Source organism: Gossypium hirsutum, chromosome A10, assembly GCF_007990345.1.
Source record: "Gossypium hirsutum isolate 1008001.06 chromosome A10, Gossypium_hirsutum_v2.1, whole genome shotgun sequence".
NCBI lineage: Eukaryota > Viridiplantae > Streptophyta > Magnoliopsida > Malvales > Malvaceae > Gossypium > Gossypium hirsutum.
Window position 1 is genome coordinate 108,898,240 of NC_053433.1, and position 70,877 is coordinate 108,969,116.

A 70,877-nucleotide genomic window follows, 5' to 3' on the forward strand; every position below is an offset into this window, starting at 1 on the left:
GAGTTTTATATTATGTGATATTCTAATTTTTGTAAGATAGTGTCAGAATGAATTTGAGATCCCCTGTTCTGACTTGGAAAAATTGTTAAAAATTTTAGAAAAATAATTATGGGTTATATTCATATTCCTAGAATATTTTATAATTCTACTTTTAATAGAAACAAACGGTAACATTATCTGAGTCTCGTACTATGAGATAAATAAATTTTAGTGAATAAAGGTCGAAGCTGTCAAATAGCGAAATAGGGGAGACTTTTAATAATAAACTGTACTTATTGACTGGACCAAAAATTCTGAAAATTTTATGGTGGAAATATATATGAGTATATTTTCTGGGAAAATTTACTAATCTTAATTTGGAGTTCCGTAACTCCAGATATAAATGATTTAGTGACTCAAGAAAGCAACTTAACCAGAACATGTGTAAATGTACAATTGGGTTAGTTTTACTATGGAAAGCATGTTAGTAAATTGCTTATTATTATTTCATGCGAGCTTGCTAAGCGTAAAGCTTACCCCCTCCTTTCCATTTCTTTTAGTGTTGTCAGGTTAGCTTAGGGTTGGAGATCGTCAGAGGCAGCATCACACTATCAAGCCAACACCTTGACAGTATAAACACATATGCTAGAATTATCAAGTGAGTGGCATGTATAGGGACCTAGTTTTATAACATGTGTTATTATAATTTGGCCAAATATATTGGTCTTTAGTGAGCTAATGATTCTGACTTATAAATCTAGCTATTTATTTATGTTTGATATTGGTGATGTGCATATGCTTATTTGCCATACATGGTTGGTAATATGTTATGTGTTGTTGTGAATGTTTAAGTCCGTTAACGCCTCGAGCCCTGTCTCGGTGAGGGTGTTACATCGCCTCTTGCTTAGGAGATCCAGTGTCAACATGGTCAATAGGATCTTACACCATGACATCACCCACTATTCAATTGGAACCTTGTCCTCAAGGTTCGAATAGACTTCTTGATGACCATCATGGTCGAGTAGAAAGGGTAACGGTGTAACCTGCTGCATTGGTTGGCCCCGGTAAGGTTTAAGTTGTGAAATGTGAAGACAGGATGGAGTCGAGCGGATTCTGAAAGTTTCAATTTATACGTTACTGCTCCCACCTTTTTTTCTACTTGATATGGTCCAAAAAAACGTGGACTAAGTTTTTGTTGCCTTCTCAACCGAAGAGATAATTGCCGATATGGTTGAAGTTTTACAAAAGCCCAACTTCCCACTTCCAACTCCAATTCCCTTCGTTGTTGATCTGTCTGATTCTTCATTCTGATCTGAGCTTGCATCAGATTTTTCTTTAACACTCGAAGTATCCCATCTCGCTCCTGAAGATGGTTAACCAGTTCATTTCTTAAAGCACCTTCTAAAAAATCTATAATAAGGGGTGGGTCTCGGCCATACAAAGCTTTAAACGGCGTCATGCCTGCTGAGCTTTGATATGTTGTGTTAAAATAGTATTCTGCCCAAGGCAGGTATTGTTCACATTTACTTGGATCTTCATCTACCATACATCTTAAGTACATCTCCAAGCATCTATTTAAGGCTTCAGTTTGTCCATCAGTTTGGGGGTGGTATGCAGAATTCATGCATAGCTCTGTACCTTGAAGTCTCGCCATTTCAGTCCAAATATCACTAGTGTACACTCTGTCCTAATCACTAACCAAGGATTTAGGGATTCCATGTAGCTTTTCCACTCATTGGACCAATATCCTCGCTACTCTTTTGCTATCAAACTTCTTCGGTAGTGAAAAAAAATAAGCATATTTGGAAAGGTAATCTACGACCACTAAAATGGCTTCTTTCCCATTAGATTTAGGTAACCCAACAATGAAATCTAATGATAAATCCTCAAAGACTTGTTCTGGTATAGGCAGTGGTTGTAAAAGCCCAGCAGATATCAAACTCTCGCTCTTCATACGTTGACAAGTCTAGCAATTCTTCACAAAATTTCTCACATCATGCTTCAAATTTTACCAGAAGAAATTAGCTGCAATTCTCTGATACGTATGGTTTATTCCTACATGTCCTCCAGTTTTGGAATCATGAAACTCTCTCATCAACAAAGTCCTGAGTGCAATTTCATTTGGAACTACAATGCGCCCTTTGAACACTATTAGCCCTTCTTGCTCTTTGTAGTCTCAATGATCTTGTTGATTTTCCTTAAGTGAATATCTCAATTGGCGTAATTCTGGATCCAAAAAACTGGCCGCTCATATATCTTCGAGTACACAAAACACATGTCGGGATAAAACCATGCAGCTCCTTTTCATTTTCCTAAACAAAGCATCAGCCACCTCATTCATTTTTCCTGGCCTATATCTAAAATTCAAAATCATACCCGATCAACTTTGATAACTATTTCTGTTGTTCATGAGTCTGAATTGTCTGTTGATTTAACTCTCTCAATGAGCTTTGGTCGGTGATGATCACAAATTTCCTGCCGAGCAAATATTGTCTCCATTTCCCCACTCTGTGTAATTGCAAACATTTCACGGTGGTATGTAAAAGTGGCCTGCATTCTAGGGCTCAATTTTTTACTATAAAAAGCTAAAGGCTTCCCACCTTGATGTAAAATGGCTCTGATCCCCACTCCAGATGCATCAGTTTCCAATACGAGGCTTTTGGTAAAATCCGACAGTCCCAGAACAGGTGAGATGCATAGACATTGCTTGAGCTTCTCAAATGCTTCCTGCGTTGTATCAGTCCATGTGAAAGAAGCTTCTTTGTGCAACAAGTCAGACAAGGGAGTAGCAATTGAGGCAAAGCCCTTGTTGAATTTGCGATAATATCCTGCAATTCCTAGGAAGCTTCTCACCCATTTTACCCTAGTAAGCTGTGGCCACACTTTAATTGCCTCAAATTTCTGAGGGTCAACTGCTAAGCCTTCTCGAGTTACCAAATGCCCCAAATACTCTACTCTTTCTTGTCCAAACCCACATTTGGATGCCTTAGCCACCACCTCACACTCTTTTAGCCTAGTCAAAACTAGCTTAACATGGTTTAAATGCTCTTGCCAAGACCCACTGCAGATCAGAATATCATCCAGAAAGACTAAAATAAATTTAAGCGAGAATAACTTGAATACCTCGTTCATTATAGCTTGAAAGGTGGAAGGCGTGTTGGTTAGGCCGAATGGCATTACGAGAAATTTGTAATGGCCTTGGTGTGTCCTGAATGCCATCTTTGGTACATCTGAAGCTCGCACTCGTATCTGATGGTAACCTGATAGTAGATCTAATTTTGAAAAAAACTGTGCACCTCCTAACTCATCGAACAATTCCTCAGCAGTGGGAATGGGGATTTTATCCTTAATTGTGATTGCATTTAAAGCCTTGTAGTCGATGCGAACCTCCACTTCCCATCTTTTTTTTAACCAGTAACACAGGAGATGAAAATGGGCTCTGGCTCCTTCTGATGAACTTTTATTCCAGCAACTGTTTGACCTGATGTTCCACCTCTGCTTTCTGGAAGTAAGGTTAACGGTAGGGTTTCACGCTCACTGGCTTGCTCGACGGTTCTAAATGAATTGCATGATTAAATACTCTCTCGGATGGAAATTCTTCGGGAGCTTAGAATATGTCTTAGAACTCTTCGATCAACTAGCGCATCTCTTTCTACTCAATTGCTATGGTGGGGTGCTCGGCGCCCAACACTTGCAAGTTGTAACACTCAGCTACCCCATTGGTTTCAGTTATACGTCTCAAGGATTGAAAATGAACGGGTTACGATTCCGCTTTCGTCTCCCCTTGCCATACGTGTTCCCTGTTTCCTTGATCAAACTTAAATTGTAGCTTCGAAAAATCCATGGTGATTGGTCCCAATGTGGCCATCCAAGCCACCCCCAACACCATTTCAGTACCCTCTAGTGGTAGCACATAAAAATTCGTGGTTATCTCTGTTCCTTGAATCCCCACTTTCAAATTCTTCACACACCCTTCATTCTGTAATGTCGCCCCATTGCCTACTAGAACTTTGAAATTAGAAGCGGTGGTGATAGGTAAACCTAAATATTTAGCTGTACGCGTCTGGACAAAATTGTGGGTACTTCCCCCGTCGAGTAAAATGCGCACTTCTCGGCCCTTGACCATGCCCTTGACTGGATCGTATTTAGGGTCATATAGCTTACCAAAGCATTAAACAACACAAGCAGTATGTGTCGTCCGCATTATCATGTCCATCAGATTTTGTCCCTCGCAGGTCCCTATCTTCTCGATTTTCCTCTAGGGTTTCCTCGTCTACGAGGAAAAACTGTAGGTCCTTGCATTGATGACTCTTGAGGTACTTATCGTCGCAATAATAGCACAACCCTTTCTCATTGCGTGCCTGTGCCTTTACCGCAGTTAATCGACGCGGTTGATTATAGTTTATTCTTGGAAGAGGAAACTCTAATGGTGGAGGTCGCCCTGGTAAGGATTTGGGTCCCAAAGTGAACTAAAAGGAAGTGGTCAAAACAGAAGGTAACTTGGGCCCAATACCTTTCGGCACTAGTTTCTTTAGTTCTCCCGATTTCACCTCATAGAAGCAGGCCAAGGCTAACACCTCGATCATTGATTTGAGCCTCTAACCCAGTACTTCATGTTTAATATCAGATTGCAACCCAGAGATGAAACACTGAGTTAAAAATTCCTTCGACAACGATGCCGTCGTTCACATGGCCATTTCTTTGAACTGAGTATGGTATTCTTCCACCGTGGCTGACTGTGTAAGTTTCGTCAGTTGTCCTTCTGGTGACTCAATTTCTGTGATAAAAAATCGGCGGCGAATGGCTTCTACAAGATGATTCCACCTCGATAACTAACGTTGCCGTTGCATCCAGCGATACCAGCGTTTCGCTATTCCTTCCATCCGAAACGATGCCATGGTGACGCGGTGGTGGTCTTCAGTATGGTAGAACTCAAAAAATCCTAAATGGAAGCCAGCCACTCCTCAGGATCCACTCCTGTGAAGATTGGAAGTTCGACCTGTGCGGGTCGAGGAGCAAAAGGGAAGGCATCTTCTAAATCTGATCGCATCTTTGCTTTTCCACGACAGACGTTGGCATCCCCCTTTTGTGACAATGAAAGTGAACTCTACAATGACGCCGCAATACCTGCTAAACTGTTTGGCCATGTCCTGTAAAGTTTTCTCAGTGATCTCATTTCATCGACTTTGGTTTTCAGCATGCTTCTATAGGGACGCAGTTGATTCTTGCAAAGTTCTGATTGCTTCTGTGTTATTAACCATGGTAACCTCTTAATGAAAGCACCAAAATGTTAAGAACTCAGTAGCACAAACAATGAAAAATAGAGAAGATAATAGATTCAGGGATAATATCAGTTTTGATTTTTTGATAGCCTTTTTTATTACAAACGAAATATTAAATAGTAATCCTCATTACCGATTCAATAGCAAACAAAATCCATTAAATTTGTTGGCACCCTCCTTTCCTTCACTCCCCTGCGTCGGTGCGTATGTGCATTAGCTGGACATTCTCATGCTGCCTCGCCTCTTGCTTAGGAGATCCAGTGTCAACATGGTCAATAGGATCTTGCACCATGACACACTTCCCCTAAAAAAAGAAAAGTGTATGCACAAATGAAGGCTCTCTTTCTTTTTAAGTAATTTAATTTAAATAATTCGCGCAGATCGTTCTCTCATTTGTAAGGTGGTTGAAACCCACAAGAGCTGATCCTACTGCTTTAATTACGAATTTAAATTTTATGAAGTGAGATTCATCCTACTAATGAGAATTTAAATTCTGTGAAGTGGATTGATCCTACTTCTCTAACTACGAATTTGGTGAATTTTGACACTCATCAATGAGATGAGATAAATGATAAATCTAAAACTTAAAGACATTCATTTTGATCCAAGGCTGCAAGTATTTCGTTTTCCAATATTCTCATTGCAAAAATTCTCAGCCAATATACAGATGGAAATATCTAAAAAGAATAAGTAAATAACACGTAGCAAAACGACAGTTTGTAGTAAATTAAAGACATAGATTCGTTCTGTATAAAGTATACAACATGATGGAACATAATTTAATAGCAAAAAAGGTGGAAGAAAATGGCCAAAGCGCCATGCAAAGACATGGCTGTTCTTGGCAAAGAACAATAGGTAACTTCTTACTATACAAACCTCAGTTCCCTCAAAAACTTGAAAGGTGAAAATAAAAAAGGAACAAGAACTAGTGCAATTGCCTGTACTAAAATTTTAATGCTTCTCTAAACTTGATGCTAAAACTATTTTGCAGGCCTTTCTTACCAGCACCGGCAACATTTCCACCCTGCATCATCGCCACAAACTCATTGTAATCGATGCGTCCGTCCTGCATATGATCGGTAGAATATAAGATCAGTGCATAAATTATATGCAGGCAACAAAGTGCTGGTAATAATTTAGCACAACATTGACATATTTTATGGTCTTGGTTGAAATGAAGGATTGATTATTGCAAATGGATGCATTGAAGGTTTTATTATGAGAATTGGATACCTTTACATGATCCAACGGCTGACCATTTACGGATCTTGAATGTGGAAGTTAAGGAAAGGACTACCAACTCATTTTCAGGGCAAGCTTTCTTAATTTTGGTCAACTATATAATGTATAATGATCTAATTAAATAAAAAATAAAAAAATAAAACAGACTGCTTACATTATCCTGATCAACTTCTCGGATCATTTCTTCAAGGCGAACATCTTCTATGCCAAACTCCTCGCAAGCTTTTTGGAGCTCATCTGGAGTAATATAACCACTACCATCCTTATCAAAGTAGGAGAAGGCAGCAAATAGATGATCTTCTTTCTCGATTTTGTTTAGGTGCAGCGTAGCAGCTACAAACTCCCCGTAGTCAATTGTGCCACTATTATCAACATCAGCCTGTAGTTTAACAAATTTGCATTAGAGACAACTTGTCACTGCTTTTTCCCAATTCGCCTTGTATTAGGTATAGAACAAAGAAGACAAAAGGTAAAAACCAAGAAAAACTACTAGATCATCATTAGATGTCAGTTTTGTGAAACTAAAGTCATGTCTGCCACTGTCAACTTTGGACAAAGACATGGTACTGGGTACACATTCAATTATGCTCATACAAATTGAGGCATGGAGCGGATGCAATTGTAATTGCCTAAGACCGTTGAAGAATCCATATGATTCCATGGTTGAAGACACTCCATACCATTTGGTATATCTTCCTTCTTCCGGTATATCTATATTTATTGCATTTAAACACTGAAAATCCTAAATTGAGTAAATGAAGCCTAGAGATCTCAACAAATTCACAAACCATAGCTACCCTTTGGAAGTGCATAAGCAGACATGAACTGCCTTAAATGTCTCTTTCGAAAAGAAAGAAAAATTCTTGAAGCAACCACCCCTACACTTATTCCTCGGATGTAGATAAGGAAGATATTCTAGAAATTTCATTGAACAAGCCGAGAGGTTTAAGTTGCCACCGCTGTTACTAGATTTATGTAAAAAAGGTCAAGAAATGGGTTTCCTCTGGTCTAGGAAAGATAGTTGAGGAAGAGAAGGGTTAACTAATTATCCCCTAAGAGAATCATCCCAAATCCACATAACATTAGTCCTAGCTGACTAGCAGTCGGTATACTTACTGCTTGCATAAGATCATAAATTTCAGACTCCTTAAGATTAGCTCCAACTCTTTTCAGTCCCGCTTTAAGTTCTTCGAATGTGATCTGACCACTGTTGTCAGCATCTATCATCTTGAACATTTCTTTCAGGCCAGCTATTTCTTCTTCAGATAGGCTCTCTGCAATTACCTGAATGGAAAAAGAAAATAAATTTTCAGTTCAACATAACTGGAAAATCTAAAAAAGGTTTTAAATGTAAAAATAGGTTTTCATAGTTTGAGTATCCACTCAAGTCTTCATCCATCAATCCCTCCATCCCCATCTCACAACTTTTCCCATATATCATGCCTAGCATGTCAAGAGACTTACTCTAAGAGCCATTTTCTTGAGCTTATTCATTGCAGAAAATTGCTTCATACGACTTAAAACAGCAGAATCAAGAGGCTTGTCAGGAGCAACACCATCAATCTGTATCCAAGGGTGGCCTGCACAGATTTTTTATCAATATTAGCAACGGAAATAATGCCCTCCTGGAACCTAGTGTTACACATTTTATCATATAAGTAGGAGCCATCTGCATTGCCAATAACATGGCAGACTGGAATCTTTCTACATAATAATAACAAAAGGAGCTCAGTTCTAATACAATTCTACAAAAAATGCAACAAAATGCACCATTTGATGGTTATTGCTGACTTTTGGCTATTTTCTTTTTGAATAACTGCTACAAAGCAAAAGAAAAAAGTAAAATACAATATCATAATTGATTAAAAAATGAACAAATAATTAAAATGTAAAGCCAATTATAACATTACTTGTCTACACAAAATTGAAAATTATGCACTTTGTCATCTAAAACAATTACATGTTTTGTATATAACCGTTTAAAAGTTTTATTTGCTTTTGTATCCAAATGTAGTTTTTGCCTTTTTGCTTCCAGAAGCAAAGAGAAAAAAGTAAAACTGCTGACAAAATGGAGGCTTAATAAATCCTAAAAGTTCTTTGATAACAAAAAAGCTGGACCGGAATAAAAGAATGTGGCTTACACAAAACTTCATGTGCAGTTAACCGTTTCCTAGGGTCTCGGATGAGCATTTTCCTCACCAAATCTTTAGCACTTTCAGAGATGCTAGGCCAAGGATCAGAATCAAAATCAAGGTCACCATGCAATACCTCTTCAAATATGCCTTGCTCGTTTTCTACATCATGGCAGTGAAAATCAAAACATAATCATGATGATGTAAACAAAGGGGCAGCTAAAATAATTGCACTTGGCTAAATTAAGGTTGTATTAGGAAGTGACTAGTCAAAACGGAGAAAATCTTACACATCAGAAAATTTCTTACCAGCCCAAAAGGGAGGAACTCCACTTAAGAGAATGTAAAGAATTACTCCTGCACTCCAGACATCTGCTTCTGGACCATAATGCTTTCGTAAGACTTCAGGGGCAACATAGTATGGGCTCCCAACCACATCAGTGAATCTTTCACCTGCATGGCAAAGAATTACAGTTAAAAAGTAAGTAAATCTTCTCTTAATTCCTCTACTGATGTTGGTAATCACAAATGGGATCAATTTTCTATGTTATATTGACAATGCAAACCAAGGAAGATCACAAATCAATGCATGAATAAAAGCTCTATAATAATTCTTTACAAATAAACAAATGGAAAGCCTAATAAATTTCATGCTAATGCAAACCAAAAGAAATCTTTGTCTTTCTTAAATAGTGATTATTTTAAGAAACAAATGGCCCACTTTAAGATTGGGGCTCAAAGTAAAATTTACTTTTGAAACTCTAAACTATAGATAATGCAAGCGAATTTTGTTCAAACAAGAAAACCAAGGGAAAGGAACCTTGTGTGTCACAATCATTAAAGAATCAAACACAACTGACATGCCTAAACCAATGATGAAACATAGGACGTAGATGTGCAAGTGATACCATATTATCATTGCCTAATGGCTGGCTGGCTGGTAGCAGAATATAACCATAGGGCTAACAGCATATAATGACTCCCAGTGTCACAAACCATTTGAAATGTAATGTATAAGACCGATATGAATATAATTCCAATGTAATATCAAATTTCTGACAGGAATTGGTAGCATGAATAAGCTCTCTGTAGCAAAGAATTTCTTAATTTTTGCTTATTCAATAATTTAATAGGAATTCATTTACTAGATTTGGACCTACAAATAACTCATTTAAGCCAAGAAATCCATGCCGTTTCAACAATAAAGTGAAGATCAAATTGAAAAGGCTTAGCTAGCCTAAATACTACCTGGCTTAAAGAATATTGATAATCCAAAATCAATAGCCTTGAGAAGTGCATCCTCCTGCTGATTCACAAAAAGAAAATTCTCAGGTTTGAGATCTCTATGCATAACCCCCAAAGAATGGCAAGCTTCCACAACCCCGACTATAATCCTCGTAAGTGCAGCTGCCTTTCTTTCTGTATAATGTCCACGCTGAATGATTCTATCAAAAAGTTCTCCACCAGCACATAATTCCATAACAACATGAACTGCCACTGCATCCTCATAAGCTCCTTTTATAGATATAACATTCGGATGCCCGGCCAAGTGGTGCATTATCTGAATTTCTCTTCTGACATCCTCTACATCTTCATCAGTTAACAACTTCCTCTTTGCGATTGATTTGCAAGCATACTCTCTCCTAGTTGACTTCTCCAGACAAAGGAAAGTCGTCCCGAATTGCCCTTGTCCTAGTTTTCTCCCTAGGCTAAAATATTCTTTGAAATTACCAGTCCTTGTTTGTAACACAGACTCAGTCCTAAGCCCTGCACTGGACACCCTTTTCATATGAGGGAACTTGGGTTTGGCCGGTTTTTCGGGTTCAGTTTCCGGTTTGGTCTCTGGTTTGGCCTCCTCTTTGGCCTCTTGTTTGGTCTCTGGTTTAGGAATTGTCACTTGCTCTGGAGGTTTGTTTAGGACTGGCAATGGTGATTCAGGTTCTCTAGCTGCTACCTCACTCCCAATTCCCCCATTAGAACTCGAAACCGAGTCATCAGGCATTCGGGACCGCCACATTGCGGCGGAAACCGATTGGAAAAACCCATTCTTGGAAATGCTTGGTCCTACACAAGTATTCCCCATCTACTCTCACACTTAAATTTCTTCTTCAAAATACAATCAAAAGTTTTGAACATTAATATCTAAAACCAATAGATGGGCCAATCTGATACCAAAAGATCTGATCTTCCTAATAAGAATCAAGCTCCCTATATTCTCCTCTAGAAGGGAAAATCTTTATATCAAAAACCAAACTAGAACTAACTACTTACCTACAAACTTCAAAATCTATCCATAAAAAAATGAAAGTAATGACTACAACAACTACGGGAGATGATTGTAGAAGCAAGTTTAAGAACCTGAGAAAAAAGTCAACACAATCATCAATCACCAATTAATAAATAAATTAACTATGCAAGAAAAAGAAAAACACATACAACTCCTTGGATCTCAAATTCAGTAATTGGAAAAATCAAACTTGAAATGCTCAAAAGGAAAAACACCCCAAAAGTCCAAAAGGAAAAAAACAGAAACCCAAATGAGTAAAGTTGAAGGATGAGAAAGTTAAAAGAAGATCATTGGAAAAATAAGTTTATATTAAAAGGAAAAAAGTATGGTTTACCAAGTCTTGGCCTACTCGTTGAAAAAGGAAGAAGTCTGTTTTCCAAGTTTTACAACTACAAGAGAGTGGAAGTGGGGAGTCCTTGAAACTTGGTTTATATCTAAATCTCAACATTATTTAATGTTTTTTTTATCGCATTAAAATAACAAGAAAAGAACAAACATATGGAAAGAGGCATAAACGTGTGTTTGGACATAATTTGCAGGGTTTACGCGCTTGGCCGGATCTAGGGTTTTTATCAATTCCGGGCTTATCGGTTAATGGTACCATTAATTGAAAGCTTTCCTGACTTTGTATTGGGTCCGGTCCCATTTTCTTTTATATATGTTCCATTTCAATACGCAATACAATAAATTATCCAACTAAAGTGCACCAAATGCCCATATTTACAGTCCACCGTTCAATTAAATCGAGTAACACATTTTTAAATTAATTAAGGTAACGAGTTTTATTTTATCATTTGAATCATTAATTAATTTATTTAGATTTTATAATTTTTTTAAATTAAATTTTTTATATATTTTTTAAAAAATTAATTATATATTTTTTAAAATATATAAATTTTTAAATTTATTTTGATTTTTTTATATTTTTTTGTTGAGAAAGACTAATTTGCTCATTTTTAAAATTGACGGGGACCAAGGTTGTATTTACAACAACTTGTTATTTGAATTATTCAAATTGTAAAATTCAACCCATACTCGAAACTCAAATTACTTATTCTAGTTGACTCGAATAACTCAAATAATTTGAATCAATTAACTCGAAATTTGAATTTTTTTTATTTTTTCGAATCGGATCAAGTTTTGCTCACTTCTAGGTATATTTAGGTAATTGAATTTGTGTGTAATTATTTGTAATTAAATAAGGATAGCATGTTTGAGTAACTATTATAATTGGTAGGTCTGATCGAATTGAGTATAATTGGAGTACCCCTAATTACACTTTTCAATTCTTAGTGAGAAGAGTGAGAGTTAGAATAATTATATAGGTAATTACACCCAAATTTAATTTTAAAAATTTATTTTTATTCAAATTATAAAATTATATTATAAGCATGATACATACAAGTGTTTCGGATTATTATATAATAAAAATAATTTGTGTATTTTATAAAATTATAAAAAAAATTATATTATTTAAATGCTAAAAAATTTCTAAAGTTATAGCCAAATAGTTTGTTATAAAAAAATAATTTACATGTTATAAAAAATTTTATAATATATTTATTTATAAAAATTTATAATCAAGTATGGATATAATTTATTTACGTGCCAATGCTATATATATATTATAAAATAATCTATTTATTCATAAAAAATGTTATAATTTTTTTATAATAACTTATTTATAAAAATATGACAAAAATTATATTATTTATATGGAGTGTTGTGAAAGTTTCGAACAATTTATAAAACCTTTTTTTATAAAGGATAAATATTATATTATTTTGACTTAATTTACATATTATAAAAATGGATATAACCTAGCCTAAGTCTTTCTCCAGATTAAGTCTATATAAGTTTTTATAATTAAAGTTACAAATTATTTGAACTGCGAACATAAATATTATAAGGTCAATGGTAATTATCATATAAAAAAGATTTTCTTACACTATATCGTGTGGTATGATATCATTTGAGATAATAGAGTCAAACACAAGCACTATAGACAACTCATGAACTCTTTAATTTGACACATTCAATAATTTGAAATGTGGTTAACTAAACATTTGTTGTTCTAAAAAAATATTTCTCATATTAACCACATCACCTTTGTATAGCATAAAAAAAGTTGAATAGTACTAGCATGTTGCATATTTTATAACTTCAATCATAGATCGAATTGAGATGATCCATATACTTCAAAGAGTATATAAAAGAATGAGATCTTAATAATTAGATAAAATTGCATATGATGTTTAATTTTCTTGTTATTTTTACTAGTAATTGTATTATCATCTCCTTTTTAGACTAACATTATGCATATGACGATTTGATTTTAATTTTTATTACTTGTTTAGAAATTATTTTTATCATACTAATATTTTTATAATAATTTATATTTTTAAAAATATAAATTATGTAACGATGTAATTACAATTTGTACTACCAAACATGTTATAGGGAATTACAATGTAATTATACTCTATCAGCCAAACACGTCTAGGGAATTACAATTCTTTGTAATTACAAGAGAGTGTAATTACTACCCTAGTAATTACAGTTCCATTCAGTTACTTTGTGATGTCTAAACAAACTCTTAATATTTTGGCCTTTATAATTATTTCAATACACAAACAATAAATTAACTCGTAAGACCAATTTAATTAAAAAGTTTGTAAGTAGTATAAATTTAGATGTTTTATTTCTATTGAGGGTTAAATGTGGATGGTGGCTTGATATGATGGTTCGTTCACTCGGAAGGCATGTGAAGAGTTGTTGAGATGTATCAATAAACTCGAAATTAAGAATAATTGGAGAACTAAATTGAAAAAGACCACAAATTAATTGCTTCTATTGGAAGAAACGGGGAAGCTAGAAACTGAATTGGATAAAGTTGAGAATCAAACCTGGTTCGGTTAGAATGGAACCAGTCGATTCCTCAATGGAAGACATAACGATTGAGAATACAAGGTTCTTATAAGGTTAGAAGTAGCACGGGAAGGGTTATAAATAGTTGGGAGATGGTTTCCAAGGATAATATTTATTCCCGACCTTGTCCCAATTTCTCTTGTTCTTTATTTTTTTCGGTAGCTCGAAGAAAGAGTAGTCATGGAAGGTTCCGCATTGGGTAGACTTCGTGAGAATGGAGCTAAAAAAGTAGGGAAACCAACAAGCGGGTAAGGTTATTAACCCTTCTGTGTATATAGTATTTAGTTATGGACATCATAACTATTTTAAGGGTTCTGCATGCTTATGGAAGCTTAAGCTTTTAAGATGTAGCGTAAGTTTAACTAGTGGATTTTCGGTTGTAAGCTACTGCCCGGAGAATGGAAGCTCTGGTGTTTAAGATAAGGAATAAGCTATGGAAACGATAAGGATTCAGGTGAATTTCAAACTCCAACCCTATTAGTGTGTTCTATGCTGTTAAGCATGTTGTGTTTGCATAAGCATAAAATATGATTATATGTGCATGCATTGCATGATTGTGGATAAACCCTAAAAGAATAAATGAAGTTAGGATGGGAATGGGGAGAGAACCCATTAGTTATCGCCTTAGGTGAAGCTCCGAGCCTTGCAGAGGGAACACTACGGTGTTCAAGCATCAAGGTTAGGTGGTGTAAAGAAAGTAATGGGAAGACGATTCGGGAAATAAAATTTTGGAATGATATTTACCGCGACGGCGGTATTGACTAATCCTTTAGTACAATACCGTGACGACGGTATATGACGTAAGACCATAAATGAAAGATGCTATGGCAATCTGGTATGTGGTACATAGTGTAAGACCATGAATAAAAGATGTCATGGTAGCATGGTACATAGTAAAGGTATATGGCGTAAGACATGGATGAAAAATGCCATGACAACAAGATATAAGGTATACAGTGTAAGACCATAAATGAAAGACGCTATAACAGCCAGATATGATGAATAAACCATAGATGAAAGACACTATGGCATCAACAGAGTAAGTCTGTCGGGATAGTAAACACAGAAAAAAGTAAGTCCGTCGGGACAGTAAACACGAAACAGAGATGAAATCCGCGTGGATAGTAAAGACAAGGTAAGTTGAATGGGACGTAAAAAATGAGGAAAAAGGCTATTAGACCATAACTCGGCTACGACAACCCTAGAGTCTGCCATGAAACAGATGCGGAAGGTATGCCAAGACCTCAAGTGAGGAGTAGGAGCCTGTGCGCCAAGTATGAGAAACCATGTAAGTGGAGGAAGGGGCAAAAAAAGCATAAGTATGGCGAGTGGACATTGAGGAATCTGCCAAAAGTGATGGAAGGCAATAAGGTATGGGTAAAGACCCAACAGAATTAAAAGAAGATAGAACAAGCGAGAGCTAACCTGTTCATGGAAATGAATAGAGGAAGTATCTAAGGATCGCAAGCAAGGATTTGAAATGAAGAGCCACTAAAGGAAGCTCAATGTAGTTTTACCCAAGAAGTAAATATCGTGAAAAGGATAAGGATATTATCCAAGGGACAGTGTGTCTATCAAGATTGTTCCTCTTTGAAAAAAGTCTAATGCAGCTATACCGTAGAAAGGATAACTCTGTAAGAAGGAAACGAGTAAGTAATATGGCAGAACTCGCATAGTTGCCAGAACGATAAACTATGGGTTTACCAAAAGGGCGAAATCTATTGTAAGTCAACACAACATGGAATGTCAATGAGTCCATCGGGACTAAGTTATGGTTAGAAAGGGTCTGCCAAGGATTGGTACGAATAAGTCTGCGAAGAAAGGTATCTCCTAAGAATTCTTGGATGGATAGTTGAAAAGGATACCAAAAGGGTTCATAATGGGAAGCCGAAAAATAACCATGTCAATTTAAAGTCGACAAACACCCCATGTAAGAGGGAAAAAGTAAGGAAAGAAATATGAAAAGTAAGGAATGAATTCGTCGATATAGCAAAGCGTCTGGGATAGTCGAGTGAAGAGTTTGACCAAAGAAATGTTTCATGGCGAGCCAGTACACAAGGAAACCCAACATTGATTATGAAGAGACACCAGTGGCAGATGTAATAACGTTTAGATATCTGATTAGTCTGATAGTGTGTGAAAAACTTAATATCTATTTAACAGATGTCATTACAATCTATTTGTATGGCTCATTATATAGTGAAATTTATATAAAATTCCCTAAAAGATTTTAAATCCCAGAAAGATATAAAAATTATTGAGAAAATTGCTCAATCAAATTAAAGAAGTCCTTATATTGATTAAAACAACCTAAATGTATATGGTACAATCGTTATAATGAATATCGATTTCATGTTTTTTAATGCATAACAATATATTTAATTATTTCATTTTTGTGAGTTGTTTGAATTTTAAATTGAATTTTCTCTTAGCAATTGCTATTTATGAATAGAAGTCCTCAAAAAATATATGCAGATTTGAATTTGTGATAATTGTTTATGTTGATGATTTAAAAATTATTTGAAATCTTATAGAGCTTCAAAATACAATATATTATTAAAAAAAAGAATTTGAGATGAAAGATTTTAAGAAAACAAAGTTCTATGACGTCCTATAGATCGAACATTTAAAGGATGGAATTCATGTCCATCAGTTACCTTTTACAAAAAAGATTTTAAAGAAATTTTACATGGATAAAACATATTTATTGAGTACCCCGATAGTTGTAAAATCACTAGATATGGATAAAGACTCATTTTTTCCTTATGAGAATGATGAAAAGCTTTTAAATCATGAAGTATCATATCTAAGTCCTTTAGGGACATTAATATATCTTGCAATCAACATATGACCTGATATAACATCGTTACAAGTTTGTTAGTAAAATTTAATTCTTCTCCAACACATAGATATTAGAATGAAATTAAGCATGTATTTAGATTTCTTAGAGGAACCATTGGAATGAAGTTATTTTATTCAACTTATTCAAAATTTCTATTAGTTTGACTATGTTGATGTTGAATCTTTGTCGAATCCATATAAAAGTTGATCTTAAACAGGATATTTATTTACTTGTAAGGGTACACTCATGTCATGGCATTCAATAAACAAACATTAATTGTCGTTTCAAATCATGCAAAAGTAGTTGCAATGTATGAGGCAAGCCTAAAGTGTGTTTGGCTAAGGTCGTTGACCCAACATATTTAGAAGCTATGTGGTTTACCTCTACGGGAAAAGATGCCAACTCTTTTATACAAAGATAAGGCAACATGTATAACTCAATTGAAGGATGGTTATGTTAAAAGATTAGTACACAATATGGAATGCATCAACTCAAAAATGTAATGTGATGTTGACATTAGGAAAAATCTAAAACATTGTTGTACTATTTTCCTTTAATTAATGTTTTCTTTTAAGAGAGGGTGGTTACATTGAAAGATTAGTATACAACATTGTATACTCTCTTTTTTTCATTAAGTCTTATCCCATAATTATTCTTAATAAAATTATAACAAGAGACATTTTTGTAGAGGGTATTATAAATATTTCACAAATAAATCTCTTTTCAACTCTCATAGCCCAACAATTATATAGATGACATCTCAACTCTAATAGAATTTATGAGGTGTTTCAATTTTCATATTTATAGGTTAAAAATTTATAGAGGGCATGTTAAAAGAAAAAATTATCATCCCTTGTGTCTTATTACTCTCTCACATTTATTATTACAACATCCTATTTAGTTCTATAACAACTATTATAATTTAATTGATTCTTTTAATAGTTTAAATCAGAGGTCAAAGTCATTTAAAATTCTGGCCTAACTAACAACCAAAAACAGGGAACTAGTGGGCAGAACGTGGTTTCCAATTTGAGGTTGCTATATCTGATTAGGGATGTCACATGCAAACCCATTTTAGTTCATTGTCTCGTTTCTCAAGCTATAAAGTGAGGGTAAACACAGATCTCTGCCTCAATTATTCTAGTTAATCTCTAAATTTTAATAAAAATATTATTTTATTTATAAATTATTATTTTAATAAATAAATTTCATATTAGAAAAAAAAATTGTTTACTTATAAAATCTTATGAATTTTTATCAAAAAAATAAAGTTTTAAATATATATTTTTTTAATTTTTAACTTTTAAAATCAATACTAAATTAAAAACATTCATAAATTTATTATCGTACCAATAAAAATAAAAATCCTTCATTAGCGACTTAACAGGGATAAATGACTAAATTATTCAATTTCAACAACGCTAGTGATTAAAATAGATTTTTAAATCCAAATGACCGAAATAGAAACGCGTTGGGTGAATTTACTCTAAATTTTAATTGTTATGGAGCATGGGCCTCAATGAAATATAAAATCACAACAATTTAATCTCCCTCAGATAAAAAATAAATACCCGATGCGGATACAACAATGGAGACTTCTCTATGATGCCATTGCGGATACATCCTTGGCAATCCAAGTTCGATAACCCTAACCTTTTACTTCTCAATCACGCAATGCAAACTCCCTTCTCCACTTTGCAAACTCTATTAGTTCTCAATCAGACATATAAAATGTTAATAAGCAAAACACGACCCATGAATATTTCTTATGTCAACCAACATACCCCCTAGTACACCTAAACCCATTGTAAGGTGGTTCCATCATATCCATAATACAGTGTGATAGTGGCAACCAAAGATACCCTTCATCAAATGGATGCAATAATTGAGCCAATTCAATTGAAGTACCCATTGAAGCTAATTCTGCACAATATGTTTAAAAGGGCAGGCCTCATTCACCTTGATTTATATTGCATGCAGTAACACATTGTAGCAGTCCAACCATCTAACTACGGAGAGATGCTCGAGGAACAGTAGGCAAACCATGTTCATCCTCACCCTGCTCAGCATCAAAGTTACATTAACTACAGATAAAAAAGATAAATGCAAAATTGAATCTCAAGTTCCTGATACCAGCGGCTCTAAAAACAAATTATAACTACCAATAAATTATAAGATCATGAGAAGCCAGCTATAAACAAAGTTCAGTAAAAAGATGGTCATAGGTGGAAATGCAGAAAACACGGGGACTGACAACAGAGATCATGAGCTCAGACGCACAGCAAATCTTAATATCGTTTGAAAACAAACTTTTTATCATATTGTTAAACGGCAGCTAAATTGAACCCTAAAGTGGGAAAAGTAACGACAGGTTTGAACAAAATATATGTATATGTATAACATAGAGAGTGAAGAAAAATGGGACAACAGCACAAATATCCCAATTTATAAGCACACTGCAAACCTATACTAAAACTGCAGGGTAACAGGTTTACCTGGGCTGTTGTATTTCCTGTGGGTGCTGCAGGCAAATTGAACTCAGTGTCCAAATCCGGTTCCTCCTTATCAGGTTGAAGATAAGAGGGGATGCCATCAGCTTCACTTCCCATGTCTGCTTCCAGAGCATCAAGTTCTGCAATCCAACATGGATCAGCATAAAAATTTAAAGGGTAAGGAAACAAATAAGTTATTATTTCACCACTGATTATACAAGGATGTATAAGTTACCATTTGCAAATCAAATAATAGTATTAATAATGAGGATAACAACGCCAATTTCTAAAATTGCCTCACTCCATTCTTATGAGTAAAACCAAATCACTATACTAATCCCAAATCATGCAAAAGTAATGAGAAAACTTGAATAAAATGGACATGATTGTGACTCTAGGTAAGCTCAAAGATTACCGCCCATGAGTTCTTCCTCATCAATGTAATCGGGAACATTATAGCTTCTACCCAAGGTCTCTTGGATCTCATTACTAACATCCATCATGTCCATCATTTCATCTTGCAAGTTCTATAGATAAAAAGAATCAATGTCACCAGAAAATAAATTCTTTATAACAGAAACCGACAGAGTGTATAAAGAGAGTACAGACATCTATGTCCTGAATGTTAACAGTCTTCATCATTCCTTTCAGCTCCTTGTTGGCAGATTTCAGGGCTGACATCTGGCACCGACAAGAAACATGATTAAAAATTCATAAGGTGACATAGTCATAAACAGTTTTGCAAGTATGTTTAAAGGAATTCATATCCTTCCGGCTTGATGATGCTGCAATGAGCAGAAAGAATTCATGAACCATGATATAGATTAATCATTAAGCACAAATTCAATGAAGAAACCTCTCCCCAGCAACAAATGGTATATCTCCTACCTCTCATGAGGTAGGCAGCCGATTCCAATAAGGGAACTGAAAAAGCTCCGACTGGATTGTCCTGAACTGTGCCCCTTTGGGCGCTACCAAGAAACACAAATGTTTTACTGTAAATATACCACAGCCCCAATAAATCCACCATAGCATGGAAGCATGGAATAAACATTTAATATCACGTACAAACTACTGCCTATGCTCCTTGAAAAGCATATACAGGAGCAATTATCAATTAAAGAGCATATAACAATATCATATTAGAAAATATAAATGCTAGTTTATCACTTACAGCAAGTCCACATTCAGTTATACAGAATGGAATTTATAACAATGAAATTGAAGGCTACCACATACTGTTTGTTGAGCATCTTTAAGACCCTCAGAAGCAAAAGCAACTTGATCGAGGTTGAACGTCTGATTGTAAAGCATATCACGTTGCCCTTCATACCTGTCAAAACCGATTAGTATCAGATATACTGAAATAGACACACAACTTACTTTGCAAGTTTTCAAACTCAAGAAATCAGTATCTATTGCAAGTTTTCAAACTAAAAAATTAGTATGTAAAAATGACACTAGGTATAATAAAACAAATATCCCCCTTAACGGTACCACGAAAAATGAGAATCAAATAGCCAATTTTTTTTCTGATCAATGGATAAGGGGGAAGAATTGTCCAAGTTTGAACGTGGGACCTGGTACCAATACGGACTCATTCTCCACTAAACCAGTTGTTAGTTGACCAAATAACCAAATATTTAATACCAAAAAATGAAAAAAAAAATACAACCTAAGCTGCAAATTTCAATCAAGCAAAAGATTAAACAAAAAGAATAGGACAAATCATATAGCATAAAGCTTCCATAAAGACACGTGTAACTGGCTTAAATGACTCCATCCAACATCATATAATAACGTCAAGCATGAATTTTCTTAGTACATATGTAGAAACTAGACAGAAATGAAGTAAGTAATAACTGCGAGAAAATTAAGGCAAATCTGGTAGGAAAGAAGCAAGTACATTCGTTTTTGCTTGAGAACCCTCATGGCTCGAGCTTTAATGGCCTCTTGAGCAGGGCCAGGCCTTGTCTTCTTTATCTGTTCCTTGTACCTACTAAGCTCAGCATCCAGTTTCTTCAACTTCTCCTCCACATTGTCCCCTCTTTTATTTATCTGATCACGAAAACTCCATCCCACCCATATTATTTCACAAAATACGCAAAAATTTGAAATCAAACTAAGTAATGAACTACATAAACCCTAATACTAAGAAATCAAAAGATCAAACGAAAATGTTAAAGAAGTCAGAGCGAAAAGTAAAGTGAGAAAGAGAGAAACCCTATCGGAGGCATCTTGAATCGAAGGCGGCGGTTCCTTGTCTTTCTTAACGCCGAAGACTCGCTTCATCTCCTTTCGTTAGGAAAGAGAGGGGAAACGGCTTTAAAATTGATTGTTGACTTCGATTTGAAAATAGAATTTGGAGAGATCGGCGGGGAAGACGAAGAGCTGTTTCTCAGTTCGTTTGCTTAAAGATTGCTTTCCTAGACTTGTCTTTTTAATTTCACGAAAACAAATTTCAGTGAAGTACTGACATATCCATACATATCCTCAAATAATAATATATATATATATATGTTTTTAAAGCCATCTTGCATTTCTACTAAAAACTAGTTTAATTTTTAATTTTAAAAAAAGCGTGCTGATAAAGTTTGCAACTCCTCCTAAATTTCTTTCTCTTTTAACTAATAATTAAATATTATATTATATTTTATAATTTTTTATAAAACAATTTTTATTTTTTATATTTTATTAATATTTTCTCATATTATAAAATTATCTTTTTAGATTTTTAATCTTTTTATATTTTATAATTGTTAGCATATACAAAAAGACTATTAAAAAAAGAACAAATTACACATATAAAACTTGTACATATAGTAATTTTCTATTTAATTTTAAATGTTTGAAGTTAATATCCATGCAATTTTAATTTTTAAAATAATTTTCCATTATTTCAATTTAGAAGTTATACTTTTAAATTTTTTATTATTTATTTTATTTTTTGTTATGAATGTTTGATTAATAAATAAATTATGAGTATTTGGTACTCAAATAGTTTTTTTTTGTAATTTTAAAAAATTGATATATCTTTTTTAAATATTTTACTATACTCATTAATTTTTTTAATCTTAATTTTAATTTAATTTTCATCACCTAATGAATACTAATAAATTTATTTGAGAATGTATTTTGACTAGATAGATAATCTATTTAAAATAATATATAATTATGTTAAATAAGTTTTTTTATAGAAATATATAATATACATAAAATATAATAATTATTTTTCATATTTTTATATCTAGATTAAATTACATTAATAGTCACTTAATTATGATTTTTTGGCTAGCGAATTATAAAAACTTACAAAATGATCACTAAACTATTAGTAATTTTTTTAATATTTTACCAGCACGTTAGGGCACGATTTCCCGAATTTCCCAACATCAAACATCTCTCTTATTTAATAACGCCGGCTCAAAACGCATCAATTTGATTTGAAAATAAATTGGAAATTTTGGATCAACAAATTGAAAATTTCAATTACAGTGTGACACTCACAAAAATTTCAATTATACAAATGAGGGACAATATATGAAAATAAATAAAAAAACAAATTAAAACATAGACAACAGTAATAAACGCACAATGAAATCTTAAAAGGGTATTCTGTTATTTGGCCAAATGAAAAAAACGAAACCCAGCATGTTAGGGAATGATTTCTCGAATTTCTAAACACGAAATATTACCTTGTTTTGAGGAGTTTCTAAATTAACAATTATAAACCGGCTCAAGATATACTTTTTAGTTTATTTAAAGGTAAAAAAGTGCTTGATATTAAGCAAAAAAAACATTTGAAATTTTAAAGTCCAATGAAAATAACAATCGTACAAGCATTGAATTGAGCATGAAATAAATATATGCAACCATAATATTATGTGAATAATAAAAAGGAAAATACAAAGAACTAAGTTACATGCAATAGCAACATATCATATACTATATAAATACAAACGTTAATAATCGAAAGCTAATGAATTAGAAACCAATTTAGAGGAAGTTCCAAACAAATTACACAAATGAAATATAACAAGTTTTAATATAAAATAAAATAAATAATAAGTAAGAAAGATAATTTGGAATCATTACTATACAAACTATACAAAAATTTTAAAACAGTTAATAAATATAAGAATTTAAAAAAAAGAAAAAAATATTATAATAATATACAAATGATTTTTAAAATAAATAATATGAAGTAGATAACATACAAAATAATACATATATCCATTTACATAAAAAACTTAATATAAATAATTGGTATATAAGAATATCAATATATAAAAAGTATTTAAAATAATAAAAATGACGGAATAAAGTTTATATATAAAAAAAATTGTAAAGGGAGGAAAAAATATTTATAAAAAATGATATAACACAATAATATATATATAAAAAAACTAAATTATGTGTAAATATAAAGAAAATGTATGAGGATATTTAAATTGATCATATTGAAATAAAAGAAACACATATTGAGATAATAGAAAAACTCAATTGAAATAAACCAAACTTGAAAGGGATAATTAATAAATAACTAGAACAACAAATTAAAGCTAAGGACCACAACTCAATGGGCACAAATTCTCAAGGACCGAAAACGAAAATGACCCAAATCTCCAAAACTCAGCACCTAGGCGCGGACCAAATCACAACAACCCGTAAATTACAGGAAAAATTTAATAAAATGAATAAGGTGCAAATAGGGGTCAATTTAAAACTGGCGCGAATGGGAAGGACTGGAAGCAAAAATTACCCATTTAAGGGAAACATGCGTAGATCCAGCCTGTCCACACGCAGGCTATCTCTTTCCCTTCCCCAAATGCCATTAAAATTAAACATAACATTTATTATTTATTTTAAAAAACATTAAAGATTTAGAAAACCCAAAACCTTTTTTCAAAACCCCCTTTTCTTTAAAAACATTTTACCCTTTTGTTTTTTTTTTTAAAAACCTAAAATTCTCTCTTCTCCCTCACTTCCCAGCCGAAGGGCTAAAACCCAGCTCTCATTCGCCGCCTCATGCACGGCCGTAAACAGCCATCGGAAGGCCGAAGTTCTCCCCCTTTTGCTAGCGAATCGAAAGGTACGTCTCTCCCTTTTATAAAATATTAGTTTGTATTTCGTGGACTTAAATGAAAATGGAAAAAAAGGAAAAACAGAATAAAATAATGATGAACAACCACCTTTTGAAATGTATTCGTTTGGCTGATCTCTTATTGTTTTCTCGTGTATATTTTGTATTCAAAACTCGTCCCTTTTACAATGAAAAACGAAGGCTTTATAACCAAAATACAAACAATTTCTGCCTATTTCTTTGCTCAAGTCGCAGGTGCTGTGAAATCGTGGAGGAAGAGTGCATGATCGTGCAACGTGCGAGCTAGGAATTCGTTCGTGGGTGTTGAAGTGTGGGAGTTGCGGCGTGGGCAAATGGAACCCTAGGGTTTGCTATTTTTTGAAAAAATTTGGGTCGTTGGGCTTGTAATCGGGCCTTTTAATTTTAGTGATTTGGGTCTGTATCTTGGGTCGGGCAAAATTTGGGCCCTACACCAGTAAATAAAGTTTTAAGCTGTCCATCTCTGTAAATAAAGTTGGAAATCAGCCTTTTTTTTAGTAAAATAGTTGTGAAAATTGATTTTTTTTCTATTAAAATTTTTATTTATTCTGTTAAAAGTCATCATGATTGATGAAATAACAAGGTAGTGGCACGATAAATACACCTTATGTTGATATGTAGGACAACTTTAAGGGTAGAAATTAATAGAATTTGTAACAGAAAAATCAATTTGTTCTTTAATCTAATTTACAATGACTAATTTGTCTATTTTTAATAGATGGGGCAAAATGCTATTTACCTCTTAATATAAGAGCCTTCATAGTACTTTAAAATGGGTAAATTACACTAGTACTCACCCAATTATTAGTGGGTTTTTGTTTTGGTTATCCAACTCGATAAATTTTTTATTTAGTCACTAATGTTATTGAAGTTTAATATTTTTGCCACTCTTTTGATAAAGTATTAACGCAACCAACATGACCTTTTTTTATTAGTATAATAATAAATTTAGCCTTCTAGTATTTATAGATTTTATCAATTTGGTCTTAATTTCATAAATTTAGCCATTAATTTTACACAATCTATAAATTTATGTTTTATTTTAAAAATTTTAAAAATTGATAAAAAGAACCTTTTAAAGAATACAAACTATTTCAAATTTCATTATCAATAAAATTCATAACAATTTAAAAAATAAAAATTTTATAATAGAGAAAGCAATCAAATATAGGGAACCCAAATGACTTATCTAGTAAACACTAAGGGTGAGTATTCGGTTGAATCGATTGAAAATATTTCGAGTTAATCGAGTTGACGAATCCTATTTTATCATCCTAACTAGATTTGAAATTTTTTCTAATCAATTCAAGTAGAATCGAGTGAAATGTTCGAGTTAAATTAAAAAATTAAACATGTCAAATTAAAATCTTGTTACAATATAATTAATTTCATGTTGAAACACATAAATTTGAAACCATATATATTTGAAACTTTTTCAAAGCAAAATAATTATAATAAATATACTTTAGTATGATAAACTCGAATCATTAATTAACTTATTTAAGTCCCCAAAATTATTATTTGTAGAAATTTTTTTTATTTTTTAACTTTCTTTATATATTTTTTAGATTTTTTTGAATTTTTTATAATTTTTTTAAAAATATATAAATTTTGGAATTTTTATAAACATTTTTAATTTTAAAAATTATTTTGAATTTTTTTTTGCAATTTTTGTTGAGAGAAACCAATTTGCTTATTTTCAAACTTGATAGAGACCAAAAATGTATTTACACTAATATGTTATTCAAATTATTTGAGTTATTCGAATTGTAAAATTCAACTTGATTCAAACTCGAAACTCGAATTACTTGTTCTACTTGACTCGAATAATTCGAATAACTCGATTCGATTAACTCGAAATTTGATTTTTTTTAATTTTTATGAGTCGAATCGAGTTTTACTCACCCTTAGTCAACACAATGCTTAGCTTCAACTTTGGGAGAATTGTGAAATGAAAATGTCAAAACCAAACTATGTTTGCATATAAGACCAATGTTAGTCTTCACCAATTTCAAATTTCTTTCATTTGCATAAACCTTAATAATTCCCCATTGCCTAAATGATGGAAATAGCTCTTATAAGCACCACATTAAAGTATCCAGAGGTTGTGCCATTAAGTGAAACACCAACTTGGATCCAATCTACCAAGCCCATATCTTTCACCAATGATGTTATCAAGCATCATAACTGTAACACCCCCTACCCGTATTCCGAGCCTAGAATAGGGTACGAGGCATTACCAAACTTAATATGATCAATCATGTAAAAACAATCAACCATAAAATTTTTTCTAAACTAAAAACTTTCATACATATATTTAACGTCCCTTATATGGGCCTACGGGGCCCAAAACATACATTCAGGGTGGTTCGGGACCAAACCGTAAACATATGAAACTTTTCAACAATTAAAAAATTTTCACACTTTGGAGAGTCACACGCTCATGTTTTCAACCCGTGTAACTCTCTATTTATAACTTCATTACCCTTGTCAGTCGTACACTTCATATAAATAACAAGAAATGTGTATGGGCTTAATTCTCATTCAATTTCTCATATATATACACAATTTCATGTTATGTAATCATACAACATATATCAGCCATATCTCTGTAACCTAAATATATTTTCATAACAACTTATCTTGATTTCAGACTATTTCATATTTAAGCTTAAATAACCAAAGTATTTGAAATATCATCTTTATGCAAATAGTACACATGAGGTATATAATTCTATAATTATGAATAAACACATTTATCAAACATTTTCTATATTCATATATCAATGCCTCATGTCTCCATATATCAATAACCGTCATTTTCATGAATTCCGAGTTCAATTTCATAATTATTTGTCTCGTGTTCAATTTATTCCATATCGGAATTTTATTCATTAAAACATTTGAATTATCAATACATATGGACAGTACATTCAAGATGAACAATTATGAAATCATAAATGAATTCATTTATCAACCAAGTTCTATACTCGTATCTTATCAACTCGTACTTCCTTGTATCACATAATTCCATGTAACACTTACCAAACTTTGTCAAATTAGTGAACGTCTTACGAAATTGAGTACTTCGTTTTCTCGATGCCATAGTTCAACTATGGTCTTACACATCTTCACATAATAATGTTATAGCCTAGCTATGGTCTTACACATATTCATATATCGATGCCATAGCCCAGCTATGGTCTTACACGAATCACATATCTCACTGATGTCATATCCCAGATATGGTCTTATACAGTAGCATATATCACATAGATGCCATATCCCAGATATGGTCTTATACGGAAATCACTTGTCACTTGTCACTTGTCACTTGTAGCCAAAGCTACCATTTTTCACCGATCAGGTAGCTGAAGCTACCACTTTTCACCGATCAGGTAGCCAAAACTACCACTTTTCACTGATCAGGTAGCAGAAGCTACCACTTTTCACTGATCAGGTAGCTGAAGCTACCACTTTTCACTTGTCATTTGTCATTGATCAGATAAGTGTAGCCGAAGCTATCACTTATCACTTTCACTTTTCCTTGATCAGATAAGTGTAGCCGAAGCTATCACTTATCACTTGTTGCCATGGTCCAACCATGGTCTTTTCCTTCAATTCATTTTATCACTGAACTGAAATGTTCAATTTGATCATTTATTCAATTTTCATGCTTTTGCATTATTCACGATTTTATCATCAATACATATGAAATAACACATCATGAAATTCATAAAATTAACAAATAATCACTAAATTTTAGCCATATAAACTCACAAGTTCAATTTTTGTATTATAACAATAATCATAATTTCATAATAAATATACCAAATAAAACATTATATCATTTCTAATCCAACACTTATCATTTATAATCGGGCATGTGATCAATTTATAGACGAGTCATTCATATATTTTTGTATATTTTCCTGCTCCTCCTCTCCATCCACATCCTTAGTATAAACAACACACTTGTAGGTAACATTATCCATAATTTTCACTATCTACTTATGTGAATATTCAAGCTGTCCATCTGTATCATAGTCACTAAATTATTTTTATCTTGAGCTACAGAACTCCAAATTAAGATCTATAAATTTTACCAGAAACTAGACTCATATGTCTTCTTACCATAAAAATTTCATAATTTTTTGTTGGGCCAATTAATACAGTTTATTCATTGAAGTCTCCCATATTCTGCTGTCTGACAGTTCCGACCATTATTTACTAAAAATTAATTATCTTCTCATACAAGATTTGAATGATGTCCTCGTTTGTTTATATTGAAAATAGACTCATTCAGGATTCTAAATATATAAATTTAAGCCTCTAATTATTTTTATCCAATTTTTGATGATTTTCCAAATTCAGAACAGGAGAACCCGAAATCATTCTGACCTTGTCTCACAAAAGTTATTGTATCTCATGATTTACAATTCCATTGCTTACATAATTTCTTTTATAAGAAACTAGACTCAATAAGCTTTAATTTCATATTTTATTCATCCTCTAATTCGATTTCTAAAATTTTTGGTCATTTTTCATAGTTAAACTACTGCTGCTGCCCAAAACAGTTTTAGTGCAAAATGTTGGTTTCCATTTTACCCCAAATTTCACAATTCATACAATTCAGTCCTTGCTCAATTAACCCCTCAATTAGGATAATTTTCTCAATTAATACTTTTTATAGACATTATAAGTTATTTCATGACTATTGAAATTCAGAATTTCCACATAAAACTCTAACTTCAAACTCTTTTACAATTAGGTCCCAAACATTCACTTTCTATTCAATTCTTTCAATAAAATCAGAATATAAACAATTTAAAGCTCTAATTCCATGCCAAATCATCATATACTTCCAGCACTCATCCATAACAACTTCAAAAATTAGACATGGAATCAAAAACTAATGAAATAGTAAGTTGGACCCAATTGTAAAAGTCCAAAAACATAAAAATGTCAAGGAGAAAGCAAGAATTAAACTTACATGAAGCTAAAGTATGAAAACTAGATTGAACCCTCCTCCATGGCTGTTTTTCAGCTGATGAATATGAAGATAAATGAAGAGAATTCTCGATATTCCAATTTAGTCCCATTTTTATTTAGCCAATTTTGTCAATTTTCCAATTTTGCCCTTATTTCACCCATTTCCTGATTTTTCTCAGATATTTCCGCCCAAAATATCTCATTTGGGCTTATTTGCACTTTAGGTCTTTCCTCATTTGACAATTGAGCTATTTAATCCTTTTAGCTACTTTTACACCCTTTTCAATTTAGTCCTTTTTATTTAATTAACCACCCAAACGTCAAAATTTTCTGACTAAATTTTATTACTACCTCACCAACACTCCATAAATATTTCTAAAAATATTTATGGCTTGATTTATGAAGTCGAGGTCTCGATACCTCATTCTCGACCCAATTTACCTAATTAATTCTTTTAAATCACCAAATTCACTAATTCAAAAATGCTTTTATATTCACATTTGACTCATAGGTATTAATTTATTAAATTTTCAACTCACCCGTCAGATTTAGTGATCTCAAATCTCTATTCTCGATACCACTGAAAATTAGGCTGTTACAATAACCTCACCACCACCAAGCACCACCTATCCTCATAACCTACAAAGAATGTCTCAAGAACCATGCAGCCACCTTACATGGCCATGCTTTAGATGGTTGAGATTAATTCATGCTTTCTCCAACATCCAACCCAACTAACTCAACTTCTCTTAAATGTGTTGTATGTGGTTGTGTAGGGGATTTTTTGGTGAAGAGAAAAAGTGTTGCAAATAAGTGAATTAAATGTACAGAGAGAAGGTAAAGACAAATATTAGAGTAAATATTGTAACAATAAGTGCAACATCAGCTGGTGGTTGTAAGGTGGGAGAAGGCTAAGCAAATGAGTAAGTTGAAAGAGCTTTAGAAAGAGTATTGTGAGATTTCAAATGCAAAAAGTGTTGAAACAAAATCCATTCACAAATTAATGTTCCTTTTATAATAAAGAGTATAAAATATAATAGTGATGGTGAATAGTGGACAAGAGTTCACTATGTTTCTAAAAGACTAAGGGAGAACACTCAATGTTATAAGAAAAGGTTAAGAATAAACCTCTTAACTACCTACATATTTGATCCATCAAGTCAAGCTCTCAAGTATTTCGATGAAGTACTCCTTATGAAAATTATTTTAGGGAACATCTCTAGGAATGCAAGCTATTTTTGTCAAAGAGTTGTTTTTGAATGAGAGTGGTTATTTTGACTTGTTCCAAACATGAGTTGTTCTCAATATAGTTTTTCATAGTAGAGGTTGTTCCAAACAATTGTTCTAAATAGAAGTTGTTCTGAATATAACTATTCTAGAAGTGTAATTATTTTAAACAATAGATGTTCTCAACAGGAGTTGTTCTCAAATGATAGCTATTTCAATTGATAATTGTTCTAGATTGGAGCCCTATTCTGAACATAGCTACTCCGAGTATAGCTATCCTCAAAAAATAGTTGTTCTAAAAATATAATTATTCTAAACAAAAGTTGTTCTTTCAGAAGAGCTATTGAGTGAAGCAACACTGCTCTTCGTTTCATGTTAACTTTTTTTATTATTTTTGGAAGTGCAATTTCTTAAAACATAATTTTATTTAGCTTCGAGAAGATATAAAAATATTAATAGTGAAAACTAAGTATTGCCACCACAACTTCCACCACCATACCATCACCACTAGCAAGTTAGCTAAATCGTAGTCCTAACTTAGCTTCCTCACCATCGATGTCATCATCTTACTATCTTCAGTTCTCCCACATGCTTTTAGCTCTTTCAGGATGTCTCACAAACTCTCATTTGGCAGCTGGTGGCCACTCACTATTCATCGCAAATCTTGGTTCCCACCCAAAGAAAAGATTCAGAAAAAAGTTCACTTAGTTCCAAAAGGATAAGATGGTAGAGTTTGTTGCAAAAATTGGGTGGAAAATCTAGAAAAGAGATGAAGACATTCAAGAGCTATGCCATGAAGTCGAGGTTGATAGATTTAAAAAAATCATTTTTAATATTTTTCGTAAAAAATATTTATTTTTATTGAAAATTATATTTTTGAGTAATTTTTTGTTTTTAATGTTCTTTTGAATTTTTCAGAATTATAACTAAATTGATAGAATATGGAAAGTTGAGGGCTAAATTGGTTGATTTTGTTTGAGTTAATTATGACCAAATTAATAGAATGTATAAACATTGGAAGGATAATTTTTTTATTATGCCAATAAAAAAGTCATAATAGCATTTCATTAATGATTTAATGGATGAGTGACCAAAATATCAAATATCAATAATATTAATGATTAAATCAAAAATTTTTGGAGTTGGCTGATCAAAATAGAAAGATGATAAAAGTTGGGTGATTATTGGTATAGTTTACCTTTTTAAAAATTAAAATTTGTTTAAAGAAAGGAAATTTTAAAAGTTATTAACATGGTTTTAATTATTTTAAATAAAATTTTTTTTAATATTAAAAAAATAAATCATAAGAAATAAAAAAAATTTGTCTTGCTTTTCTAGCACGCCCTTATCTGCTGTTTCTAGCAAGCTTTTGTTTTGTTTTTAGTGATTCTTTATTGGTGGTTTTGTTGACAGTGTTTGATTTTGGTTCAAATTCTTTCTTTCATTTTTACATTCTGGTTGCTTTTGATTTTTTGGTTTATGGAGAGGGAGTTGGTAGATCTATCGTGGGATGATGAGGAAGACGAAATATTGCAAGCATAAATGAATCCTGATTCTGTACATATGAAAATTTATCTTTTTCTGGTTGGGTGTTTTCTGACAGCAAGTGTTATACATTTCTCGACAATGAGAAATACAATGGTAATTTTATGGCATCCGATAAAAGGGGTTCACATCTCAAATCTAGGGGAGAAAATGTTTTTATTCAAATTTTTTCATAAGATGGATTTGGAGAGAGTACTAAAAGGATCTCCATGAGCTTTTAATAACCATTTTTTGATGATACATAGATTGGAGAAGGATGAAAATCCACTAAGGGTGCCATTCAACTTTGTGTATTTCTGGGTACAAATTCATGAAGCACTACCAGGTTTTTATACTGATTTTAACTCTCCAAATTGAGGGTTTTCTTGGGAATTTTTTAAGAGGTTAACAGCGCCAATCTGGGAAAGGGGTTGTGTACCTATTTGCGTATAAGGGTATAGCTGGATGTTAAGAGACCTCTGGAAAGGAAGAAGAATGTAATGACCCAAAATTCACGGGAATCGAAAAAGTACATTATCAGGCTTCCATATTAGTAAATCAAACTCATAAATAATTATTAAAAGTATTTATGAGTCTAGTGTCTAATTAGGTTTTTATCAAGTGAATTTACCTTAATTAAGAGTAATTAGGAAAAAAGACTAAATTGAATAAAGGGTGAAAGTTAAATTGTAGATTAAAAGAAAGTAAAAAAGGACCAAAATGGAAAATATGCCATTTAGCATAAATGAGGCGGCAAACTTAGAAAAATCTAAGAAAATCTTAGATTTTATATGTTATATAATTATTATTATATTATAGAATAAATTAAATTAAAGACAAATTAAATTAAACATGTGTAAAATATACAAAAATACACTTGTAATAAAATAAAATATTTTCTTATAATTTAAGTAAAAGATATTTATGAATTAATATTATTATATTATTATTATGTATTATTATTAATATTATTAACTAATATATAAAAGAAATAAAGTAAAACAATAAAAGAAACAAAGGAGAAAAGAAACAGAAGTATTTGAAAGTAGCAGGAAAGAAAGAATGAAAGAAAAGAAAAAGGAAAAACAAGGGTTTAAGGATTTAAGCTTTGATTTGGTAAGTCAATTAAGTCCTTTTCCTTTAATTTTGATGTTTTAGAAGCTTTAGGACAAAGTTTTGTTGAATTTAAGTTGAAACTTTGAAAGGTCTTAGGTTTTTGGACATGAGTTATGTTGAACAAATTGATGAATTAGGGGTTTAATTGATAGAATTTCTAGTTAGAATTGATTAAAGGATTAAATTGTAAAGTAAGTTATAAGTTTCGTGTTAGAGGAACTAAATTGAAAGAAATTTGAAATTAGGGTTTTATCATGAACATTAGATAGTTAAGTTGAATTTGGTAGGAAATTGGGTAGAAATAAAGTATGAATTGAGTTAGAAAAGTAAATGAGTTTAATTAGGACCAAATTGAAATTAAGGTAGAAATTGAATAGAAATTCAATTATTTAATATAAATTAGTGATGTATTAATAGTGTAAATTATTTTAATTTCATAGCTAACAAAGAATCAGAGGCGTCGAGCAAGAAGGGGAAAGAGAAAATAGACGAGGAGTAACACGAGAAAATCACGGTTTGTATTACTATAATTTAAACTACTATTTATTAAATGTTATATTTAAATTTATATGTATGGTAAGTAAATTATAAGGTAAGTATCAATATTGAAATGAATGAAATTAAGATGAAGTATGATTATGTATGAATATTTGACGGTATATTGATTGGAAAGTGGAAAAATGTATTGAATTGAATTGTGATTAAATTGAGAATGATTTGAATTGAAAATATGAGAAAGTGATTGAATTGAAATATGAAAATTGAATACCCTATTAATTAGTCGGGCTGAGTCGAATATAGTTGGCATGCCATAGGATTGAAAGGATTTGGGGATTTTTTGGCTTGGCCGAGGAGACACTGAGGTTACTATATTTCTTCAGACTATCTGAAGAGGCACTTAGTGTCGTTCTGGTGTATTTGGGTGGATTATTCTGGTGTGTTTGGATGGATCATTCTGGCGTGTTTGGTTGGATTATTTTGGTGTGTTTGGTTGGATCCGTGTATCCACCAAGGTCCGAGTCTTGTTAATAGGGGTAAATAAATGAAATGAGAAAATTGAATGAGTTTGATCGATTGATCTACTGAAAGTATGAGAAAGTGGAATTATGAATTGAAATTGAGATATGAGACTTGCAAGCATGAACCTAAGGTTCATGAATTGATTGAAGATTCGAATTGTTGATATATGATATAAGTTGATGAATTATTATAAATGAAGTATGATTTTGAATGTAAATTAATTCTTATGATTTACGTTGTTGCATATTTGATGCTTATAGAACATTAATGTTATTTAGTTTGAATTATGGTAATACCACTGACTATAGACATACTCAGCGTACGGTTGTTTCCGTGCGCAAGTCAGTAGAAGTTAAAGGTCCCGATTCAGCATCCAGATCAATCCCGACTTCAGCACAACTTTGGTGATGTATTTTTTTTCCTTTTGGTAAATGTGGCATGTACTTAGGTTTTATTTAAGAGTCTTGGGAGTTTTGGTTGTAAAGAATTGGTCTCTAATGTTTGAATGATAAATGAAATGTTAAGTTATAAAATGGTATGTTTGGTACTAAAGTTGAAATGAGATAAATGAAGTTTATTAGTTAACTTTTATATAGTATCATGAATGTTGTTGATCAATTTGATAAGTCAATGTTTTAGAATGTTGTTGATCAATTTGACAAGTCAATGTTTTAGGCATGATTTAAGTATGTTTGTACGTGAAAATGTGTTGGTTTCCATATTAACTGTAAATTGGTTGCGGATTGAAATTGCAGGGAAAGTTAGATATTTACAAATGGGTTATATTGTGTTCAAAAAAATATATATCTACGAAAATTTCCAGAGTACTCGAACAAGTCCCGTTCCACTTCTAATATGTGTTTTTGGCCTTAGGGGTCCATTATAGGGATTTAATGATTAAATTATACTATGTATATTAATTTATTTATGAATTATTTGTAAATTGTCTGATATGTCCAGTACTGCTCTGTAACCCTATTCTGGCGACAGTTTAGGGTTGGGGTTGTTACAAAGAAAGTTATGTTTTCAGTTGGGGTTTGTTCCTATATTAGTTTTAAATACGAATGCCTGATCCTATTTTGTTTTTTTCTGTGGATGATTAAGGTATAGTGATTTTTTCTCTCAGGCTAAAATGGCTCTAGGGTTTGATATAGTTGGGATGGGTTAAGATCTTTCATTGTGAGCTTAATTTAGAAGAGTCCTTGCAATGAGCAACGTGTGGCTATGAGAAGATGGGGAAGGGGTAAAGAGGGGGAACAATTTTGTTGATCAGAACTTGGGTAGGCGCATTGATCCTATATTGGGAGTAAATTTGGAAGGGGATCTAAATATCGTATTTAGTTTTGATGGGAGGTCATCAAAAATATATGAACAAACGAATATGGAACATGACTCAGAAGAAAGTGTGATTGAATGGGGTGATGGGAAAAAAAGGCCTAGAAGGGAAGGTGATAAATCTGTTGATAGGGAGGAACTGGGATCTCTTATTTTTAAGAGTAAGAAGGTGTAGGAAGTAACCATATTATATCAGCGGCTGCCAAGAGGTAAGTCGACTAGTCGTAATGAAAACATTTTGTTGGAATGTTTGCGATTTGGGGAGGCCACGGACAGTCAAGAGACTTCGACATATGCTGAAGGTGTATAATCCCAAAATTGTCTTTTTAATAGAGACTAAATTAAATTCTAGAAAGATAGAGAATGTTCGTAGGAGGTGTGGTTTTTTGAACAGGATTGATGTTACAGTTGATGGTTCTCGAGGGGGTTTGAGTCCAGCTTGGAGAGGAAATTCCACAATCACTTTGAGAAGTTTCTCGAAATACCATATTAATATTGAAGTTAAGGAGGGTGAGGAGGGGAGTAAGTGGAGATTTACAGGTTTCTATGGGACCCCAGATTCACGTCATAGGGATGACACATGGAACTTACTTAAGACTTTAGGTCAATCCCAAAATCTCTCTTGGTTTGTGGGAGGTGATTTTAATGATATTTTGGATGCCTTTAAAAAGAAATTAGGGATACCTAGAGAGGAAAGGCGAATGAAAGCTTTTAAAAAGGTTCTTAGTGATTGTCAGCTGGTGCATGTAGGATATTCTAGACCATGGTTTACTTGGGATGGGGGTAATCTCCCGGAAACAAATATTAGGGAGAGATTAGATAGGGGGTAACAAATAAAGGATGGATGGCTCTGTTTCCTAATGCAATGGTACGCCATGTTCCACGCTGTTTTTTGATTACTGTTCGCTTCTTATTCAGTTAGAGCAAGTTGGATATAATCTTTGACCTAAACGTTTTCATTTTGAGGCATAGTGGGTGTTGGAGGAGACTTTTGAACAAGAGTATAGGAATCAGTGGGAGGAGGGTGACGATAATATTCATGTTAAGTTGGAGAGGGATTGGGCTGGCTTGGGGAGATGGGCAATGGAAATTAGACTGAAGAAAGTGGGTAAAAAAAGTTAATAAGAAAGCTTGGAGTTCTAATGGAAGGGGATAGAGATAATGATAATGTAACAACCCGTTCTCAGTTAAATCAGAACATTGGTTTCGGGACCTCAAATCTGAGTCTGTAAGAAAAATTACGTTAAAATTATTTTATGGTTCATCGTATGATAGGAATATCGTATAAAAATTTCGTTAGGAAATTTTAATGATTACATATTTAATTGATAAAAGGACTAAATTGCATAAAATGAAAAAGTTAAATTTTAGTAGCTAAAAGGATCAAATAGCTATGGAATTCAAAATTGGAGGTCCTTATATGACAAATAGACCATTAAAAGGGGTTAGTAGATAAGTATGACGATTCATCAATGGAAAATTAAATAAAAAATGACAAAATTGGAAAGATAAAAATAAAGATGATAAATAATAAAATAAAATAAAATATCATCATTTATATCATCTTTCCCAAAATTAAATACGTGGAAACCCTAACTAAGAGAAGAGAACTCAAGCAAGCTTACTTGGCTTAATTGGGTAAATAATCTTGTCCCTTTTTAGTAATTTTTATATTTTCGAGATCGTAATAGCTTAATCAAGCTATCTCGGGGATTAATTTATAAAGATATAAAAGTATTAAAGTTTTTCCATGGATGAATATGCATGAATTATGAAATTTATGGTAAAAAATAAAAGGTTGCTGATAGATAAACAACTTTTCTAAAGTGAATTTTAATGAAATTGTAATTTAGAGGCTAAATTGTAAAGATGTAAAATTTATGGAAAAATTCTAAATTTTATGAATTACATGGGCTACAAATGTTACATGTAAAAATCGGTTAGGCTTGGAATAAGGGTTAAATTGCATAAATTTTATTTTTCTGAGCCTAGAGACGAAATCGTCATCAATTAAAAGTATAGGGGCAAAATGGTAATTTTTCTTAAGATGTGAATTGAATTGAACTGAATATGAATTGTGTTAAATTGAGTTAAATTTACTCGTATAGATTCGGTTAGACAAAATACAGAATTAGATCAAGAAAAAGAGAAAGTGTTGGATTATTAGACAACAAATCAACGAATACTTGTCAAGGTAAGTTCGTGTAACTAAATTGTGTATATTTATATATTTGAATTGAATGTTGTATATGTGAATTGTATAAATGTCATATATATGAAATTAATTGCATATCCGACAAAGCCCGATAAATGTCAAGTCCTGTTTGAGTAAATAAAATTCAATGGATACAGGATTTCTCGTATTGGTTGTGGTCCTGCATATGTTGCGAGCACACCACAGCTCGAAAGAGCGTCCTGTTATTAGCCCTTTCGACCTTCCCGTTATATGGTTCTTGCAAGCTTTCCGATAATAGCTCTTCGAAGCATCCCAATCGTTGTGATTCTGTATATGTTGTAGACACACCACAACTCTTATGAATGTCCCGTTATATAGCTCTTCATGAGCTTCCCGATTAAAGGCTCTTTGTGAGCTTCCTTATTAATGGATATCCAGAGCTTCCCGATATATGGCTATCTGGAGCTTCCCATTAATGGCTCTTCGAAGCTACCTGTTATTGGCTCGCATGAGCTTCCTGATTATGGCTCTTATGAGCTTTCCGTTATATGGCTCACATGAGCTTCCTGTTATATGGCTTGAGAGAGGGCTTCCCGATTATGTGCTTTAATGAGCACTCCCGCATATGAATTGACGAATTACAGTTTGTACACTTCAAGTGTACTACCTGTGTATCCATTGATATTTCTAATAATTCAACGGTCAAAGTTTCCACATGTAATAATCTGAATTTGAGATGAATTATTATGGAAATGTACATGTTATATAGATATATGATGTGGAAAGCATGTGTATATGAAAATTTTTACATGATGAGCTCATTTTTTATTCTTGATATTCACATGAAGTATGTGACTAAAATGTTTCTTGAGATTATATGTGTTTAGGCAAATTGCTAAATTTTCTTTGGATGAATTTTGCATACTTACTTTAAATATAAATGAATGGTAAGTTAATTTCCCATTATACGAACTTACTAATTATAATATGTTTATCCTGTATTATTTTTCTTGTTTTATAGTAATTCAGAAGCTTGAAGTGGTTGGAAGCTGGTCGGAGTATCATCACACTATCCTTCGGCTCATTTTGGTATATATAATAAACTAAATTTTGGTATAATGGCATGTATAGGTTCAGTTGGGCCATTGATGACAAATATGTGTTTTGGTTATAAATAGCCATTAGGATGGCTTAAGTTGGACATACTTTTGTTAAGTATATATTTGTGTGGCTTCTTCATGTTTTTTGTATTTGATGTGGTTGAGTGATGGATAAGTTATAGGCATATTGATGTATGAGATGAGATAGTATAGTTGGTATAAGTAAGCAAATAGATGTTTTCATTAATATGGTAAATTTGAATGATGAGAAATGAGGATATATGACATGTTTATGACTTGATTTTGGTTAATTTAATAATGTCTTGGATTGGTTTTTGAATGTGTTAAAATGTTAGTGTATGTGGTGGACTAAATAGGTGAGAAATAAGGCTTAGAAATGGCCTTATTTCATCCACACGGGCGTGTTTCTCAGCCATGTGTGACACATGGCCTACCACACGAGCGTGTGTTTTGGTCATGTGTCCCCTATTAAAACAGAATACTAAGGATTTTTCACACGACCTAGCACATGGGCTTGTGGCTTGGCCGTGTAACTCCTGCACCTACACACGGCCTAGCACACGGGCGTGTGACTTGGCCATGTGACCCAAGTTAGAGAGTTACACGAGTATAGACACTGGTTGGGACATGGCCATGTGCCCTATTTTGAATGCCCACACGGCCAGACCACACAGGCGTGTGTCCCCTGCGCCTTGAAAAATTTTGAGATTTTATGAAAAATTCTTTGGTACCCAGTTTAGTCCTGACTTGTTTCTAATGTATGTTTTGAGCCTCGGTGGCTCATATAAGGGACTTTATGAATAATTTCTGACATGAATGTTAAATAATATGAAATGTCTATATTTATTCTGTATATTTCGGTAATGCTCCGTAACCCTATTCTTGCGACGGATATGGGTTAGGGGTGTTACAAATAACCTTGTGGAACTGATTGGTACTAAAGTTTAGTTAAATTTACAGATTGATAAAGATGATTTTTCTTGGGAACAAAGGGCAAGGGTGAATTGGCTGAGGTTAGAGGATAAGAACACGACTTTTTTCCATAATTTTGCCTCTCAAAAAAGGAGAGAAAATAGAATTAGTGGCTTGCAAGAGGGGATGGACGATTAATGAGAGGGGAGACTGAGATGGAAGGCATTGCTAGGAATTATTTTCAATCCCTTTTTGAGTCAAAGGGGATTGGTGATAGGGCCATATTCTATCTGGGGTAAGACAATGCATCTCTAATGAAGTAAATGATTTGTTAACAACACAATACACAGAGAAAGAAGTCGTGGAGGCATTGAATAGTATGGGTCTCACGAAGGCATCAAGGGACGATGGCTTTCCGACTCTGTTCTATCAATGGTGTTGACATTTTGTTAGGAATGATATTTCCTCTTATTGTTTGGAGGTATTAAATGAAGGTAAAATTTTAGCTCCTTTAAATGTTACAAATATTGTACTGATTCCTAAAATTCCATGCCCAATGAATTTAGCAAATTTTACGCCTATTAGTTATGCACAGTTCTTTAAAAGATGATTGCTAAGTGTTGGGAAATGTGCCTATATTATAGTAAACATGTAACTATTTTTTATTTATTTGAACAATGAACAAATAAATAAAATTAATTTCAAATTTCACTATTATATCTTTTGTATTTATATCTTTTATATTTTGCATGCATAACAAAATCATGACAAGCAAATTGATTGTCTAAGTTCAAACTGAAAATAAGTGGCATTGTATGAACGTTTATATTGCGAGAAAAAAAACTTACTTCAGTGGATAATATAAATGAGTCTGTAATCCCATAAAAGAATCAAAGTAAGCATTTGATTCAAATACTGAGAAGGATTATTATTTCGTCTACAATTCCAATTGGAGAAATGACTAGTCCTGGCTATCGAAGCAGATGACTCCACAAATAGAGACATAGATGTATTCATTGGTAGAATGATACATTGGACTAGACCCAAGATGAATTAATTCTGATTCCATTTGTGAATTAATTCACTTATGTCGTTTATGGTGTGATTTATCTAAATCCTGAGTTAGTCACTGACAATGCTTATGCAACTCATGTGCTTTGATATAAGTAGAGGCTTATACTCTAAAGATGATCGAACCCATAGCCAGTATGCTGGATACCTGACTTGTGTGTGACATGGCTTTACTAGCAACAATGAAATTCATATCACAATTAAGGAGTAATGATATCCTCTTATTGGCATTGTGTGGATTGATAAATATAGAACGTGGCCACGGGTTGCTTGTTCTCAAACGAGTAATTTATCATAGTCATTTGTTAACAATAATCATATTAATCATTAAGTAGACACAATGGTGACAATGAGATAAAATAGGATTCTATTGAGTGAACGAATTTAACTTGAAGGAATCAATGATATCATATGAGGGTAACACATACATGATAAGGTCATTGGATAAAGCAGTTGGATGAATTGCTTTCGTAAAGAATATACAATAAGGAGTTTTCAATCATGGTACTTCTTGTGAACTAACTCCCTAATTAAATAATTGCGAATTATCGGAACAATACTTCTAGACATAAATGCAATCACTAGAGCCTAATTGTATATGTCTGATTGGTCCCTCCGCTAGCTCAACAAAGCTCGATCGGACTGTATTTGAATCAGAAGAAAATTCTACAACTTTGGGAATAATTTAATTGAGTCGATTTATTTGATGTGGAATTAAATTAGGTAGGCGTGTGAATTGTTCAACTAGAGAATTTGAATAAATAATTTTATTGAAAAAATAATTTGAAAAATCTAAGTGATCTTTGGATAAATTTGTTTTAATCAAGTAAAATTAAATTAATCAAATCAATTAAAATTAATATGATATTTTTGGAAGTTAATTTTCAAGTCAGACAATTTGCTCAATGGGTAATTGAACTTGAATATTGGACCTGAGATCGTAAATTGAGCCCGGAAATACAAAACTGAGACCAAGATCCAAAAATTGGTCGAATCGAGCTCAGTATATGAAACCAGGCCGACGGTCCAATCGATGGCTAGACTAGACCCGTCAAGTCGTCATTGACCCGGACCAAACTGACGGCAGCTGAACTGGCTTGGGGTACAGTAAGGGTGTCACACCTACATCACCGGACACAGCGGTGCCAGTGGCTGTGACGGCAGCTCCTGGTGACCGGCTGCAGTTGGTCATCGGTAGTTAAGCAGTGCAAGGGTTAAACTCCTACTGGGACTCTGCCAGAGAATTTGATTTTAGATTAATTATTCCAAAAATAATATTATTTTAATAGTTTAATATTAAATTTAATTTAGTACTTATCTTAATACTATTTTATTAATTTAATATTAAAGTGATTATCTTAATATTAAATTTAATTTAATGTTTATCTTGTAAATAAACATTCTATTATTTTAATAAGATTTTATATTAAATTTAATCTAATATTTATCTTGATATTTATTATATTAATTTAATATTAAAGTGATTAATTTTAATCATAATTGAACTCTCTAAACTCTCCCTATATAAAACGAGCATTGGGTCATTATTTACATATACTTAAATTTAAGAGAAAGTTATAAAGAGAAATTTCTCTGAAAAAAATTATTCCATAGAATTTCTAAAGATATTTTTTTTGATTTACAACTTGACCCAAAAGTTTAGAGAAATTGTAAAATTACCCCACTGATAATTTTTGTGAAAAATTTTCTGATTTGAAGCAAGTCCACACTTGGTAGACGCAGGCTTGAGGATAGCAAAGAAGACTACTCAGTCAAAGCGCTCATCCTAGACGAATCGAAAAGGTAAAATTTTGATTAAGTGTTTATTACTTTAGATATCACAACCAAGATCTTGTTTTGGAAAAAAAAATTGAACTCTATTTTCCCTAAATTTAATTTCAGCTGCATTTTCCAAACTCATTTTTCCAACACTACGATGGTAGCCAATCGATTCCAAAGGGTGTTGGAGGATTGCATTGATAGTTTAAAGCTACTTCAGACCGTCAGAAATCATATGCAGATTTGAAAAGAAGAGATATAGAATTTGCGGTTGGCGATCGAGTGTTCTTAAAAGTTTCACCATAGAAGAAAGTATTACGGTTTGGTAGAAAAGGGAAACTAAGTCTAAGATTTATTGGACCGTATGAAATTATAGAAAGAATTGACCCTGTGGCTTATCAGTTAGCTCTGCCTCCAGAACTTGAGAAGATTCATAACGTGTTTCATGTGTCTATGTTAAGACGGTACAGATCAGATCCTTCACGTGTGATTCCTCATAGTGAAATTAAGATATATGACCAAATATGACTTACTCAAAAGAACTAGTAAAAATTTTAACTAGAGAAGTTAAAGAATTACGGAATAAACGAGTACCATTAGTTAAAGTGTTATGGCATCGTCATGGTTTGGAGGAGGCTACCTGGGAAACAGAAGAATCGATGAGATCACGGTACCTGAACTTATTCTCAGGTAACAAATTTTGAGGACGAAATTTCCTAAAGGGGGAGAGTTGTAACAACTCAATTTTTAGTAGTGTCAGAAACAGTGGTTCGAGATCACTAAAATCAGACAAATGAGCTCGTAAATTTTATTATTTAGTGTTTATAAGCAATTTATGAATTTAGGAAAAACTATGAATTAGTGATTTATGTTTTAGAAATATTTATTAGATTAATTGGTTTCGAAAACAAGGAAATGAGACCTCGATTTCAGAAACTAAGTTGTAAATATTTTTATAAATATTTATAGAGTGTTATTAGGTTAGTATTAAAGTTTTCTTAGAAAATTTTAATGTCTTGATAGTTAATTAATTAAAAAAGACTAAATTGAAAGAGGTGCAAAACTTATAAATTAAAGAAATAGTGACTAGATAGCTCAAATAATAAATAAGAAGGATTTAAAGAGCAATTGGGCCTAATTACATAGATTGGACGGCAATGATATAAAAATTAGTAAGGAAATAATTTGAACTACGGACAAAATTGTAAATTTTGTAAAATTAAACAAATAAATAAATAATTAAAAGAGTTTCTAGAAAATTCTTCATATTTCTTTAGCTAAAAACACCATAGAAGATCATTAGAAGCTGATTTTGCATATTCTTACTTCAAGTGAGTTCAATTCATGCTTTTTCTTTGAAATTTTTATGTTTTAAGACTTTTACAATTAGATTCAATTGTCTATTTCATTAGTTTTTGATTTCATGAGTGATTTTGAAAGTTACCATTGATGATTTTTGGAAGTTTATGATGAATTAATATGTATTTGAAGCTTTAATTTTACTCATATGATGATTTTATCAAGTAATTTCAATAGAAATTAATTATTAGGACTAAATTGTGAAGAATAAAAGAATTAGGGTTTGCTGTTAGATTTCTATGAATCAAAGGCTTTAAAATAACTTAGAATAATGGAATAAATTGTTAATTGAGAAAAAATAGCTCAATTGGTGGGAAAATTGATAATGGACTAAATTGTGAAAAACTGTAAAAGTTGGGGTAAATGTGTAATTTAGAAAATTTCAGGGCATAAATTGTGAAGTTAATTAGAATTGAATTTGATGATGATGAATGAATAATTTTGTATTATAATTCAAGTACCCAAAGACAAACGTGAAAAAGGAAAATTAACAGAATAGTTCCTGAATTTCTATAACTTCTACAAACTACCCTAGGTAAGTTCATATGGTTGAAATTTCATGATTAATTGTTAATTTAGGAACGATATAATGTATTATTTTGTATTTTTGTTATTGAATTATGATTATTGTAAATATATGAAAATTAAACTGAAAGTTCAAATTAAGTGGAATGCAGGATTGAGTACGACCGTCCTGTGACACAAGATGAATTGACGGATAAGACCATGGTTGGACCATGGTAATTTTTGAATGTAAGACTATAGCTAGGCTATGGAATTTTAATGAAAAGACCATAACTGGGTTATGACACATTAAACGTAAGACTATGGTTGGACCATGGCAGCATATGTATACATGTAAGACCATAGCTAGGCTATGGCAACCTGATGATAAGACCATAACTGGGTTATGGCATTACGAGTGCAAGACTATGGCAGGGCTATGACAATTGTGTAAGACCATAGTTAGACTATGGCATCAAGAAAACGATGTATTCATATCCGTAAGACGTTCTCTAATTTGACAAAGATTGTTAAGTATAACATGGATTAATGTGAAAGAAATTAAATAGTTATAGATATTGAGCTCACTTATGTGAATTCATCAATTGAAGTTGTAGTTGGCAGGAAATGTTGTGAAATACTTAATCTAAATGAATTATTTAGTATGTTTAGTAAGATTTATATTTAAAGCCTATGACCTTACTAAACTTCATTAAGCTTAATCGGGTTGTTTAATGTTCTTTGTAGATTAACGAGAGGTCAGAGGATCGAATCAACACATCAAGCCACACTATTTAGATTAATTTGGTAGTTTTTGTAATGTAAATTTTGGTTTATATGGCATGTATAGAGTTGGTTTGACAATGAAATAGATTGAAGTGTGGTTGTGAATCTTAAATGTTTCTATGTAAGTAGTTAGAAATAGAATTTGATAAATCTATTGAATGAGTTAAATAGGTAGGTATAAGCAATGGAAATGTTTGAGATGTTATGTCATGTTGAGAAAATGTTTTGACTTGTATTGGTTGCATGGTTGAGATATATTGGTATATGAGATTGTTGTGCGCAGGTTGATGTTAAAAAGGGTGAGAAAAGTGGCCTTAAAATGGCCCATTTTCGTCCACAAGGGCAGAGACACGGACGTGTGTCTCAACCATGTATAACACACAACCTGACACATGGGCATGTGGTCTGACCGTGTGTCCCCTGCACTTTGCACATAGGCGTGTGGTTAGCCATGTGGCACAAGTCAGAGAGTGACACGGGTAAGAACACGGGCTGAGACACGATCGTGTATTTCACATTGAATGCCAACACGGCCTAAGACACAAGCGTGTCTCCTGGCCGTGTGAGCCACACGGTCTGGCCACGCGGGCGTGTGTCCCCTGTTTCTAAGAATATTTTTGACATTTTGCGAAAAAATTTTGAAGTCTTCGATCGAGTCCTATGTACTTCTAATGCCTATTTTGGGCTTCGAGAGACCATATAAGTGTTTTATGAATGAATTATGATATATGTATTAAAGATTATGAAATGTTTATAATTAATCTGTAAAGTTCGGTAATGCTCCATAACCTTGTTCTGGCAACGGATATGGGTTAAGGATGTTACAGAAATTCAATTTACTAATCATGTGAAAGAAACAATGACTTGGTTTATTCGGTGGGTAAAGATTATATTTCTGCAATGAAGAATATGAGAAGAGAGAAAAATAAAGGAGAAAAAGAAAAGGAAAATAAAGAAATAAAAAGAAAAAATTAAATTTTTCAAAAAAAATAAAAGTATATGGACTAGTTTTAACAAATGAAAAACATAGAAAAACTACGTTAAAAGAAACACAGAAGGGATGAAAATAGAGGGAGAAGGAGAAGAGAATGAAAAAAAAGGAGAGGAAAGTTCAAAGAACATAAAAGAAAAAATTAAATTGCTCAAAATGAAAAAATATAGAGATCAATTGTATAATTTAACCTAAGTTTTCGTTTGAAATGATGATTTAACGTGCCATGTCATCTTATCATTACATCGTTAACGACAATTAACACTTAGTGACTAAAATGTCACAATACGATAATGTAAGTGACTAAAACTTAACATTTCAAATATAAGTGACTAAAATGTAACCTGAAGCAAACAAAAGTGACTATTTTAGTAGTTTACCCATTAATAAAATAATTTAAAATAAATTTATATTAAAATTAAAATAAGTAATTTTTTTATTTGTGAAATAAGTCATTTGGACAAAATTGGACAAACCGACTCAAAATTCAAGCTTGGAATTTTTAAAATTGGGCTGTGAACACTTTTAATTTTGTCACATCCTTGTATATCTAGCTATTTTAAATAATAGTATCCTTAAAATACTTTAATTTTTTTAAAAAATAAATTTTTAGTCCTTAAGTTGAAATTTTATAATGATTGAGATATATGTGTATCTTTGTTTTCTCTAAATGCCAAGATCAGGCAAGGACTTTGGCTTCAAAATTGAAAAAATTATAATTAAGCCTCTCTAAAAATGATAAAATATTAAGTCAATAAAATGTTACAATTATAGTTCAGATCCCTAATTTATATTTCAATTTTCCCATTAAACAATAAATTTATGGTTTAACCACCCTAAAAATTATAATTTTTGAAGTTATTATAATGATAAAATTACATTTTAATCCAATTATTGTATTATGCACTAGTTAAATTCAAAATCGAGTTAAGTCGAATATACAATGATAGAATTGTATTTTAAATCCCTAATTTATAATTAAATACTAACACACAATAATAAATTTATTATTTAACCCCTCTAGAAAGGGTTTAGATTTGCTCTGGTTTTTAAATCAAATGATAAAAATTTTTCTATATTTGAACCTAGTACCTTATGTTATAACAGAGTTTTCTCTATTAACTTTTGGGTAAACTACATCCAAAGTCACTAAACTATTAATAAGTTTACATTTTGGTCACACAACTTCAAAAAGTTACAAAATGGTCATTAAACTACTTGAAAATTTTCATTTAAGTCATCGAGCTGTTAAAATTGTTCTTGTATGACATTTTATGTTTGCACCACCTACACCAATCAAAAGCTCTCATTCTCATTCTCTTCTACAGTCTAGTTTTTTTTATGAAACAACTTTGAATGTTATGAATATACGAATCAAAATCCAAATACCTTTTCTTTTATCTCCAACGATGACTATCAGATCGACTTAGACCTAAGGTATGTTCTTCTACTTGTCGATGGGTATTGACCTATTGTATCAATCGACGGATCATCGTTTGGAGCCCGCTAGCTAGACTTCAAAAAAAGAAAACCTTAACAACCTAGTGACTTAAATAAAAACTTTTGAATAGTTCAGTGGCTTAAATGAAAACTTTTGAATAGTTCAGTGACCATTTTGTAACCTGTAACGCCCCAAAATTTATATTTCTGATTCTGTTAGAATATGACACAAATATCTGTCTGCTTTAGTGGTTAAGTGTTCTAGGTGTGTGTGAGAAGTCCCAAGTTCAAGCCCTGCCTTTGGCAAATCTTGATGTTTTTCTGAATAAAGCATTAATCTGGTTCAATAGGCTTATGTTTTATCGTTGTAAAACCATATCAAATGGGCCTGTTGGTCTAGTGGTTAAGTAGACTGTCAGTTTGCTAGAGGTTTTAGGTTTGAATCTCTGCATGAGTGTAGGAATATATATTTTTTACTCGGTGAGGTGGCTTAGAGTTTGAGTTATCCTGGAAATCTGTGTAGTGGATGGTTGAAATAGAGTAGGTAGTGGGATTTGGGTGATCAGTTTCCCAAAATTCTCTCTGTAGGAAAAAAAATTATTCATTTCCCCTCCGGTTTCCCCTTTCTTTCTTTTTGCCTTATGCCAAAATTTTCCCTTATCTCTCATTTTCTGAATTTTTACTTTTTTTGTTACTGAAATTGTATCGTCCTTTCTTCTTCTTCGGTGTTTCTTTGCACAATATCGGCAAGTGAAATTGTAGTATTTTGTAAGATGGGTTTTCTAGCACACTAGCTGGGGTTATATTGACTTTTTGACAGCGGCATATAACGAGAATTAGGGCTCTCTTCGTACCGGTTCGTAGTGAATCGATTCGAATTCCTGCGTTAAGTGTTCATCGTTTTAGGGATGAGTATTTTGGTTTCAGGATTTCGATTTTTCGCAAAGTAAAACTGATTGTGGTGTTGGATTGACAATATGTAGGTTCTCGAGTGCTTGGGGTGCGGTTTAGCTTCAATCGAAACCAGGTGTGTACTCCAAATGCACTGAAAACGAGATTCGACGAAAGCTAAAAAGCATTCTGTTGACGCCACACGGGTGTGTGGTCGTCCGTGTGGTAGGCCATATGGCAGTACACGAGAGTGTGTCGACGAACCAGGCCGTGTGTGCGCGAAATGAGGGTGACAGACACAACTTTGTGATGGCTGGCGAGGCCGTGTGCGAGACACGAGCTCGGCCAATTGGGCCGTGTGGGCCATACAGGCGTGTAAAGTTCTGGGCCAGGCCGTGTGGTCCATTCGGCCAAGGCTAAATTGGGGCGTGTGGGCTACATGGGTTTGTGGGCCACATGGGTGTGTGAGCCCATTTTTCTTCTGTAGGGTTGCACGGGTCGCCTAAGTCGGTTGTGATCTGTTGTAGGGTCGATAATCATTACTTAGACCTCTGTTCTGTGATGTGATGTTGTGATGTATACGTTAACATATTACACCTAGCATGTATAACTACAGTGTTCTGAAAATAAATGTATGATTTGTTTATCTACATTATAGCATTCCATATGGTATGATACATTGCATTATGGTGGGTTTGATGAAGTGAATGAAGTATCTGAAAGGCTTCAAAGCTAAGCTGCATATTTATGACATGTGCCGCATTACAATACTTTATGGTGTGTAGGGTTAGATGGGTCGATTTTATCCCTATATTTGGTGTGCAGGGATAGGTAGGTCGATTTTATCCCCAAATGGTATGTTGGGTTGGACGGAGTTGGTGTGCAGAGTTGATGGGCATGTTCTGTTTTTCTGATCTATTATGCATGCTATATCTGAGATGAGCTAAGGCCTTGAGTATAGGTCTGATTCTGTTCTGAGTGGGCTAAGGCCCATATCGGTTCTGTAAAGGGTTCAGGCCCGAGTGATGTCTGTATTCCGTTATCTGACTGTATGCATGCTGAACTGTGGGTAGGTACACACTGAGTTTGTGAAAACTCACCCTTTATTTGTTTAATATGTTTAGGTAATCCCTAGCAGTAGATGGATCGGTGCAGCGGAGGACTCGACGGTGACCACAGCCACCTACCCATGGGTTTTATGTTTTAAATGCTTTACCACGTTATTTTATTATTATTTTGGGGATTTTTGCGTTGTAAATATGGACTTGGACTGTTAGTTTAGTTTGGGTTTTTGAACTGTGATAGTGGAATATAAATTGCAACGCTAAAGCATGTTTTTTAAAAAAAATTAACTAAGGTTTTCATAAATAAAACGGTACCAAGAGTTAATTGGATTTTATAACTTCTGCATACGAGTAAAAGATAACAATTTGACAGATTTATTTTTATGTATCAATACGGTTTCCAAAAACACTCTCATGTGACATTGCCGGATTCGACCATAACATCTAGGCCGAGTTTGGGGTGTTACATAACATTTTGAAGCTGAGTGACTAAAACGTAAACTTACTAATAGTTTAGTGATATTGGGTATAGCTTACCCTTAACTTTATTACTTTATACCACATTGTCAAGGGACTTTCTTGATGTCTAACCATATTGATCAGTTTCATCCATCATGCTCTTATCATTACGCGCAAATAATATTCCAACATGTTGTCCTTTATATTAAGGTAAACTAGATCAGTAATCACCCAACTATTCAACTCATTCCTTTTTGGTCACCAAACGTTAAATGGATAACAGAAAGGTAGCTTTTAAAATTGACATAATAATAAATTTAGCCCTCAACATTTATATATTGTGCCAATTTTAGTATTGTTTTTTAAGAATTTATCCTTCAATGTTTACACATTACATAATTTTTATCCTTTTTTACAAGAAAACATTATTTAATATAGAACGTGTAAATTAGAAATAAAAACAAAAAATAAAATTTGATTATTATTAAACTAGATAATCCCTAAAGACATTGATTTCCTTGTACTTCAAATGGCTGAGAACTTGATATTTCTCAATGACAATTGACTCATTTTTTGTTAGCTTGAGCTAGTTGCCATTGATGAAGCAAATCCAAACTTAAAAAAATTGAAGTTGTTAGAATTAATATGGTTAAAATATACCATAAGTCCTTATACTATTCATAAATTTAAAATTTAGCCCATGTACTTTTATTTCTAGGAGTTTTGTCCCTTTACTTTTCATATTTAAAAATTCAGGTCCAATTGTTAATACTGCTAAAATTATTTTATTAAATTTAGGTTCATCACAACACCATTTTTTTTAGTTACATGGCTATCAAGTGAGTATTTTTTTTAACAATGTTAACAGTTGGACTTGAATTTTGAAATCTGAAAAGTAAAGGGACTAAATTCTTGGAAATAAAAGTACAGGGGATAAATTCCAAATTTGTGAAGAGTACATGAACTTATGGCACATTTTAACCAATTAAAATTGGGTTGAATTACGAAGTGGGTACTTCTATATTTTGAGGAATTGAATTGGCTATTTTTCAAAATTTGGGTTGTTTTGTTTCTTATTATTGTTCTTCATTTCCATTGAGTCAAATGCAAGGACAATGTTGCAAAAGGACAAAGTGGCAACACTCTATTTTTCTTATCTGCCTGTAAAAATTTTCTTTTGATGCCAGATCCAGCAATCAGTAATACGAGTTCATCCATGTTTTTATTTGAACTCTCAAGTCCCTTAAACGTTCAACTTATCCACTCCCTGGACTCAACTAAGCTTCTGGTGACTCTGGTTCTGGAAGTTGATGATTTTAGAGGCAATTTCATATTCCTTTTAACAGCAGGTTAGTTGAACAAGTAACAAGGCTTTTTGTGTTCGCAGAAGACGATAATAACGATGACAATAATAACAACAACAACAACAATAATAAGAGTTGGTCAGCTGAACCAAAATCGAACTGTTCAAGCGTGAATCTTATGAAATCTTTGAAGAGTGAATCAGTGAAAACCAAGTCATCTCAGCCATTAGTGTTCAATCTAATGATGGAGAATAGAAGTATCAAGAGAAAAGAATGAGAAAGGTGAAAACTATGATCTTGGTTGTTTGAGTCTTTCTATGTTTTAGGCAAAAGGGTCACAAAGAAAGCAAAACTATAAAAAGGATCAAATTGCATAATATGTAAACATTAAGGGTTAGTTTTTCAAAATCAAGACTAAATTGACATAATTTATAATGTTGAGGGATAAAGTTGCTATTATACCACTTTTAAAAGCTACCATGTCATATTTCCAGTAGCCATTTAATGGCTGGTGAACCAAAAAAAAAACAAATAGTTAAAGAACTATTTTGTAATTTTTTATAGTTAAGTGATCAAAAAGAAATTTACTAATAGTTAAATAACTATTACTGTAATTTACCCTTTTAACTTACAGATGCGGTTGATAGAGAGTTAGGCCATTGTATAAGGATAAACTTATGTTGAAAAGTGTGCACATATAGATCCGCAACCAACCATGTAATTAACAACCTCCCTATGTTTTTCTTTCTTTGTTATTAAATTGTCCACCATGTCTACTGTATTTAATGGAGTTTGCCTAAGTTGTATTATAGCTTCACCCACTTTGTTTAATTCCTTCTCCCATATCTTAAATTGGTACTTAAGTTGAGTTTTGAAGTTTAATTTGATATCTGTATTTTTATTTTCTAATTTAATGTTCAATTTTTTTCTGTCCTAATTAAACACTTGAGTTTGATTTAATGTTCAATTTGATAAATGGATTATCTTTTTGTCTCAATGAAATGTCTATATTTTTTATTAGAGCACATTCAAATATTAATTAGGTCACATGATACTATTGGTCTAAATATCAAATTAAATATTGAAATCAAATCTAAGTACGAAATTGAACACTAAAACTAAACAATAAGAGTATGTTTGGTTGGGTGTATTGGCATAGCCAATACACCCCTAATCGGTGAGCCCACTTAATCCCATGTTTGGTTGGGTGTATTGCCCTAATACGGGCCTATTACGTTACGTACGCAATCCTCATTTTCTCTGCTTCAATGCTGATTTCCAATCCCTTCCAAAATAAAGGATTAGCTAATCGGTGTCTGTTTTACCCTTCCCAGCAGAAATCGTTCTCTACCCCACCCTCTCCCTCTCCCTCTCCCTCCCAACATCAACAGAAGTTGCCACCGAACCAAACCTCCACCCGCTCAGATCTTTCGCCGACTTTCATCTTGGCATCTTTCACCAACATCAACAGAAGCGGCAAGTGCTTCTTCTCTTTTTTTACTTAATTTGGATTTTTAATTTTCTTCATCATGATTGTTTTGTTGACAAAAAACAGATTTGTGTTCTTCAACTATGGTGGGTTTTGTCTGTTGAAATTAGGGTTTTTTTGGGGATAAATTATCAATTCTCCTGCATTATCATTCTATCTTGTATCCTTCAGTTGTCTGTTGAAATAAGTCTAGTTTGGAGTAGAAAGTTAAAAATGCGTGGATTAGGCTTCTGTTTTTTTTCCCTTTATTTCGCCATTCAAACTTCATGTGTGGTGAAGCCGTTATATAATGATAAAGTATGATTGAGTTTATAATGTCGTAATTACATGGTGGATTTTAATTTCTAAGCAAGAAGTTCTGTGGCTGAACTTTCTGTTTTGTCGTGGCCAAGCAGGAGTTTTAATTGTGAAATGGTCTCTGAGGATACTGTCCATGCATTAAAAATGAACAGCTGATTAATAATCTTGACAACTGTGGAGAACTTCTGATCTATTGCATTCTCATTTTTTGGAGTTTCTGTTTCATTAGATCAATTCATTTTATACAACTTTTCTTGCTTTTGTTTGAATATTTGTTTTATGCTGTTTCTCTTTTCTTGGATTTTAATTTTGATCTAAAGTCACTTGATTTTTGGATTTTAGTTTTGATCTGAAGTTACTTAAAAAGTAGCATCTATAATCTTCAAGATGTTCGATTTTCAGTATTTCTGGGTCTTATTATGGCTTGTTTGTCGAGAAATTCTAATGTGTGGTTTTGGATATAGGTTTAGTTGAGGCAAAAGTACCATGTAACCTTTCAGTTGAATGTTTTACATGTGGAGTAGTGTATAATCTATCATATGTTTTACACACTGCTGGGAGGTACTTAGTTAAGCGTTTTAGAAAGGCTCAGTGCCCCATTGTTGAGAGGTTTACAAACTCATTGATGATGCATGGCCGAAACAATGGAAAGAAACTTATGGCAGTCAGGATTGTGAAGCATGCTATGGAAATTATTTATCTCCTGACTGATCAGAACCCAATTCAAGTCATTGTTGATGCCATTATCAACAGGTGGCCTATATGACCTTTAAGAATTTCCTTTTTCAAATGTATCACTAGCTGACTTTAATCTTTAAAGTAGCAGATGATGTTAATTAAAACATCTTCCAATTCTGGGTTAGCTTTGTTGGATCAATCTTTGATAATCCTTGTTGATTTTTGATTGATATAACAGTGGACCTCGTGAAGATGCTACTCGTATTGGTTCTGCTGGTGTTGTGAGGCGTCAGGCTGTTGATATTTCTCCTCTTCGTCGAGTGAATCAAGCCATCTATCTCCTCACCACTGGTAATCGTGAGTCTGCATTCAGAAACATTAAAACTATCGCTGAATGTTTAGCTGATGAGCTTATTAACGCAGCAAAGGGATCATCTAACAGGTAAATAACAGCCTTTGAACTCCCGTGTTTGAACCTTATTTTGCTTTGAAACTAGGAACTGTCCTTGCAATCTCATTTATTTACCACAGCTTGCTTCATCATTCTCGTGTTGTTTGTGCAGCTATGCCATCAAGAAGAAGGACGAAATCGAGAGAGTTGCCAAGGCCAATCGTTGAGGAATTGGTAGGACTTTGCATAAACCATGGCAGTGGACACTTCTGTTTTTTATTCAGTACTTTATAAGTTACCTATTTTGTGTTCCGAACATAATATGAATGTTTCGTTATTTAAGTTGAGATGTTATTGAAGAAAGCATATCCTGTTTTGGTTATATATGTTGTACTTATTTTGCCATGGTTTGAAGCTGTTGAGTTCATCTTTGCTGCAAACAAAGAGATGAGAGTGCTTGATGTGGTTGTTTTGACCACATTAAATCGCCCTGCCTGTTGCTGATAATTAGTACTTAAAAAAGAGACAATTAAAGGAAGAAATCAAATTGAGTTTTTCCAATTATTGAGCAGATGAAATTATACAAGTCTTTCAAAAATATTGTTTTGAATTTCTAACCCAGCCAATAGAAGCAAAGAAAAAAAATATTAATTGGAGCAATTGTACAAACTTCTATTTGAAGTTAAATACAAAGGCCGTAACACTATTGAAATCAAGCCTTTCAACCTGCATTAACAATGGAAGAGACTGCAGTTCATCAACGTCAAATTTTATATGTTTTATGAACATGATTCTCTCTATCTACAGATAAAGAAAATTTTTTTTGGAACTTTATACTACAAAAGTCGATTTAATAATCCCCGTTCTAATACTGCTTATGTTGTTTGGCTTGTTTCAGTTGGAAATATAATTTATTAGTTATAATTATTTTAAATTTTATTAAATCATATATTTTAATTAAAATATATTTAATATTAATTATTTCAAATTTTCTTTTATAGTATCATATATTATGATTTGAGTAAATTCATATAAGAATATTAATTATTAAGAATTTTATTAAATTATATATTTTAATTATAATATATTAATAATAATTATGTTACTTTATATTTTACAGTATCATATATTATGATTTGAGTAAATTCATATAAGAATATTAATTATTAAGAATTTTATTAAATTATATATTTTAATTATAATATATTTAATAATAATTATGTTTAAATATGATTAAATTATTTATTATTGATATTAATAATCTTATTAAAATTTAAATAACAATAACAATAATAATTTACCAAAACAAATTTTTGCTAATTATAAGAATTTTATTAAATTATATATTATTAATTAAAATATATTTAATAATAATTATGTTTAAATATGATTAAAATATTTATTACTGATAATAATAATCTTATTAAAATTTAAATAACAATAACAATAATCATTTACCAAAACAATTTTATGCTAAGGGTATTCTAGTCATTTTAGTTTTTTCCATTATGCTATTACACCTCTATTCCATTCAACCAAACACAAGATTACTATTACGCCTCTATTCCATTACATTCAACCAAACAGTGGATTAGCTATTACACCTCTAATCCAATACACCTCTAATCCCAATACACCTCTAATCCAATACACCTCTAATCCAATACAGCGAACCAAACGCACCCTAATATTTTATTTTATTTTAACTTTTAAGTTATTTTAACCCTTAATTAAATGAAATTTTTTATTTTGACCCTTCCTACAAATAAACAATTTTATTTATATAATTTTTAACATAAAACTTTAACTTTAAAGTGATTCACATAGATATACTAACAGCCATTAAAGATAACTAAAGGTGTTTATGAGTCGGGTCGGGTCAAGTTTGGGCTTGATATTAACATATTTTATGTTTGTCCAAGCCTGATTTGGCCCAAAATATAGGCTTAAAAATTTATCCAAACTCATTTATATTTGCAAAAAATTAACTTAAGCCCATTTTAGGCCTACCCATATTATTTTTAAAATTTTTTAAATACTTATATTATATTATATTATTTTAATATTTAATATTTTTATATATTTTTTATTTATTGAAAATTTTTATATAGTCATCTTAGCATTATTTTAATATTTACATAAGGGTAGTATTATATATTTCATATAAGTTTATTTTTTTCATGTGTTCTAAATTACATAATATATAATATATATGTATATATAAATAACATAATATAAATTATTATGAACGTAAAAATGAGTAAGGCTGGACTCGAGCCTTGAATGTTTAAACTCGAGTCTGACTCATATTTTAATCGGGCTTAATTTTTTTGCCTAAACCTATTTTTTGAACTTAATATTTTAATCCAAATCCTTCTAAATTTCAGATTGACCTTCGAGTCTCAACGTATAACCCGACCCATAAACAAGTCTAAAGAAATCTAATAACATAATTGTTTTTTTCATGGTTAGATGTTAAATACCATTGACATAGTCAAAATTTTATATGTTAAAATATAGTTGGAAATATTTATAAAAAGATAATCAGTAAGTTGTATTAATGTAAATAATTATTTAAATAAATAATAAACAAGAACTAACATCACTCTATATTTTTTTAATTTCACAAAAAATCAATTTCATCGTACGTACCAAAGTATCCTTAGTTGGGCGCGATGAAATCCAAATGCATTCAACTTTATTACTCTTAACTACATTGTCAACGGACTTTCTTCATGTCTAACACCGTGTCCATCACTTTCATCCATCATGCTCTTATCCTTACACGCCAACAATATTCCGACATGCTGTCGTAAGCTAGATAAATAGTTATTCAATATTTATATATTGTATTAATTTTAGTTTTAATTTTTAAAAATTTAGCCTACTTACACATTACCTAATTTTTATCCCTTTTTACATAAAAATATTATTCAATACAGAACGTGTAAATTAGAAATAAAGACCAAACAAATTCAAATTTTGTTTATTTTTAAATTATATAATCTCCTAAGATATTGCTTTCCTTATACGTTGAGAACTTGATATTTCTCAATGATAAATTAACTCATTTTTTTGTAAGCTTGAGCTAGTTGCCATTGATGAAGCAAATCCAAACTTAAAAATTGAAGTTGTTAGAATTAAAATGGTTAAAATATGCCATAAGTCCCTATATTCTTTATAAATTTGAAATTTAGTCTATGTACGTTTATTTCTAAGAATTTAGCCCCTTTACTTTTCATATTTAAAAATGCAGGTCCAATTATTAATACTGTTAGAATTATTTTATTAAATTTAAGTTTATTACAACATTTTTTTAGTTATATGGCTACCAAGTGAGTTCTTTTTAATAATGTTAACAATTAGATTTGAATTTTGAAATCTTAAAAGTAGAAGGACTAAATTCTTAGAAATAAAAGTACAAGGGCTAAGTTCTAAATTTGTAAAGAGTACATGAACTTATAGCACATTTTAATTAATTAAAATTGGGTTGAATTACAAAGTAGGTACTTTTTATTTTCGAGGAATTGAATTGGCTATTTTTCAAAATTGGGCCTGTTTTGTTTCTTCTTCTTGTTCTTCATTTCCATTAAGTCAAATGCAAGGCCAACGTCGCAAAAGGACAAAGTGGTAGTACTCCAATTGGTCCTATTTAACTACACAAAATTTCTTTTGATATCAGATCTAGCAATTGATAATGCAAGTTCATCCATGTTTTTATTTGAACTCTTGAGTCCCCAAGTCGTTCAACTTATCCACTCCCTGGATTCAACTAAATTTATTGTGGCTCTGGTTCCGGAAGTTGATGACTTCAAAGGCACTTTCATCTTCCTTTTAACAACAGGTTGGTTGAACAAGTGACAAGGTTCTCTGTGTTCACAGAAGACAATAATAACAATGACAATAATAATAAGAGCTGCTCAACTCAACCAAAATCGAACTGTTCAAGCATGAATCTTATGAAATCGTTGAAGAGTGAATTGGTGAAAACCAAGTCATCTCAACCATTAGTATTCAATCTAGTGATGGAAAGTCGAAGTATCGAGAGAAAAGAATGAGAAAAGGTGAAAAATATTATCTTGGTTGTTTGGGTGTTTTTATTTTTTAGACGAAATGGTTGCAGAAAGAAAAGCTACAAAAATGATCAAATTACACAATATGTAAACATTAAGGGTTAGTTTTTTAGAATCAAGACTAAGTTGACATAATTTATAGTGTTGAGGGTTAAAGTTGTTATTATATCACTTTTAAAAGCTGTCATGTTATATTTCCATTAGCTATTTAACGATTGGTGAACAAAAAAAGAGAGAGTTAAATAACCATTTTGTAACCTTTTATATTTAAGTGACCAAAAAAGAAATTTACTAATAGTTGAATGGGTATTAATGTAATTTACCCTTTAACTTGTAGATGCAGTTGATAGAGTTAGACCGTTGTATAAGGATAAGCTTATCTTGAAAATTTGATACCTGAATTTTCTTTTTGTCTCAACGAAGGACATATATTTTTTACTAGAGCACATGTTTCAAATATTAATTGGGTCACATGACATTATTGGTCTAGATATCAAATTAAATATTGAAACCAAACCCAAATACGAAATTGAACATTAAAACTAAACTAAAGTACTGAATGGTACATCAAAATGCTCGACAACAATATCAAGAGCAAGTAACATATTTGATTTCCTTGATTAAATGAAATTTTATTTAATTTTAGCTTTAAGTTATTTTAGCCCTTAATTAAATGGAAATGGAAATGGAAATTTTTATTTTGACCCTTGCTATAAATTAACAATTTAATTTGTATAATTTTAACTTTAAACTTGTTGATATAAGATTTGGTGATGGACTTACATGTTATTAGAGGTGCTCATGGAGTAGGTTGGGCCTAAGCATAATATTAATATATTTAATGTTTGTTCAATCTCGGTCCGACTCAAAATATGGGTCTAAAATTTTACCCAAATTCTAATGACTCAAAATACTAAGAGCCATTAGAGATATCTAACGACATAACTATCTTTTTTATCCTTAGATGTTAAGGAACCAACGGTAGAGTCTAGTAGAGGCCCGGGGGGCCATGGTCTCCCAATGTTTAAATTTTTTACAATTTAGCTCTTTGTAGATGTACCATGACTTCCCAAAAATATAAGTAGGCCCCTCAAGGTTTAAGATTTTTGCAATTTCTCCCTTTATAGATTGTCATGTTAGAATACTATTTTTTTTAAAAAAATCAATTGTTTATATGTTTAAATCAGTTATTACGTTTGGAATACTGCTTCTTTTGAATCAATTATTTATATATTTAAATCGATTATTACGTAGCACATCTAATTTCAGCTTTTCCCCCTACAATTAACATCCTAACTCCGCCACTGAAGATAACAACTTTAATTTTTATGTTAAATACCATTGAGATTACCAAAATTTTATATGTTAAAATCAGTAACTTGTATTAATGTAAATAATTATTTAAATAAAAATAAACAACAACTAATATCACTATATATTTTTTAAAATTCACAAAAAATCAATTTCACCGTCCATATAAAAATATCCTTAGTTGGGTGCGATGAAATCCAGATGCACTTTCTAAAGCATAGAGTTGTTGGAAAGGAATCCAGTGCTCCTTACAAATGAGGTTAGCCATCCATTTGTGAAAATTCCTATACACATTTTTAAAATAATATTTATTTCTCAATAGTATTCACGTTTAACAAAATATTCTCCATTTATAAACTTGGGCTCAACAACAAGTGAGCCACTTGCTCTTTTTTTTTTAAATTATTTTTCCTTTTCTTTTTTTTATGTAGTTATTATTTTAATTTCAGTTGTTATGTTTAATAATTTCATTAATTAAAAAAATAATTATTCTCGTAATAGAGTAGAGATAAGATTGTTACCACAGATTTAAGGAGAAATTATTTTATGAACCATTCTCATCATATTATTTATGGCCCCTTTCTAATTATTCAAAGATATTTCAACAAATTTTTTCATATCATTGATATATAATTTTGGTTATTTTTTTACCATGAATCCTGAACCCCCAACCTTAAAATCTGAACTCCAAACCTTGAACCTTGAATATTAAACTTAGGGTTTCTGATTTGAGGTTTGTGTTCATGGTTTGGGTTTAGAGTTCAGTGTTTGAGGTTTAAGATTTAGTGTTCGAGGCTTAATGTTCAATGTTCAAGGTTTCAAGTTCAGGGTCTTGGGTTCGGGGAAAAAAATTATTAAAATTATGTATCGATAACATGGAAAAAATTATAAAAATGTCATTAAATAATTGAAAAAGAACTATTAATAATATGGTGTGAAGAGTCCATAAAATAATTTATCAGATCTAAAATAATGTATCATTATTGATTGGTAAAATTGTAATGTGTTTTAATCTTTTAACAATATTTAAACTAATATTTAATATTTATTTATTTTAATACTTTTGTACACCTACATTTAAAATATATACATATTCACAACTAAATAAAATTTTAGAGATTGTAATTATATAATTAAATTATGTTTGTGTATAAATATAATTGAAAAGCTAAAACAGTTAAATGTTATACTAAGATATTGTATTGATTTTAATGATGCGGTGATTAAAGTTATTGTCAGATACATGTTTGACATAAATTTAAATTATATTACTTACCCTTAATATTGTATTAAAAATACTCAAATATAATGATGGAAATGATATAAAATGAATTGATTTTTTTACTTACTCGACCCCTACTTGAGTTTTATTTGTAGATACTCTCGAATTTTATTTAATACATTAGTTCCCATACCAAAATGGTTTTTATCAACTTTGCCTCTACTCAATCTAATTCTTTATAAATCATGTAATTATAGAATCATTAAAACAAAAAGGTGTACTAACAATGGAATGTTTGGTAAACATAGCTTTGGATTTTTTTAGCTGATTTGGACATAAATGAAAAATTGGGTAATTAAATCCTCTAATTATAGTATTTAATTAAAAGAGGTTTGCAAGAGCTTGTTAAGTTAAAACCTCCAAAGCAAAAAATTTAGGGATGTGCAACTCTTTTCACAGCTGATTGAGAATGAGATATTAGGAATGACATATCTAACCATGCTTGCTCAAAATTTTCTTGAATATTTATGCACTCTTAATTTATTTTCAATTTACTTGTGAAAAATGATTTATTATGCAACTTGACAAATTTATTCAGAGTATAACATAATTATCATTAATTTACATACTAAGAACATTATGTAATTATCATTAAAAGTATAGTTTACAGTTATATCGATACACTATTAATATTTATCAGTTTCCACAATGTTAATATTTGCAAATTAAGGAACTTAAGAAATATTTTTTTAAAAATTTTAAAAATATTCATCAATATATATTCATAATGGATGTTTTAATTTTTTGGTAATAGTGTTTTATTTTAATTATTTCACCCACTAAAATATTATAAACAAAAAAATACTTAACAATAAAATGTATAATGTCTTTATTTGTCATTTTACACATATCAACTTTCAACTTTAGTCAAATTTTATTAAAAATTTTTAAATAAATAATTAAATAGAATCAGCTGATCAAATCTATTAATTAAATTAGTGATAGCGGATATATGTTATAAAATCTTTTAAAAATAAGAAATTAAAAATATAAATATAAATATAAATATAAATATAAATATAAATATAAAAGAGGTACCGACAACCGTGGATCATTGCGTTGAAGTTTAGAAAACTATGGTGATAGATCGATATGGCATATCCATCAGATCGATATCCGCCCCAATTTCATCGTCGTCTTCATCCGTTCTTTAGAAAAAGTAAACACTAAAGTATTCATAGCTGATAAAAGCCCCTTAGCAGCTAGCTGACTGTGACACTGCCCCACCATCACCATCCCAACATTTTCACTTTTTTAATTATGCCCCTTAGCCTCCTTTTTTTTTTTTTAAATTCCTTCATCCTTTTCTTCTACCTCACTTCTTTTCATCTAAAGTTCACTAAGCATGGTTTCCATCATTCACGTCATGAGCTTTAGTAACCAATCTTAGATCTTTGCTTTGCTTTCACTTGTTCTTCTTGTATATAAAAACCCATCACCTCATCACCTTACACTAGATTTGACTTGAAAATCCCAAAGCAATGATTCCATCTTCATCGTCATTATCGTCTCCGATTGTTTACGCTTTGACCCTTTTCGTTTCTTTGTCCTTTCTTTTACTCTTTGCCCCTCAAATCCTTCCTCTCGGGAAACACCGGCAAGTTCCGATCTCTGCCCAGGATGAACTCGACGATCTCCATCTCTTCCGTGAAGCTATCACGGCGGCATCATCTCGTGGTGGCTCTTCCAAGGTTTCCCATCTGGGTACTATTAACCCCAAGCCCAAAATCGCTTTCCTTTTCCTCACGAACTCGGATCTCGTGTTCGCCCCTTTATGGGAACGTTTCTTTGAATCGAACGATGGTCTCTTCAATGTCTACATCCATGCCGATCCATCTACCAAGCTAAACCCCCTACAGTGGTCAATAAAAGCCAACTTCATCGCTTCCAGAAGAACAGCACGCGCCTCCCCGACGCTAATCTCCGCCGCCCGGAGACTCCTCGCTAACGCCATCATCGACGATCCGTTCAATTTGTACTTTGCACTGGTGTCCCAACATTGTATCCCTCTCCATTCCTTTAAATACGTTTACACTTCCCTCCTCGGCAACCCATCATCGGCAACCAAAGCCTTTTTGACTCAACGTTCGCACCAAAGCTACATCGAGATCTTATCCGATGCGCCGTATCTGCACAACCGGTACGTCGCTCGTGGCGACGGTATGATGGCACCCGAAATACCGTACGATGAATTCAGGGTCGGGTCCCAGTTCTTCGTGCTTGCCAAACGACATGCTTTGCTTGTGCTAAAAGAAAGGAAACTATGGAAAAAATTCAAGCTCCCTTGCTTAGATTTAGAATCTTGCTACCCTGAAGAACACTATTTCCCCACATTGTTATCAATGGAGGATCCTAAAGGAAGCAGCCATTACACATTGACGAGAGTGAATTGGACTGACAGTGTCGATGGTCATCCCCATACATACCATTCGCCGGAGATTTCGCCGGAGCTCATTCACACATTGAGGGAATCCAATTCGAGTTATTCATATTTTTTCGCTCGGAAATTCTCACCGGATTGCTTGAAACCGTTGATGGGTATCGCCAAGGACGTCATTTTCAGAGATTGAACTGAATTTGGTAAGCTTCCTTAATCAATTTCAATACTTGCAAAAGATGGTTTTTTATTTGACTGAGTTAACTCGTTAGAGACTGAGTTGAATTTTGAGAGTCCAATTGATTTCCGTTTCTGTCGTAGTGATATGGTTTGGTTGGTAAGTTAAACAAGTCTCCACAATTTCAGGCTATAATTGCAAATGGGTGTTCACTAAAGTCAATAAAATAACAGTTTACCATTACACACTTATTTTGATTCGGTTCTAATCGAATCAATTTCAAATATTAAAGATAATTTAATTGAATCGAATTGAAGTTTATTTTTTTTTATAATTATTAGTTTAATAAAATAAAATCTTAATTCACATTGATTTTTGTAAATAATTTTAGTGGTTCAGGCTTTATTTATTGAAATAACCTCAAAGTAGGTACAAGACAAAGACAATTTCAAAGGTGCAAATTTGTCTTGAACTCTGAGTACAGAGTTTAATATATTTTTTTCAGGGGATGGAGGAGTGGATGGATAGTGTTTGTAATTAATTCTAATTTAAGCTATAATCTAAGTTTATTTTGGAATGATTGATGCCAACATTTTTTTGTATAGTTTAATAAAAAATGTTGATGTTCAAATGAATCAGTCAACAGCTAATTCAATTTGTTTGTTATTAAATAGATTGTGTTCCCTAAATCTGATTAAAAAAAATAATATAAAAAAAAGGGTACTGATGTCATGTGATTGGTTTCAGCAGGTGAGGTTGAAGAACATGGAAGGCTTTGGACTTTGAGAAACAAAGTTGGTGGTCTTTGTGTTCTTTTGTACATAAATTGTTTTTTTTATATAAAAAATGAGTTTTTCTTTTTGGTCTTAGGTTTAGTTTGAATGGATAATAAGTTTATTTTCGATGAAGTTAAAAATAGCGGTGACGGTAAAATTAATTACTGTAATTGTGAAATAAAATATTTCACTATATTACAACTATTGTCCATCTAAAGGAAGTCTTAAATAGAACTTTATTGGAAAGATGGGAAGGTAAAGGGGGCCAAAGAGTGGAGTTAATGGAGAGAAGCAAAGAGTAAGGTTTAAGTAAACATTGCTTCTTGATTTTGTGGTGTGTGGGTGTAGTTATGAAGATCTCCCATTTGCCCTTTTCCTTTTCCATATAGGCAAAAGCCTCTTAAATTGTAATTATGTATCTTATCCATACTTGAGAGTTGAGAATGAAATTTCTCTTTCATTTTCTTTTCTTTTCCCTTTTCTTAATAAGAAGTTATGAAAATTGAACACCCACTTATATAATATAATATATAAAATAATAATTGTGAAATGTTTTATTATATCAATAAATGATTGAAAAAAGTGAAAGTAAAATTTTTTCTTCGATATTTAGAACAAGTTTAAAACTTGAATTCATTATTGATGGAGGAGTTTTATCTAAATACTACTAACGAATTAAGATACTGGTTATACCAAAAAAGAAAATATTTTTTTGACTGAGTATTCTATTTGATTGGCACACATAATATTACATGGGTTTGGTTGGTTGTCTTGATGGGGATTTTATGTATGATATTAATAGTATGAATAGTTGCCTAAACTAAATTAGGGCATTTCAAATTTTGTTTACATATGTGTTTTTTTATAAATGGTTAACTCAAATTTGTTTAAATCTCTTTATACATATAAATATTATTTTTATTTTAATATTAAATAATTTTATATATAATCATTTCTTTTACCATTCTTATATATATTTTATTAAAATTTTAAATATAAAAAAACTTTAACATTATTTTATTTAAAAACATTAGGAACTTAGCAGAATCTTGTACCCGATCCTAAACAAGTAACACATGTTGATAGAAGCTCTTATACATCAAGGAAATGATGTTCCTATTCCTGAATCACTAGTTATTGTTAAAGATATTGCTGAAAAAGTTTTCTTTGAACAAATTCATGAGGGGAATCAAGAAGTTGAATCTGAGGTAGAGGTTACCTCAGTTGCAACTGGCCTTGCCGCTTGGAGAAGAACTAGGGCTGATGTTACTGAAGAAATAAGTCTTCTTATGTTTCAAAGAAGAATGTAGGGAAAAGGCAAGGAGCCACTATTTATTGATGCTCCTAAAAAACAACATTGAAGAGGAAGTTGTCTGAATCAGAATATGAGTAAGAAATAGACATTGAAGACTATGATCCAATTTCTGAAATTACTACTCAGATGCAGAGTGTTCACACTAAGAGGCCAAATGTACCTTCTTCTTCATAGAAGAGTTCCTGAGATGCTTTAAAAGGCTGCCAGTGAAGCAAGGTTTGAGCTTATTCAACCAAAAAGGAAGTTTCTCAATCTTACATATGCCAAACGGATGAAGGTAATGACTAAAAAAGGGTTGATTCCCTAGATAAACCTTGAAGAAAAAGGCTTCTATGACAATGACATTGATGTATTTCTAGAGCATGAAAAACTACTTTTCTTTGTGAGGTACATAAAAACTTATATTAGGAATGTAGTTTAGTGTTGTATGCTAACCTGAAGAAATCTATTAAGGATTCATCTCACAAGCACCACATTAAGGTCTTTTTATGAGGTCACTTTTTCACCTTCGATCCTGGTAAAATTAGTGACTTTCTCTATCATCAATGCATGGATGATGTTCCACTGAAGGAACTGTACTATAATGAACTTACTGTATTGCTGTCAAACAATGTAAGGACTGCATATCTTAAAGACAATATTTCAAGGCTTCTGAGCTTACTCCTACTTACACTGCTCTTCATGCCATTGCCACCAAAATTGGCTTACAATTAGCCAACGAAATGTGGTAACTAAAATGATGGTCATGTTTTAGCATAAGATTGTCATATTCACCCCATTTGATTTTGGGTCAGATGATCTTTGATGAGATTACAAAGCATGCTAAAATGAAGAATGAAAGTCTTTCTCTACCTTTTTCCTTTTTTAATCTTCTAGATCCTTATGCAACAAAAGCCTTAGGTTATATCTAAGGCTGAAGATGAACCTATGCTATCCGAGTTGAAGTTTTCTTTTAAGTGGAGAATTGGAAAAAAAAATGCCACAGTAAATGCCGAGAAAGCTATAAATGAGAATGAAGATGATGCTGAGCCTGCCACAGACCCAACTGCAATTGTCTCCACAATTGCCAAACCTTCCCAGACTGCTCAGAACAGATTAATGCAACACCTGGATGAGGAGATTGCTTGTCTGGATAAAAGCATCCAATACCTAGAGAATCATTAGAGGGTGCTTCATCGCCAAATGACTAGAGCTCAACGCTATAATCTGGATCTCCTTGCCCAACAAAAATAATTACTTTGGTAGTTTTTGAATAAAAAATGGGGGAGAGGAGTGCAACAAGGGGAGTGAATTCATATTTTTCTACTGTTGATTGATATTATGATGTTTTTTGGTGTTGCTTTTGATAATACAGAACCTATGGAATTTGGATGATGATATTTCTCCTTTAGCTTACCATGATTTTCTTTGTCTTGTTTTTTAATTATTAATGGTTTGATACTTATTTATAATCACAGTTAAATTGAATATCCTTGCTTGAATGACTACTAAATGTTTTTGTTCAAAAATTACTAGAGAGGAAGATTATCAGTGATGATTTTACCTACTAGTTACAACCCCAATTTCAACTTAAGAAATAACTGACACTAACATAAAACTTGACTTGACCGGCACAGTTTGGACCTTTGTTTGATGGCTTGTTATGCTTAATCGTGCAAGAAGCAAACAAAGGAACGATTGGATTGAAGATTTTTAATATAATCCAAGTTTCTTTGTATAAAACATGGGATCTTAATGAGAGTTTGACATTTGAGTAAAGCCCTGACATTATAAGGATGATTATTGAAGAGTGGCTAGTTTAGTGAAATATGTTATTGTAATTAATTCTAACTTAACAAGCCATATTACTCTTGTATAAGAACAAGTAAACCAAATTGAGTAAATCAGATTATATCTAAGCTTTTAGAGGTTAGAGTATAGGGGTGAGGTTGACATTTGTTAAGCGAGTGAGGCTTAAATTATAATTTGTACTCGTTGATTATAGTGGACTAACTCTTTCCGCAAAGCTTCATAGATGTAGGAGGTTTCTAAATTACATAAACAAACCTTTAGTATCCATATTTATTTTTCCTGTAACAGTGACTTAGTCAGTTGCAACTTAACATATATCTAGACATAAATTTGATAGGACAAAATCAACAATCTAACAAAGTATTATAAACTTTTATTGATATGTCTCCTATAATTATTTGATAGGTGGAGTTTTTTTAACTCGATAAACAAGGTTAAAAAATAATCATATTGTATTTGATTAATATTTAAAAAAATATAAATTGACGATTTCTTAATTCCATTTGTAAAGTTAAAAAGATTTGTATTGTCAATATATCAAATAATAATATATTATAAACTTTACTGATACTTGAGAAGTGCATAAATTTCAATTTATTTGTGATAATTTTCCTTTTGAATTGTGCTATTTAAGTTCTTAATTATTTTATGTTGACTTGTATTTGATTTTAATGGAGCAAGAGAAAGAATTGGAGAAAAAGAAGCTTAAAAATTAATTTTGACAAGTTTTACAATTTGGACTTTTAACTTGACACTACTTTAATATTTTGGCCTCGAACTACAAAAATTCGATTTAAGCCCATAATATACTATTTCATAGAGAATTGAAAGATCTTACTTGACTTATTTCATGAATTGAGGTAAAAAAAAAAAACCAAGAAAGTGCCCAAACATGACCTAGAAGTTCACAACACAAAATCTACCAGAAACTTAAAAAACTTGCTTTAATTTATTAAGAACATTTTTGTTTTTTCTTCATTATATGAATTTTGCTTTATAAATACATAGTTTTAGATTTAGAATTAGATATAGCTACATTTAGTATTATTTTATTTTTCCTTTTTTTTTCTGTGAGTTTGATAAATTCTTTTTTAGTCAAAGAGATTTCGAGGTTTTGCTTCTAAAAGCTTGTGATATCTAATTTGTTTTTAATGTTTCTTTATTCTTTAGTATTTTCATTTATTTTGATTTAATTACAAATATTTTGGTTTGTTGAATAATGGATCTGTATTTAATAACTTAGCATATTTTTCTTCTTAATTAGAATTGTTTAATTACTCTAATAGTTGTGTTGAGTACAAGCTGCACATTTAATTCATGTTATGTAGATATGTAATCTAGTCTAAATAAACTTTGTTTGTGTGTTTGTTGGCTAGAATTTAACCTCTTTCAATTTTAAATCTATTGATAAATTAAATCTTAGATATTCGTTAGAAGGTTATTTATCGATAACAGAAATAATCAATGGTGTTAATATTGGTTATCGAGAAGGTAAAAAGAGATTGGTTGCTAGGTGTTCGTTAGTAACTATAACCAATTTATCATAAAATATTGAAATTTATCTTTATATCGATGATTAAACCCATGAATCAAAATTGAAATTTTGTCTTTAACTAGATTCTCATTAAATTGATTTTCTTAAATTTTATTTTGCGATCTTTACTTTAAATAGTTTTAAACTAGTTTTGTATCCGTGCGATGCACGAGTTGATTGTGTGTATTAATTAAAAAAATATTATATTAAATTATTAAAAAACTGTAAAATTTTTATAACATTTTATAAATATTGTTATTGAAAAAGTAAAAATAATATAAATATTATGATGATGATAGTTTAAATTGTAATCAATATAAATTAAGATAAAAAAATTTTAATATTTAAAATAAACTTGAATAATTTCCCAATTATGAGTTCAGTTGTACTCTTAAAAAAAGAAATAGAATATAATTTAAAAATTAAAAGAGAAAAAAAACTACGTAATGAAAAGATGTATAGAAAAAAGAAACTATGCTCCTTCAGAAAGAAGAAGAAAACACAATTGGTAAGTAAATTAATAAATTAATATGATCTTTCTCATTTATCTATTAAATAAAAAAATATTTAATATATATTATATATGAAACTCAATTTTCAATAATTAAAAAAAAAGAGTGTACTAATGAAAGAGTGAAATTTAAATTATAGGAATTTGAAGCATATATTTATATTTTTCTATAATGGATATTAAAAATTATATATAATAACTTAATATTAAGAATAAATTAAAATTGGATAAAAGGTGTATGTTTTTATATTTTTTTTGTGTAATCTATGACTAAATTCAGGGGGGAAGTAAAAAAAATTTTGGAGAGTTGGAATTAAAAATAATAGTAAAAATATAATTTTATTATTTCAATAGCCTATACTTTTTAAAAATTTAAAGGATTAAATCAAAATTTAATTATTTTAGGGGGGCCAAATTGCAGTTTTATCATTACTAGTTTAAAATTTTATAAATTATAAAGGAACCAAAATAGGAATTTTCTATTTTAGGGGAGACTGGACCCTGCCAGCCCTCTAACTCTGCCCTGACTAAATCAATTATAGCAAAGATTATTGATATATTTTTTATAAGGAAATTAAATTAAAATAATATTCATTTTAGACTTTCATCAATAAAGAAACATGACAAATAATTAACATGCCAAATGACAAATTCTTAGACATGCCACATAAAAATTGTTTTCTTTTATTGTAACATCAAATTGTTATAGTGTATATATATTAGATTTAATTTTAATTTTAATTTTAATTTCAAATTTCTTTGTTTTTATTTTACTTGTTTTTATTAAATAAATAAAATTGTCACCCGTTCTTGTCGATTTCACTCTATTTATTATTATCTATACAAAGTTATTTTATTAAAAATTTAATTTTGTTGGTTTTGACGCTATACTATATAATATATATAAACCACAAATTATTATCTATAAGAAAATAGAGGGAGGGTTGATTGAGTCTTAACTCGATTGACATTAGTATTATTGTCAGTAGAAGAGAACATAAATTCGAATGCATTGAAGTGTATTAGCCTCCTATTTAAAGGTTGGAGGGTCATAACATTTCCTCCTTTACAAATGTACTTAACTAGTTACATGCCTACATTTTAACGTGAGATGCAATCATATATCTAAGTAATTTGAGATGCATGGAGTTCACTAACTAAATTATATTATGCAAAATGTTTGTTTATGATTTAGTCGCTACCAAAGAGGAACATTGACACAAAGTGCAAGTGTTCTAATCTGGGGCTGCAAAATTCCACTCTATAGCAGCTGTGATGGACACTTTTTATCAATCATAACTGATATGTTTCACTGCCTAAATTATATTATGAAAAATGCTTTAATATACATGCTATAAAACGACAGGCATCAATCACGAGAAACACATAGTTTTGCATCATTCTGTTGGAAGGGTTGGTTTCTCATATTTACATGTCTTCAGAACAAAAAATGATGGACCATAAGCTCTCAACTTTTACATGTCCAATCAACAA

General features: G+C 31.8%; 4 protein-coding genes and 1 long non-coding RNA gene across 9 annotated transcripts; 3 read left to right on the forward strand and 2 right to left on the reverse strand.

Moving 5' to 3' along the window:
• Positions 1 to 5,316: 5,316 nt before the first annotated feature.
• LOC107896275 (calcium-dependent protein kinase 1-like) lies at positions 5,317 to 11,520 on the reverse strand. Of its 3 annotated transcripts, XM_041077849.1 has the most exons (9): positions 11,257 to 11,456; positions 9,884 to 10,993; positions 8,945 to 9,088; positions 8,645 to 8,797; positions 7,968 to 8,083; positions 7,620 to 7,787; positions 6,658 to 6,882; positions 6,264 to 6,327; positions 5,317 to 5,565 (listed from the first exon to the last, which is right to left on the reverse strand). In XM_041077849.1, exons 2-9 carry the CDS (start codon positions 10,716 to 10,718, stop codon positions 5,534 to 5,536), a joined length of 1,737 nt encoding a protein of 578 aa, XP_040933783.1. In that variant the 5' UTR covers positions 10,719 to 10,993; positions 11,257 to 11,456; the 3' UTR covers positions 5,317 to 5,533.
• Positions 11,521 to 18,219: 6,699 nt separating this feature from the next.
• LOC107896276 (vacuolar protein sorting-associated protein 60.1) lies at positions 18,220 to 21,767 on the reverse strand. Its single transcript, XM_016821397.2, has 7 exons — positions 21,408 to 21,767; positions 21,091 to 21,242; positions 20,424 to 20,517; positions 19,794 to 19,865; positions 19,600 to 19,711; positions 19,188 to 19,324; positions 18,220 to 18,751 (listed from the first exon to the last, which is right to left on the reverse strand). The coding sequence occupies exons 1-7, from the start codon at positions 21,474 to 21,476 to the stop codon at positions 18,698 to 18,700; spliced, it is 690 nt and encodes a 229-aa protein (XP_016676886.1). The 5' UTR covers positions 21,477 to 21,767; the 3' UTR covers positions 18,220 to 18,697.
• A 1,791-nt stretch (positions 21,768 to 23,558) lies between these two features.
• On the forward strand, positions 23,559 to 24,834 carry LOC107896277 (uncharacterized). 2 transcript variants are annotated; one of them, XR_001683668.2, is made up of 2 exons: positions 23,559 to 24,276; positions 24,517 to 24,834. It is a non-coding gene; the product is annotated as an uncharacterized lncRNA (long non-coding RNA). The 2 variants fall into 2 exon arrangements; XR_001683667.2 differs by having other exon boundaries at positions 24,523 to 24,834.
• Positions 24,835 to 36,364: 11,530 nt separating this feature from the next.
• On the forward strand, positions 36,365 to 54,796 carry LOC121208092 (40S ribosomal protein S5). Its single transcript, XM_041078595.1, has 6 exons — positions 36,365 to 36,388; positions 36,493 to 36,628; positions 51,261 to 51,422; positions 53,631 to 53,919; positions 54,083 to 54,286; positions 54,408 to 54,796. The coding sequence occupies exons 1-6, from the start codon at positions 36,365 to 36,367 to the stop codon at positions 54,460 to 54,462; spliced, it is 870 nt and encodes a 289-aa protein (XP_040934529.1). The 3' UTR covers positions 54,463 to 54,796.
• A 7,153-nt stretch (positions 54,797 to 61,949) lies between these two features.
• LOC107896279 (glycosyltransferase BC10) lies at positions 61,950 to 64,697 on the forward strand. 2 transcript variants are annotated; one of them, XM_016821400.2, is made up of 2 exons: positions 61,950 to 63,481; positions 64,204 to 64,697. In XM_016821400.2, the coding sequence occupies exon 1, from the start codon at positions 62,383 to 62,385 to the stop codon at positions 63,469 to 63,471; it is 1,089 nt and encodes a 362-aa protein (XP_016676889.2). In that variant the 5' UTR covers positions 61,950 to 62,382; the 3' UTR covers positions 63,472 to 63,481; positions 64,204 to 64,697. The 2 variants fall into 2 exon arrangements, with proteins under 2 accessions (XP_016676889.2, XP_016676890.2); XM_016821401.2 differs by having other exon boundaries at positions 61,955 to 63,481; positions 64,207 to 64,697.
• Positions 64,698 to 70,877: the final 6,180 nt, after the last annotated feature.

Coding starts and splice junctions, on each gene's coding strand:
- LOC107896276 (XM_016821397.2), bottom strand. CDS start 21,476: ATGAAGCGAGTCTTCGGCGTTAAGAAAGACAAGGAACCGCCGCCTTCG. Junction 20,518..21,090: donor GTTCTCAAGCAAAAACGAAT/GTACTTGCTTCT, acceptor CGGTTTTGACAG/GTATGAAGGGCAACGTGATA. Junction 19,712..19,793: donor TTAACATTCAGGACATAGAT/GTCTGTACTCTC, acceptor TTTTATCTATAG/AACTTGCAAGATGAAATGAT.
- LOC107896279 (XM_016821400.2), top strand. CDS start 62,383: ATGATTCCATCTTCATCGTCATTATCGTCTCCGATTGTTTACGCTTTG.
- LOC107896275 (XM_016821396.2), bottom strand. CDS start 10,718: ATGGGGAATACTTGTGTAGGACCAAGCATTTCCAAGAATGGGTTTTTC. Junction 9,089..9,883: donor ATCAATATTCTTTAAGCCAG/GTAGTATTTAGG, acceptor TTTGCCATGCAG/GTGAAAGATTCACTGATGTG. Junction 7,788..7,967: donor TCAAGAAAATGGCTCTTAGA/GTAAGTCTCTTG, acceptor TTTTCCATTCAG/GTAATTGCAGAGAGCCTATC.
- LOC121208092 (XM_041078595.1), top strand. CDS start 36,365: ATGGCTCTGTTTCCTAATGCAATG. Junction 36,629..51,260: donor AATTAGACTGAAGAAAGTGG/GTAAAAAAAGTT, acceptor TTTTGATGCCAG/ATCCAGCAATCAGTAATACG. Junction 53,920..54,082: donor GTTGATGCCATTATCAACAG/GTGGCCTATATG, acceptor TTGATATAACAG/TGGACCTCGTGAAGATGCTA.